The sequence below is a fragment of the Chrysoperla carnea genome, chromosome X (genome assembly GCF_905475395.1).
Source record: "Chrysoperla carnea chromosome X, inChrCarn1.1, whole genome shotgun sequence".
NCBI classification, from domain to species: Eukaryota; Metazoa; Arthropoda; class Insecta; order Neuroptera; family Chrysopidae; genus Chrysoperla; species Chrysoperla carnea.
The window spans coordinates 32371882-32443970 of record NC_058342.1 but is presented as its reverse complement, the minus strand read 5'-3'; the positions used below and the strand labels follow the sequence as shown (position 1 = coordinate 32443970).

Here is a 72089-nt window from a genome sequence, read left to right as displayed (position 1 = left end):
TTATTTGACTACAAAGCATGTATTAGGTTTATATGTATGTCCCGTGCAATAAACCAAAACTTTTTTACAATGCTGTAGGTTTACAATCACCTTAATAGTGGTTGAATGAAAAGGAAGGTCTATTTTGACAATCAGCTGCCGTACTATAATACATACAGCATTCAAGTTAAAAGGCACTCTTGTCCATTGTATATTTCATAAATCTTCTAAGACGATTCTGTAGGGAATGTAGGATAAAACACACATTAAACAAGTGAAAACAAATAATTGACTGAGTTAATTGTTGAAATACCATGCATAGTCAGTGTTGATTTTTTGATCACATAACACATACAAACATGTGACACATATATAACTAATAATCAAGTATAGTACATATTATAAAATTTCCGCCTAATTGGCGCCCTCACGGGTAAACAGTGATGTTTACGAAAAAATGTTTCAAACAAAAGTTGTTTTTATTTATAAGGAACATTTTTTACATTTAAACTTTTGTTCTATCTCTAACGGTTTACAAGATGGATCCTACGGACCCAAGACCCAATTGACCTATGATGCTCATTTACGAACTTGACCTCATTTTTTACGTCCTAAGTACGCTGTAAAAAGCTCATATATCTTTCAGCTCGATATCTTTTTTCGTTTTTAAGTTATCGTGCCCACAGACGGACGGACGGACGGACAACCGGAAATTTACTAATTAGGTGATTCTGTGAACACCTATAGCAAAATTTTGTGCGTGGCATCAATATCTTTAAGCGTTACAAACTTGGGACTAAAATTAGAATACCTTGCATATTACATATATGCATGGTATAATACGTGGTAAATAAGAGTTAATTATGCACCTCATAAAGCGTAATATACTCTCAGACTTAACCAAAATTGTATTTTTTTTATTTAATGTTATTTATAGAATTCACAATGTCTTATTCTTTAACTTTGCTGGCGTTATTTTTTGTATTGTGTTTATATTTATTTTTTTCTTTGTTGATTCAAACCTGATCAGGAATTTATCTTAAAAGTAGTCTACAATAATTAGACCAAATGAGATTGTTATATTCGTTATATTCATATAGGAATTCGATCGAGGCTTATCCATTTCATCGTTATAACGGAAAGAAAATATTTTTTAAGGAAGTTCCAGCATGTGAATTATGTACATTTTGATTCAAGGTTGAATGAAAAACATGTAGGTTATCATTTTCAGTTGGATATTTCTATATCGAAAAATCTAGAGAGTGTGATAAAAAACTATCTAAAATATTTAGACAATCTTGTAGTTTATAATAATATCATCAAAATATAAGGTTGTCGATGATATCAAAACAAAATTTTAATTTAATTATGAGTTCATCGAAGATCCATCATTTGATAAACACAGACGACTATAGTTAGTTTATTAATGATCGAAGAGAGATATTTATATTATCAAATTTATAAGCATCACTTGCACACAATATATTATATTTTTTTGTAGTTGCGTGGTATTGTAAAACTAAAAATAACGCATTACTTGACTAAAAAACATGTATTTGGTTTATATGTATGTACTGTGCAATAAACCAAAACTTTTTTACAATAACGTAGGAATCACCTTAAATTTCTTTTTTTTTTTAATTCCTTACAGCAGCCATTTCATGAGTGAACTTAAAATAAAAGTTTTTACCAAGTCATATAAGAATGTCATAGTTTGACCTTTTATTACACAAGGTATAATACAAAACCACCCCTTTATTTTTTAACGAAACGCAACAGCAAATAACATTTGTATAAGTGAACCCCTTGATTATGTCGTACCCAATGGAAAAATACTCTAGCAATCAATGCAAATTTTTTTTTTATATAATTATGTTTTTAGAAATTATTAAAGTGTATCCATTTGGAAAATAATTTTTTTTTATGAAATTATTATAAGTAATAATTATTTTTTTACTCGACTTAAATTTGTTTAATTATAATGTTAATGAAGAAATATTGTATCAAATATATAGGATGTTCCGTAATTATCGCGTTTTTTTGGGTACCTACTAACTTGAGTGATTTTTATCCGAGTTAAAAGCGAAATTCGTAGCGTTTTGGTTTATTGCACGGTACATACATATTAATCAAATACAAGCTTTGTACTCAAATAATGTGATTTTTTTTAGCTTAATAATATCACGCAACTACAAAAATATATAATATATTGTGTGAAAGTAATGCTTTTAAATTTGAAAATATAGATATCTCTTTTCAATCATTAATAAACTAACTATAGTCGTGTCTGTTCATCAAATGATGGATCTTCGATGAACTGATAATTAAAATTTTGTTTTGATATCATCACAACCTTATATTTTGATGGTATTATTATAAACTACAAGATTGTCTAAATATTTTAGATAGTTTTTTATCACACTCTTTAGATTTTTTGATATAGAAATATCCAATTGAAAAGGATAACCTAAATGATTCATCATTATTTCAGCCAACTTTGTACGATAAAATAAAAATTAAAAAGCTCGATGACCTAGGAATTTTTTGTGATTTTTGGAAGTTTTGTTCAAAAAATGTATTTATAAAATTGTATTGAAATTCCTTGTATTATTCAATCCTTGCATATCTCCTTAACGACTGGAAATGTTGTTATTTAGAAGTGGAAGTACGTCAAATCGTAAAGCATGAAAGTAATTTAACAATTTAAATTCGTGAATAGAACATAGACTATAATTAATTTTTTTTTCTTGGATCTTAATAACAATTACAACAAAAAAAGACCTGCATAACTTTCTTTTCCGAAAAAAAAAAAGTTAAAGATCATAAATTAAGTAAACAATTAAAAACACATTATGAAACAGGTAAAGATCCCCTTTATAAATCATACAAAGTGGTTCAGTGAAATGGTACACTAACTCTTGTTTACGATATACACAGGTAATCGCTAATAAGTACGTACAGATCATAATTTATTTTATTTTATTTTTTAAAAAAAATAGTTCCATTACTAAGGTTATATTTTCCCTTGATTTGATGCTTTTTTTAGTTAAATGAGATTTTTAACTTTTTATTTGTTTTGAAATATATTGTACAGATGGGCGGAAAAGATTACCTGGGGATTACCTAGGATCGGGTTGACCATGTTGGAGCCCCTCGGGGCCTTTTTTCAGTTATATTCTTACAATGCCAGTGTTTCAGAAAATATAAAACGTATTCTTGACTTAAGGGGGTATTCTGGCCTAGAAGTTTCAGGCTTCGAATTACAGGCTGGTGAAGTGTAGCCCTCCTTTGTAGTAGTTTGAAGCGATCAATTTAAACCTCGTTACCAGAAAATCCACAGTATCTCCGAAAATAATTCGAACTTTGAAAAATACGTTTAAGAAAATATTCTTAAGGACCTAACCTTCAAAAATATCCAAAAAATTGATTTTTTCAAATTTCTAGACCAGAATACTGCCCTAATAATAAGAAAAAAACGACGTTTCTTCCGTGGTCCTTGTCAAATTCATGGAGGGAGGGAGGTATTTCAAAGTGGTTGGTCACGTAGTTTACAGTGCTTTTTGACCTCTCAAAAGGGGTTATAGCGTTTTTTTTTATGATAATGACAGCATCGATCTACATTTTTGGGTGAAATATGAGTAAAATAAACTCGCTGGTTGTAACATACTCACAACCAGAGAGTTTATTTGCTGTATATAGTTTATTCTCCATATTGTTCGTTTACCGGTATAAGAATCATTTACTCATAACACCCGTCTGCATCGCTTCTCTGGTTGAACGTTGAAAAATGAAAGATAATTAAAATATTATAATAAATAATTATGAAATTAATTTAAACAATCATAATTAACAGACTAAACTCATACCTACATTTTTTTTTATTTAACATAAAAACCATAAACTTCATGAATAAAATTACCGACAAGTTTAACCTTCCTTAATCTGTCTTGTAATTACCATTTCCTAAATGTTTAAATTTAACTTCGTTTTTCAAAGATATGCTAACAAGTATTGGAAGCCAGTTTTTTGGGCTAAAATCCAAATTTTTTTTTCAAATTACTTAAAGTGATTGTTACAGCATTTATTACCTACAGTATCGTAATAAAGTTTTGGTTTATTGCACGGTACATACATATAAACCAAATACATGCTTTGTAGTCAAGTAATGAGTTATTTTTGGCTTTACAACTCCACGCTACTATACAAATATATAATATATTGTATGCAAGTAATGCTCATAAATTTGATAATATAGATATCGCTCTTCAATCATCAATACTCTAAACATATAGTTAGTTGTGTTAAAATCACGTAATTAGTCCATTTTCGGTTGTCTGTCTGCCAACACGATAACTAAAAACGAAAAGTGATATCAAGCTGGAATTTTTAAAGCGTGTTAAGGACAAAAAAATTGCGATCGAGTTCGTAAATGAGCAACGAGGTTTGAGCAGGTCAAGGTCTTGGGTCCGTATGACGCATCTTGTAAATCGTTAGAGATACAACAAAAGTTTAAATATAAATATACCTTATAAAAAAATAAACAACTTTTGTTTGAAACAACATTTTTTTTCGTAAACATCACTGTTTACCCGTGAGATCGCATTTATTCGGATTTGAACCAGCTACATATGGAATACTATCGATTGTGTCTTAAGTCTACAGTTTAACCAACTGCGCTATCGATGCTTATACGTATATACCGAAAACTATGGTAAATGTTATAAAAATGATCAATATGTATATTTCAAACTCTCTGTTATCTGGTAACAACAATCTTCATGAAGTTGGCTCAATCACATATGGACTAGACACGATAGATATGCGGTCATAATAACCAAATCCTCTATATAAAGCAAACGCAAAGAAATTTTCTTTTAATTCATCGATTCGCTTTATTTACACGATTGTATATTCCAACTAAGTACAATTTTATTTTCCATCAATAAAATGCATGACTTTAAACTTAAAATCAATCTCTTTCATAGAAGTAATGATTTTGTTTGTTTAACTTCAATGATTTTGTATCAGCTAATTCATATTTTAAATTCAATCCTATTCTATTGTAAATACAAATATTTAGCTGTACTTATTACAATCATTTGTAAATTGTTTGAAGGAATTTTTTACTTAATTTCAATATGAAACGGCCAACTTCGGGATGAGATTGTTATTATTTTAATTTTTTAAGTATATTTATAGAAAACAAAGTATAGTTTGCAACCCTATTTGTAACCGATCCGTCATTATAAGCGGTTTTAACTGTATTAAAATAGAAATAATAAAAATAAAAAAAAATTGAAGTAAAACAAACGAATGAAGAAGTTTCAAATAATAATTATAATTTAGTAACAATATATGTTGGAATTCAAGTCATGCTTGGATGCTTCTGTAAAAAAGTTATGTCAGTGACCGATATGGAAGCGTATATTGTTACTTGTTGCTGTATATCTACCTAGGTACCAACTAACTACCTACCTATACCTATTACCTAGAACCTAGTTACGTTTTAAATACTTCACTACCACTCTATATACATCTACTCTCAATCATATGCATATCAGCATATCAGCATATCAGCATATCGAACAATACCAGTCATATGTTCCTGTACGCGGTGCGTCCAGCCGGCAAACATCACTCTGTTTTTTTAAATATTAAAAAAAAAAGTTATAACGAGAAAGGGTGCATCTTTCTGTTAATATTAAAATACAGGGTACCTGTGACTCGATAGCTTCAGATAATTTCTAGCATGGTAATTACAGTTCCTATGCTAAAGTTATGGTAAAATTTCTTTCGGCATAACTTATCAAGAAACAAGTGAAAACAATTGACTGGATTAACTGTTGAAATACCATGTAAAGACTGTGTTGATTACGCTGTCACATTACGCATACATAACTGATATTCCTATATAATACATATACTGTACAATTGGCGCCCTCACGGGTACACAGTGATGTTTACGAAAAAATGTTTCAAACAAAAGTTGTTTATTTTTTTATAAGGAACATTTTTTACTTTTAAATTTTTGTTCTATCTCTAACGGTTTACAATTGATCTATGTTGCTCATTTACGAACTCGACTTCATTTTTTACGTCCTAAGCACGCTATGAAAATTTCAGCATGATGTCAGCAGACGGACAGACGACAGGCAGACAGACAGACAGACAACTGGAAATAGACTAATTACGTGATTTTATGAACACTTATACCAAAATTATGTTCATGGTATCAATATTTCTAAGCTCTAGTTACAAACTTGGGACTAAACTTAGTATATCTTGATATATTTCATATATACATGGTATAAAAACACAAACAGAAACAATCAAATGTGGCAAAACAAATTACATGATTTATCAGATTAATTTACTATTAAGTTTACTCCTCTTAACTATTATCTTTGGAGACATAATAGTGCAAATAACTCCTAAAATATTGAGTTTTAGATAAAAGTATAAAAGGCACTTTCGACTTAAAATTGTCTAAAGAATACGCTCTTAAGCTATGTCAATCGAATCATGGAACACCCTGTACAACCTGTTGTGCACGCAATCACAAGTGTAACAACATACACTGTGTCATATATACATGCGTGGGAGTTTTGTGTTTGTTCGATGGGGGAAATACTTACTCGATAATTATTGTTTTTTATGCCAATTGTTTTGACATTCTTCAAGAATGTATTGATGGCTGAGTGCATACTGAGGGTAATGAGTTTTAGTCGAGTAAATAAACCGGAAAATACTTTGAAATGTTGAGAATCTATCAGATAGTATCGATTTCAAAAATTCTTTTTTGTACGTGTTCCTTAAACCTGTGGGAACATTTCTCTAGCTTCATTTGAAAATTATAATAATAATAATAATCCTTGATAAATGGGCAACAGTTTCTCCTTTCACAAATGTGAATGTAATCACAATAAGGGTAGAATATCTAATGCGTTTCTCCACGCTTGTCTGTCAGTAGCAATTCTCGACCATGTATTTCCACCTTAGTTTCTCTAACTTATCCGACCATCTCTTACGTTGTCTCCCACAATTTCTACTATTCATTCTTGGTGTCCAGAATATAATTCGCTTTAGTTTTTGATCGTAAAATGTATCCTGTGCAGGTCCACTTTAGTTTTTTAGCACTAAACTTTGCAGACCGAATTTGTGTTTTTGAACGTATCACATTATTTCTAATTTTTTCGCTCCGGGTAATATTGAGTATACGGCGTTACATTCTTCTCTGGCAGATATGCAGTTTATTGCTAATCATGTGTGCTAGAGCCCATGATTGACATCCATAAGTTAAAACTGGTGTTATACATGTATCAATTTTCTAAGCTTTCACGCTTAAAGAGTAATCTCCTCTCAGGACTTCTTTTAGAGACCGTAATTTCTGCCAGGCTTTGGCGCAGCGGCATTTGAAAATTGAGGAATTTAAACCCACAAAACACCCGATTTTTTATCCAACATGTGTGCCATTATTTTGCGGAATTTTTAATATGAATATTTCTTATTGGAGTTTGATTTTATTGTTGAGTTTAGACGCTGACTTCGTAATCAGCGACCAAGTAAACTCCATGGGAAAAATTCTCGCCAAATAAATATGTTTATATTTCAATTTTAGTCCAAAAAAATGTAGTGTTTTGACCAAAAATAGCATGAATCCCATATTGGAATGTAAAATTTTTGAATATAACTTCTTATTGAGGTGATTTGGGGGAAGGGGTTTATCAAAGGGTTTATCTGTAGTCGATATCTAATTTAATGCTAATTTATCAATAAAATTAATTTGAATATTGTTTCATAAATTTTGTAACATAAATATAAACAAGTTTCTATTGATAACAATTAAAATTTCTTAATAATTTACAAGGAAATTAAATTTTTTGATTATATATTGTTGATATATCTAATTAATCATTAAACTAATTATTATTTTATTAATTTCACTTAATTATAAATTATAAATAGTGCAAATTATTTTAGCATGTCATGCTTGAGGCTATAATTAACCACTAACTTTGTATTGCTAATTATTAATTATTTATTAATAATTTAGTTGCCTCTAATTAATTTAAGAGTCTTACTCTTTAAGGTGTTTGTTTCCCTACAGAATTGTAAAAAATTTTGGTTTATTGCACGGTACATACATATTAATCAAATACATGCTTTGTACTCAAATAATGTGATTTTTTTTAGCTTTACAATACCACGCAACTACAATAATATATAATATATTGTGTGCAAGTCATGCTTATAAATTTGTTAATATAGATATCTTTCTTCAATCATTAATAAACTAACTATATTCGTCTTTGTTCTGCAGATGATGGATTTTCGATGAACTCATAATTAAATTAAAATTTTGTTTTGATATCATCGATAACCTTATATTTTTATGGTATTTTTATAAACTACAAGATTGTCTAAATATTTTAGATAGTTTTTTATCACACTCTCTAGATTTTATGGTATAGAAATATCCAATTGAAAAGGATAACCTTTATGATTCATCATTCAACTTTGAACGATAAAATAAAAATTAAAAAGCCCGATGACCTAGGAATTTTTGGTGATTTTTGTAAACTTTGTTAATTAAAAAATGTATTTATAAAGTTTTATTGAAATCCCTAGTATTATTCAATCCTTGCATATCTCCTGAAGTCATCTAAACTTATAAAAGAAATAAACTAATGTAAACCTACCGAATCCTATTTAGAATGACACTCACTCGACAGTTATGAGTTGCTGTGAAGTAATTTTTTTTTTTTAAACAAAATAAATAAAAATATGAATAATTTTTATTATTTGTACGACAAACTATTTGTTTTTATCTGATACGAAAAAAAGAGTTGTAACTATATGAACAATTTACGTAGTCAATGCACGAAATTTAAAAATATAAATATTTAAAAAATTTGAAGATAAATTTAAAATTTAATTGAAAACAATTCCATTTAGAACCTACGAATACTTTCCTGAATATATGAGGCTAGGGTTGCCATCTTTTCGGCTTTCGGTTCTCATACAAATTTTTGTTATTTTCAAAAATAAGCAAATAACACTTCAATTGCTTTAATTAAGGTAGTACGAACGCCAAGGCAAGTTTAAACTTATGGTTGAAATTATTTGTACCTTATTTTCAACTTTGATTATTAATTTTGTTATAACTTCATGAGTGTAAACGAAAAATGAGAATACAATTTTTTCGATATTTCCCTTGGCTTTCGGAATATCGAAAGCTAAATAATTAATTAAAATTTTCGATATTTTGAAAATTACTCCAGATATCGAAAAATTTCTTACTTTTCGTCTTATATTGTCAAGTTATAATAACATGGGTATTCCAGTATTTTTGAAAAAGTACTTCTAAATGTTGATTTTTCTAATAAAAAGCCACCAAAAATTTATTTCGGAACAATACACAAACTTTCTTGCCAAAAACTTAAATTTTAAACCTTTTTTAAACTGATAAAAACGCAGGAATCCAATTTGAGGACGTAATATGGGTATCATTATACGAAATAACACAAATAAGTTTGACAGATATATTCATAGACATCTGATTATAAGAAATATAAATACTTATTATCTATGTATATATTATACCCAGCTGTCTACACTGAACTAACTGATGGTCTATGACTCATACCGTTATGACATCACAGCAAGGCTTACCCGCGTTTTAGGTCACGTGATATACAGTTTAAAAATTACGATTTTAAATTTTAATATTTCCAAAGAAAAATGTGCTTTAATGACTCGAAATCAGAATATTTAAGGATATTTTTACATAAATTTTAACTTTTTTCAAATTTCATGATTTATTTTTGACTAACGATAATACCCTATTGATTAAGACAAAAAAATGAGACCTTTTATCCAAAATTGCCCTGTCGCTCATACCTCCTTAAAACTTTTTTTTTTTTTAAATTTGTAATAATAACAATGAGAATTAATGATTTGAAATACGGTGATGTCCAGCGTTCGCGTACGTTCGTTCTTGTACACAGAATTTAAAACCACAAAGGTATCTCCGTTTTATTCTTCTTTTTTTAATCTGTTCTTCTATAGTTTGTTTTCATCAGTTCACTGCATTTTAAATATTTGCTCGTTGTGTTGGCTTAGACAGAAAAAAAAATGATAGGAGCCAGTAAAAAAAGTAACACAGAAATCATTAACTTTGATGATCAGAAAATTATTTAGTTTTGTGTTCTCAACAGTCAACACTCACAGATTTATTCAACTGTGAATTTTATTATTTAATTTTTTTTTTGTTCAAACTCACATTTTTTTGAGATATTTTTCTTTAATTACTCAGGAAATTAAAATAGTTTAAATGTTCCATACCGAATTCTTCTTCTTATTATTGTAATTCTTCATGCACGGTAAGAAATTTTTTGCCGATATTAGTATGGAAGTATAGGCGTAAACGCAGGCAGAGCTGGTAGCCATCATGAGATGTGCTGACCGCCTCCAATTGGCCAATTTGAAGGATGATGTGATTAGTATCTGCACAGACAGTCAAGCAGCACTCAAAGCACTATCAAACTGTACAGTGTCATCGCGACTCGTCAAGGAGACTAGAAACAGTCTAAACAACCTGGCGAGGCACAATAAAGTCAATATTACCTGGATCCCCGGACACTCTGGTTGGAACGGTAATGAGAGAGCAGACAAGCTGGCCAAACTGGGAACCACCATGGCTCCCACTCAAGAAAAGCTTGCGAGGATGCCATACCAAGAAGGTCTTAACAGATTAGGAGTTAATCTGAAAAACCAACAATTAAAGGCATAAACCAGCTACGAGGGAGGGTGAATCGCCAAAAGTCTGTTGGGTGAAGGAAACTCGCTCGGTAACAGAGCCGAGGAGATCTTGAAACTAAACAGAGATGATATTAGAGTCATCGTAGAGTTACTCACAGGGCATGATAACCTGAACAAGTTCCAACATCAGATTGGAAAAAAACAATCTCCCGCGAATTATATATTCCCTATTACTTATATTTTTTTTTTACTTAAAACCAAAATATAATGCAACATGTGCATAATACGAAAAGGTTTATTAGTTAACATAAATTAGAAGAGTTATTTTAGAAAGTTTATTTTAAATATTGCTATACTCAAATATTTCTCAGAAAACTGTCCTTTAAATATAACGAGAAAGTTGACCTTTAATAATATTAATGTTAAAACATCTGGACGGTCTAAAGTGATGTACAAAGGATCATATACAAAAAGGATCTTTTAAAATACATCTCTTAAGTACTAAGCAGTATTTTAAAAGCATATATAAAGTAAACTATCTAATGTAAAATATACTTAGTATCCAAACTTTTTGACGTATGTTCGGGTTCGGATATCTTTGTTTCAATAATACTTATTATTACAATCGTTTGACATACGTTCGGATTGTTAAATAATTCGTTTCATTAAAATATTTATTTTTAATTGTTGTTACTTTAATTTTGTACAAGTGTAACTTAAATTGTAAATTTAATTAAATAAATAAATTTTTATTTAAATATCTGGTCTACAAGATATTAATGGCGCAGCCGGTAGGATAATTTGAGAAAAATATTTTCGAAAATTATCGCGTCCATCGTAAATTTGTGTAAATTCTACGAGTGGCTCTTAAGTCTTTGGGACGCATCTACACTCCAAATAAATTTTTAATATCAACCAGAGTACAAAATAAAATTTACTGGATTGGAAGCAACATTGGAACTGGTTAAATCCATTTTCGACGGCATATCGAAGATTTATGGTATTCTTTTTTGGAATTATCTGGAATTTAAACGTAACAATGTGGTTGGTGTTCATATTTCAAATGTAAGTAAATTTTTCTTTGTTGAATATTCGAATACCTACACCTTAATGCCTAAACATCCTACTAAATTTAAAGTAAAGAATAAGCTAAAAGTTAGATTATTCAAAAAAAAATCTTAGCTCCGATTCAAATACGGACGAAGATTTATCAACAATTATGAAATAAAATATAGCTTAATTATAATTTAGAAAATTCAAATTTAAATAATACTAACAAAATTTTTTAAATATTATTTAATTATACAAAATACATAATAACTCAAAATTAAAATTAGAAAATAACAAAGCTAATATGGCTACAAGTAAAGTAACAATAATTAATATATTAAAAAATATGGACTACTACGAAGGTTGTCCAGGAATGTTAAATACATTCATTGAAATGGGAGATTTCGTTCTCCAAGGAGAAAATGCGAACAACTCTTTATTGATTAATTGGCTAAAACAAAAAATAAGAGGACCAGCAAGAGATGCTCTCACAGCATCTGGAACCCCTTCGGATTGGGAAACGATTAAAGAAATATTATTAACACATTTCTCAGACAAACGAACTATAGAATCAATTCTTCATAAATTAAACACAATTTTTCAAGGAAATAAACAATTAAAAGATTACTATACAGAAGTTGTTGATTTACAAACCGTTTTGTTAAACTCAGTAGATCGAACAAAATCTCAAGAATTCATAAACGGACAAAACGAAGTATACTTGAATATTGTTTTAAAATCCTTTATAGCAGGATTAGATCAAAATTTAGGGTATATCGTGAGATCTAACCGACCAAAAACAATCAAGGAAGCGTATGATATTTGTGTAAATGAAATTTCAATGCAACAGTCTAATCAAGATAGATATAGAATCTCTCGATCAAATGAAAATTTTGAACCGAGGCAAATACAAAATAATTATCCGTATAACAATAGTGTTCTTACACACAATTTTGTAAATGACTATCAAATACCCAACTTTCCAACGAAATGTATGCAATTACGACCAGAACAATCATTTCAAAATAACACATTTAATAATTCGATTCATTACCGCCCCTTACAGTATAATCAACCGACTTGGTATCAAAACCATTTTCCACCCCAACAAAGTCGATTTAAAAGTTCACCAACTTATATATCACAACTACCAAGTACTGAACCTATGGATATTTCGAGTGGAAATACTAAACAATCATTCCATCAAATTAATAATATTACCGCTTATGATAAAGTCGAAAATTCTCAAAGTAACCCATATGATAGTTATCTAAGTGATCAATATGATTCATATGATACTAATGCCTACAACTCTATTTCATTTGATAAAACTACTAAAATTCCTGAAAAAGAACAGTCAGAAACTTTAGATGTACCTGTTGATGATCAAAATTTTACAAGGTGGAAAATAAAGTTACTCGGTAATAACCTTAATATAGACCATGAAACTAATGAAACTGTTAAGAGAAAAACTAACGTAGACACAATATCTAGAGTTCAAATAAACAGTTTAAATAGCAATAGTATTCAACATTCAGCCGAAGAAAACCTTAATCGCGATATAAAAGCATCCAAACGAGCATTAAATAACTTTCCACAGCAAATAATAATTAAATTAGGAACAAAATATGAAAGAAAACGAACTAAATTATTTCAAACAAAAAAACGTATTATATTAGTAATACCAAAAATAGATGAATCCATAGCCATTAAAATTTTAAAGACAGAAATTGTTAACGATAAACAAAATGCTATCTATACAGAAGATAAGATTTTCAACGTTATTCAAAACACATATGTAAAACATTTTTCAAAATTAAATATCGTTCGGTGCACTAAATTCTTAGAGGATGTTGAAAAATCTGATGAACAAACAAAACTTATAAAAAACTATCATGAATTATCAATCCATCGTGAGATTGATGAAACACTAACCCATCTTAAAAGGTTATACTATTTTGACAATATGAAGTCAAAAATTCAAAAATATATTAATAATTGCGATATCTGTAAATTAAATAAAAATGAAAGGCATACACTAAAGATCAAATTGACACAAACACAACAGGCAAACAAACCATTTGAAATTTTACACATAAATTTATTTTATGTAGATAATACAAACATTCTAACTATCGTAGATAAATTTAGTAAATATGGAGAAGCTACGGTTATGAAAGCTAGAAATTTTAAATATGCTCTAGATGCGCTTAAAAATTATTTATCAAGACACGGCATACCTGATCTCATAATTCATGATCCCGGCATGGAATTCGAAGGCAGTGATTTTAAAGATTTTCTGAATCTATATAAAATTAGTACTCACACTACTTGTGCTAAAAACTCAACCGGAAACTCACCAATTGAACGATTTCATTCAACCTTAGTAGAATTAATAACTAAATTTAAAACTACTCATAAAAACCTTACAATAGTCGAGCAATTAGATATGGCTTTATTAACTTATAATAATGCAATGCCACATTCAAGTACCAAGCTTACACCTTTCGAAGTTATAAGAGGATTCCGAGATAATCAGATTTTAAAACCTAACACAAATAATATACATTCTACTTGTGCTAATCAATATACAGAGGAAAAACAAATTATGGAAGATTTAATTACTAAACAGAACAATAAATTAAAGCAAAAATTAGTCCGAAACAAAGACCGAATTGATCTCCCACTTTTGGCAGTAGGTGAAAATGTTTTTGTAACAAAGAATAGACGAAATAAAATAGTACCCAAGTATACAGAAAACAAAGTAATAAATAGTAAACGTAAAACCCTTAAAATTAAAAACGCCCAGAAAGTACAAAAATATCATAAAGCAAAAATTAAAGTGAGAAAAAAATAATCGATTTGAATTATGTGAAACAACAGATAACGACATATAAAGATATTAGCACTGCTCAAGGACTATTCGTATTGAATTTAAGAAAAAAATAAAATAAATAAATAAATAACAAATCTTACAATCATAATTTTTTAATTCGGTTTCAAGCTAGATATTTTGGTCAACAGCACATAGACAACATAATTACTTGTATTCGAGTAGCTACAGAAAACGTTATTTCTAGACAAATTTTGAGTTATAACGAATTGAAATTAATTAAAATTAGTTAGATAAACATAATATTCTAATCAACTTAGAACATGTATATGAGTTATTAAAATAGAAAGCATTAAATTCAGCTAACTTTACCTTAACGATTATATATCCTATCCCTACAAATTATAGTAAAATAAATCCCGAAACTAATTTAATCCTACATAATCCCAACGAATATTCATTTATAAGAAATAATAATTACAAAAGAATAGAACTAGACTCTACATTTGTTACCCAACACAACTTCATAACAGAAAACTTAATACATGTGAAATGGAAATACTGGAAAATCGTATTGGACACTGCATTTGTTAGCAGACAGAAATGAATATTATATTAGAACTAATTACTAATCATTTTATAATTTTTACAAATACCGGTTTAAATATTAGTTCGTCATGTGGAAAAAACATTACCAATTTTGTTGGTAAACTTCATATTACCCTGAAACAATGTTATATGGATATGAATGGTATACTATATGGAACATTGGAAACTACATATACTAATATCGAAGTGGAACAAATATTATTCAATAAAAATAAACATCTACACCTAGAAAATATAGAAGATTTGGAAAATACAACAGATTTGGAACTGGCATAATTTATATTTTCTAAAGTATGGTCCAAGGATTTTCATAAAACACAAACTGTGCCAATACCTGCAATTTATCGAACTCAATTAGAAATGGTTGGAATATCAATACCAATGCTTTATGTTGATCGAACTACCTTGTAAACAACGGAAGTTCATTCTAAGAAGGGAGGAATTATATATTCCCTATTACTTATATTTTTTTTTTACTTAAAACCAAAATATAATGCAACATGTGCATAATACGAAAAGGTTTATTAGTTAACATAAATTAGAAGAGTTATTTTAGAAAGTTTATTTTAAATATTGCTATACTCAAATATTTCTCAGAAAACTGTCCTTTAAATATAACGAGAAAGTTGACCTTTAATAATATTAATGTTAAAACATCTGGACGGTCTAAAGTGATGTACAAAGGATCATATACAAAAAGGATCTTTTAAAATACATCTCTTAAGTACTAAGCAGTATTTTAAAAGCATATATAAAGTAAACTATCTAATGTAAAATATACTTAGTATCCAAACTTTTTGACGTATGTTCGGGTTCGGATATCTTTGTTTCAATAATACTTATTATTACAATCGTTTGACATACGTTCGGATTGTTAAATAATTCGTTTCATTAAAATATTTATTTTTAATTGTTGTTACTTTAATTTTGTACAAGTGTAACTTAAATTGTAAATTTAATTAAATAAATAAATTTTTATTTAAATATCTGGTCTACAAGATATTAATCGCGTGCGACTCAAAAAATTTTCAAACTATGTTTTGAATATGGGATCCTAAAAAACCTAATAATGTTCATAAATGGAAAAATCTTTACAGGATGTATAAAAGTAACGAATTAACGAGATACTCAACTATAATTTTTTGTGACATTTTTAAGTAGGGAACGAAAAAGACATAGGTATTATAATTTGTTGTTAAGTGTATTCAACTGTAAAATCAATATGGTAAACTTAATAAAAATAGTGCAGGCGCTGAAGGTTCTTGAGTATGCAAAATGTGGTTACTGCATTCTGTCTTTTGATACAAGCTCAAGAAAGCTTGTAGATTAATATCCCGTATAATTCCAGAAACCCTATCGGTCTAATTTGTTACCTTTCCTCGCCTTTCTTAGAAACAGTCAAAATATTGGGTCATTTCACGTAAAAAGACCCCTTGTGATTTTTTCGTAATCGTTTTCAAGCTATTTTTTAAAGTTCTGAAGAGTAATTAAGAGTTGAATTTAACACGCGAAATTTTTGACGCATGTACAGAACGTGGAAGCAAATCGCTCATCACGAAACGAAATATTATCGAATCACTGTTGACACGATGAAAGAGCCTGTAGAATGAAGTAACCTGTAATTGTTCTTCAAAATTTTAATAATGGATGTTCAAAAATTATTTTGGACTTTGATAAACTCAAAAATTTAATTTTTAGTTTTGAAAATGGCCTTTTTGAAGTTTTTTCAAACATTAAACTGTTAATATCTAGAAAACGATGAACTTTACGAAAAAATCACTAGTGCTTTTTTGGCGTTAAATAATCCAAAAAAACCTAGGGTTGCTTTAATTGGTTCAAAAATGAGTACTTTATTCTATGCAGGAGAGAGTATAAAATAAAAATACCAACAGGGTTTCTGGAAAGATCCAAGCTTTACTGAACAAGAAATCAAATTCTCACATTTCAAATACCTCCAGCTTCTGGACAATAAGGTAATTTACACGTTTCATGGGATTCAATTCCATTTACAGTTGTATTTTTTTCTCTAAAATATATAAAAACACAAGATTTTATGGCGGATAAATTCAATAATTATAATGACAATTGTTTCTGTCTAAATACTTAGTTGTAACGGATATATGTTGACAAAATATTTATAATTAGTAATTATAATTAGTGTATATCTAATTTATCAATAATATTATATTTTAAAAGACAATCAAACAGCTATGTTTATGTAATTTTAAACAGGAACCTTAAATTATTGATGAAACTTTATACTTATTTTAAACATTAACTAAGATAAGAAACATGTTGAAAAATTATTCTCAAAACTATACTAATTCAGTTGAATTCATATATATCTATATTTTTTAAGGAGATATGCAAGGATTGGATAATACTAGGGATTTCAATAAAACTTTATAAATACATTTTTCGATTAACAAAGTTTACAAAAATCACAAAAAATTCCTAGGTCATTGGGCTTTTTAATTTTTATTTTATCGTTCAAAGTTGAATGATGAATCATATAGGTTATCCTTTTCAATTGGATATTTCTATATCAAAAAATCTATAATTGTGATAAAAAACTATTTAAATTATTTAAACAATCTTGTAGTTTATAAAAATACCATAAAAATATAAGGTTGTCGATGATCCAATTTTTTTATGAACAGAGGCGACTATAGTTAGTGTATTAATGATTGAAGAGAGATATCTTTATTATCAAATTTATAAGCCTCACTTGCACACAATATATTATATATTTTTGTAGTTGCGTGGTATTGTAAAGCCAAAAATAACACATTAATTGACTACAAAGGATGTATTTGGCTTAGGATGTATGTACCGTGCAATAAACAGAAACTTTTTTACAATACTGTAGGTTTACAATCACCTTACTTAATTATACTATGAATAATTATAATTTCATATAATTTTGTAAATTGAAATTATTAACGTGTGTATAGAAAACGCCATCTATGAACAGTAGTCAGAAGTTACCAAAGATCAGAATCATTTAGTTAATAGATAATTATACAGATTTAATTATTTTTACATAGGTGTCGTTTTTTCGATTGAAAAAAGTTTTAGTTTCCTAGGTTACGATGTTATACCTGTTGCTATATTCATAGCATGTTGAAGATTTTAACGCCCTTATAGAAGTTTTCACTTCAAAAAGTAGTTATTGATTCAATTTTCGTACGAACTTCGTCTGATAATGGTAGTAATGCCTTAATATTCGTTTTAGAACACGTAGATTCAACAACAGGAAACTTGAGAATAAAAGTTTTTGTGGAATAATTTTCAGTCTTTTTTTTTGGACATTTATTAGCAAAGGAATTCCATCGAACATTCAATAAATTTATGTATAATGATTATTATATCTTCTATTACTGTACGTTACAAATCACTACACAAAATTTAAAAGCGGAAGTGATTATAAAAAATTTTAATTTTTTTTTTTAGTAATTCTTTATTTAAATTGCTAAAAGTTTATGTTAATACCGGTTCATAAATTACAATTTATATGAATTCAATGAATTGTCTTTGTGCTGTTGGAAAGTTTTGGGGCGCCCTAATCGAATCCGTTTCTTAATTTGCTTAAAGAAGTCGATTTTGAAAGTGGTGTCTCTAAATGTGCCCATATTAAATCCAGAAAAGTATATTTGTAGCAGTTGTGTTTTATTTAACACTCTAAACTTGAGAATCTAAAGCAAACCAAGGGCCCCTTGGCAGAATTTGCTACAGGCCCCGCGCTGGCTTAATCCAGTACTGACTTACTCCCTTAAAGACAACCCTGCGTACTTTATATGTAATATGCAAAGTGAATAAATAATAAGATTTAATTTGAAATCTATTCTGCACGGAATAAAAATAGCCTTGATTATTTCTTTTGTTGTTTAAAATCGCGCTACGATAAAACTATGAAACATCTTCTTTTATAATCCGTAACACCATGACAAACAATTGTACATTATTATTCGTTGGATTTGAGTGAGAGAGACACAATATAGATAAATTTGTATCTATGGAATGGTACAGACTGAGATGGATTGCAATTTTTTTTTTTTTTTTTTGAAATGTGTGCTAAAAACGTTTCCTTATATGTCGGTTTTATGAACATTTAACATGCAATTTGTAACTTTAGTTTTTATTTACATAAAAACTCTATTATTCATTGAGCGTGGAGAACACTACATGTTACATAGAAGAGCACATACGAGCGCATCCGTCGCCAAAAAATTTCGTATTCGATTTTTGTAAATTTGTATTTTGCCTTTTAATAAAGGTCAAGAATTTGCCAGCTTCCCAACTTAGCTTGTTAAGAAGATGGATGCAATGATTTAATAATACTAGGGATTTCAATGAAACTTTATAAATACATTTTTTGATTAACAAAGTTTACAAAAATCACAAAAAATTCCTAGGTCAACGGGCTTTTTGTTGTTATTTTATCATTCAAAGTTGGCTGAAAACATGATGAATCATAGAGGTTATCATTTTCAATTGGATATTTCTATATCAAAAAATCTAGAGAGTGTGATAAAAAACTATCAAAAATATTTAGACAATCTTGTAGTTTATAATAATACCTACCATCAAAATATGAGGTTGTCGATGATATCAAAACTAAATTTTAATTTAATTATGAGTTCATCGAAGATCCATCATTTGATGAACAGAGATGACTATACTTAGAGTATTAATGATTGAAGAGCGATATTTATATTATCAAATTTATAAGCAGCACTTGCACACAATATATTATATATTTTTGTAGTTGCGTGGTATTGTAAAGCTAAAATAATTCATTATTTGACCACAAAGCATTTGGTTTATATGCATGTACCGTACAATAAACCAAAACTTTTTTACAATACTGTAGATTTACTATCTCCTTAATCAAAACTTCAGTTGAAAGATTGGAGTTAATGCGAAATACAGTTACTCTTAAGTTTTTTAGTCTAATCTAATGTTGTTTTTTTTTTTTGGTTTCAGGTTATGGTGAATGTTATTTTCCACCTGATATCCAAGGCCATTACCTGATGCAAACGGCTGTTATAAATGGCACAGTGCAATATAGTTACGTCAATATTACCCAAGATGCAATACCAATTTGGGGCCAATGTCATCGAAGGATTGGTAACAATGTTGTTCTTATGATCGAGTAAGTACTCAAATTTTTTTGATTTCACATTTTTGAATTACGTACATGTAATAAATTTCTGGAATTGATTTGATGCCCGCGTTTTTGACAATTTAAAAAATGTTTAAAATTTAAGTTTTTGGCAAGAAAGTTTGTGTATTGTTCCGAAATAAATTTTTGGTGGCTTTTTATTATCAAAATCAACATTTTGAAGTACTTTTTCAAAAATAGTGGAATACCCTATTTGATTTTCGAATTGAAAACAATATCTGTATATCAGGAATTCAACAATCGTATAATGTTAATAAGATCCCTTGGGATACTCCACCGACCTTGACAATGATGAATTAAATTCTGTTTAAAAAATATTTCCCACGACCACAAAAAAATGCTATTTAAACGATGCTAATTTTTGAGATCAAGTACTGTTTATTAATGATTACGATTAAAATTTTTAACGAGCACTCTTGACAGTCACAGCCAGTTTTAGCCTCTCATTGGCTTGAGAAAGCTGATGATTCCATGTTTGTGTAAGTTGATGACTCATAATTAAAACATATACGACCTTGAAAAAGAATGTTTCGTTATGTAAAAATAAGTTCAAAAATAAAAGAGGATATTTTTTAGGTTTTTTTAGAAAATATAGACTTATGCACTGTATCGAAAGTCAGCAATGCATTATAAATCCATTTTAGGTTAGGTTAAGGTATATTGGCTGTCCACGAAGGACACACTTAGGCCCATTGTCATACCATATATGTGTTTTACCACCTTTCCGCTGATAATTTCATTTATCAGCTCCTCAATTTCAAAGGCTGAGTGTACTTCCTTCATGCATATACCATGCACTACAACAGTCCATCACAACTATTAATAAAAATTAAGTTTTAATTATTAATATTACAAAATTATCTGGGGGGGGGGGGGGCGAAAACTGAGATTGTATGGAAAAATTCATTATAAATGATCAATAAAATTGAAAAAAAACCCAACTCAACTCACACCCACACCCACACCCACACCCACACCCACAACCACATCAACACCCACACCCACACCCAAATCCACACTCAGCCTAACCCAGCCTAACCCAAAGTAACCCAACCCAACCCAACCCAAACAAAAATTCCAAAAATTGTGTTTTTCAATAAAATTGAAAAAAAACCCAACCCACTCCCACTCCCACTCTCACTCCCACTCCCACTCCCCCACCCACTCCCACTCCCCCACCCACTCCCACTCCCACTCCCACTCCCACTCCCACTCCCACTCCCACTCCCACTCCCACTCCCACTCCCACTCCCACTCCCACTAACACTCCCACTCCCACTCCCACACCCACTCCCACTCCCACTCCCACTCCCACTCCCACTCCCACTCCCACTCCAACTACCACTCCAACTCCAACTACCACTCCAACTCCCACTCCCACTCCCACTCCCACACCCACTCCAACTTCCACTCCAACTTCCACTCCAACTTCCACTCCAACTCCCACTCCCACTCCCACACCCACACCCGATCCCACTCCAACTCCCACTCCCACTCCCACTCCCACTCCCACTCCCACTCCCACTCCCACTAGCACTCCCACTCCCACTCCCACTCCCACACCCACACCCACACCCACACCCACTCCCACTCCCACACCCACACCCACTCCCACACCCACACCCACTCCCACTCCAACTCCCACTCCCACTCCCACTCCCACTCCCACTCCCACTCCAACTCCCACTCCCACTCCCACTCCAACTCCCACTCCAACTCCCACTCCCACTCCCACTCCCACTCCCACTCCCACTCCCACTCCCACACCCACTCCCACTCCCACACTCATCCCAACCCAACCTAACCCGGCCTAACCCAGCCTAACCCAGCCTAACCCAACCTAACCCAACCTAACCCAACCTAACCCAACCTAACCCAACCTAACCCAACCTAACCCAACCTAACCCAACCTAACCCAGCCTAACCCAACCTAACCCAACCTAACCCAACCCAACCCAACCCAACCAAAAATTACAAAAATTGTGTTTTTTTGAATTTTTTCGATTTTTACAAATTGCAAAAAGTGTAAAAAAAATTTTTTTTCCCGATTTCGATAAAACTAAGTTTATATGGTAATTTTGACCCGAAAATTACAAAAATCATGTTTATTTGACCATTAAATGAGTAATTTTCGAGATATTTTATGAATCTGACAGTAGAGCCAACATTTTTATTCCGTTCAGTCACTGAAATTATCCCGCATTGAATCTAATTATTCCGAAATTGTCCTTTTCTTTTCATCAATTACGATTCATTACTGTTTCGGACACACAGTAATAAGTTGGACAAAGACCCAAGATATTTTTTATTCATTTTATTACATTAGTTTTTTAACAAACTGTCCGAAACAACCACCTTTCCGTCTTTTAATTATCGTGTTTACAGACAGACAGACAGACAACCGAAAAAAGACTAATTAATTGATTTTATGAACACCAATATCAAAATTTTGTTGGTAGCATTAATATTTTTAAGCGTTACAAAATTGGAACTAAACTTAGTATACCTCGATATATATATTCGATAACTGGTAGTACCTATAATGAAAGGAAAATATGACCTTAATGATGGAGCTCTGCTACTCGCAAGTTTTTTATTTATTTTGAAATATGTTAATTACTAAATTAATATAATTGTATTGTTTGGGTAATATCCGTATTAATTATTGTTTTAAGAGCTAAAAATTTAAAATGGTGATTGGAGAAAGTTAATTAACGTTTTTAATTATTTCAATATTTAGTAAAGTTTGATCTGTCTGTCGGTGTAATCTTTAACAGATCCGTCGTTCAAAGATTCAGATAAGGCCCGTCTTAGAACTGGCGAAAGCGGCGCCAAAACGAATACTGCTACCGCTTTAATACCATAAAAATATAAGGTTGTCGATGATATCAAAACAAAATTTTAATTTAATTATGAGTTCATCGAAGATCCAATTTTTTTATGAACAGAGGCGACTATAGTTAGTGTATTAATGATTGAAGAGAGATATCTATATTATCAAATTTATAAGCATCACTTGCACACAATATATTATATATTTTTATAGTTGCGTGGTATTATAAAGTTAAAAAAAATCACATTATTTGAGTACAAAGCATGTATTTGATTAATATGTATGTACCGTGCAATAAACCAAAACTTTTTTACAATACTGTAGGTTTACAATCACTTTAAAACCTTTTTTTATATTATGAGTGACTTGGCATGTTTTTTCCCTTTGCCATTATACTCGTATTATTGTTAAATCTTTCAAAATTAGATAAAATGCTAAAATTATAAATTTCGATATTTACCGCAATTTCCTAGATTAATTTTTGTATTATATAAATACTTATTTCGACTACCAAGTAGTCATCATGGTAGTGTGCAGTCCGCCACCAAATTAGCAACGAGTAACATACACAATAAGAGTAACTATGATTAGCTAATTCATAGTGATAATGACTACTTGGCAGTCGAAATACGTCTTGGAAATAAGGGCAAAAATCTAAATTTATTTCGAAATATCTTAGAGTTCTCATTTATTATCTTTGATAATATTTATGCTAACATTATGTTATTCGAAATTAGCATCTGAATGGCTTGCACACCCTGTAATAAATAATTTTGAGCAGACATAATAATTTATATTGCGTTTGACAGTTAACAATATATGTAGAATCAAGAATGTGGAGTTCCACACCCGAATTGTTTAGTATCGTTGTTCAATGTTTGTTGTTCGTTGTTTAGTTGCATTGGTTGAGACTGGAGTTAAAGAGGCGCAGGCATTCTCATATACAGGCAACGTTGTAACGTTAAGGTGACATTTTAAATGCATTCTTTGGCGCCTACGATTTTCAATACTAGACATAAATAAAATTTATTTCAAATGTCTACCAATTTATAATCGTGTTTATAATCTTCAAGGAATTTTAACACAAACTAGCCAAAAATTTTTTTTATGCATTTCTTGTTCATTTATTTATTTTAGATATCAAACTATTTTTGAAAATATTTAGTCTAAAATCTAAATCGTTTCAATTTTGTCTCTAATTTGAATCTGAGTTTAGTCCCATGTTTGTAACGCTTAAAAATATTGATACTATAAACAAAATTTTGATATAGGTGTTCATAAAATCCCCTAATTAGCCCATTTCGGGCTGTCTGTATGTCTTTCTCTCTTTCTTGGTTTTATAGCGTGCTTAGGACGTAAAAAGTGAGGTCGATAAATGAGCAACATAGGGCAATTGGGTATTGGGTTCGTAAGACCCATCTTGTAAACCAGTAGAGATAGAAAAAAAATTAAATGTAAAAAATGTTCCTTATAAAAAAATTAACAACTTTTGTTTGAAACAATTTTTCGTAAACATCATTGTTTACCCGTGAGAGCGCAAATTTTATCATATAGTATGTATTATATGGGAATATCAGTTATGTATGTGTAATATGTATGTATGTGTAATGTGACAGAGTAATCAAAACTGTCTATGCAGGGTATTTCAACAATTAACTCAATCAATTGTTTGGTTTCACTTGTTTTGTTATTGATTTTGTATTTGACACATATGCAATTGCTATGACAATAATGTCATGTAAGTTGCCTTATGCCCATAAATATTTATACATATTATTGCAGTATTTATAAAGCATACAGTAAACGGTCTGTAAATTAGTCTAACAACCGTAGTCCACAAAATTAACGTCTGAAGATAATATGACTTTAAACCGACTTTTTAAAGAATTTTATGAAATCAAATAAAGTGTCTACCTAAATATATTTATAAATATAAATATATTAACTTTCAATCGATTTTCAAGCGAGATATTTATAATTAACAGCAACGGTGGCCGGGTCGATTAAGTATAAAAAGTGTGTGTATTAAGTACATGTATACACACTACGTCTAAGTATTATATACAGAAAAACGAAAATCCTGTTAAATTTCTGTCAAAGTTGTATTTTTGAAGTTTTACCCACACGATTTAATTAAAAGTAATTTTTTGAAATTTTCTAATAAACTACAGCGAATATCATGAAAACTAAAGCTGAGGCTTATTTTTTAACGCGGTTTTCGTTTTTCTTAGGTTGTTAAATGATTTTCATCCAAATCGCCAACACAAAATTTCATTCGATTTTTTTAAATTTTCCGAAGGGGTACCCCTTAAAAAAATTGTAAAAATTCGAGATAAATTTTTAGTTTCCGATTTTAATAAAAATCATTCTCTAGATTAATTTTAATCCAAGAAAAACGAAAATCGGGTTTAAAAATTCTCCAGAGGCGTAGTTTTTAAAACATGACCTGTAATTTATGGGAAAAAATGCGATTTTCGCATTAACCGTAAATATTTGAGGGCAGACCGGGGCCCCCGTCAAGCTGCCCCTGAATATTTGCCCAAAGTGCTCAGTGGAAATGAGGGACATGACAATTTTTGTTCGGAACGTTTTTTTTTTTAGAACTTTTCAAAGCATACTGATTGACGTATGTTTTTGGGTGTTCGCGCTTCGACTAATCCGATACATACAAGGTTAATTAATTATATATAAGTATTTAATTGAATATAATATTGCACTTTTTAATTACAGAATCACATGCAACAAACAAGATAGTTTTTTTTTATTAAGTTGTATACACTGTATTCTATATAATGAGATTACATTATGTTGGTAATAATTCGTAGAGGTAGCGCAAAAGATTTACTTGATTTTTATCTTCGTATTATTTATAGCTTACTTATAGTACCGCAACTGTCCCCTATTTATACTCAGTAACGGATTTAAGAAAAAAGTTCCTGGGTACCACCTCTCCGGTTTTGAACCCTTCCGGTTTTCGAGGTGTCCCTTCGGTCGCTGGACAAAGTACAGTATTGTAAAAACGTTTTGGTTTATTGCACGGTATACATATAAACCAAATACATGCTTTGTAGTCAAATAAAGAGTTATTTTTAGATTTACAATACCACGCAACTACAAAAATATATAATATATTGTGTGCAAATGATGCTTATAAATTTGATAATATAGATATCTCTCTTCAATCATTAATAAACTAACTATAGTCGTCTCTGTTCATAAAAAAATTGGATCTTCGATGATCTCATAATTAGATTAAAATTTAGTTTTGATATCATCGGCAACCTTATATTTTGATGGTATTTTTATAAACTACAAGATTGTCTAAATATTTTAGATAGTTTTTTATCACACTCTCTAGATTTTTTGATAAAGAAATATCGAATTGAAAACGATAACCTATATGATTCATCATGTTTTCAGCCAACTTTGAACGATGAAATAAAAATTAAAAAGCCCGATGATCTAGGAATTTTTTCGTGAATTTTGGAAACTTTGTCAATCAAAAAATGTATTTATAAGATTTTATTGAAATCCCTAGTATTATTAAATCCTTGCATATCTTATTAAATCGAGCTCATAACGGAATGAAAAATAACTGATTCCGCTGGATAGGGCCGTGGTATCCGTTTATTTTCTGAACAGCTTGAAAACCGCCACTGTAGAAGACTTAAGTTTCAATGGATCGTTGCAGTACAATTATTTTCTTAGTTACTTGTTTGATGATGAATAAAAGTTTTTTTTTTTTGTTTGTTATTTTTTTATTACTCATTGTAATCAAATGATTATATAATCAAATCCAATAATAAATGAACAATTCATTTGTATAATGTTATTTACGCGATTATTGCATGCAATGCAAGATGCGGACGCGGACACGGTGAATTATGGGAGACTAATAATAATAAATGCTATTTATGCGATTCTCTTATCTGTGTCTTTATCTAATTTTAAACCATAATATTCTATTTAGCTGCGTATTAGTACGGCAGATGATGGTGAACATTGTCTTGGTAAGGCTGACTTTAAACTATTGCGAGACTTGTACAATTTGGGGAGCCTAGTGTATTCAAGGCGAAAGAACATTTTTTGGCCAGTGGCGAATTTAAGGGAAAAGGTCCAGTGTGTAAAATTTATAGAGACCGTTTTTTTTACTCTGTTGATGAACTTCATGCCCTCCTTGTGGTACCCTTTTTTTTAGTCTTCGTAAATGAACTTTGAGTTCTCTAGTGGTGCCCTATTTAGAGGGCCCAGTTTATTCTTAGCCTGTGAGAAATTCGTCCAATTCTGTCGAAAAGTAGGTTTTACCATAGTTCTAGCAAAGGAACTGCAAATACCATGCAGGAAATACCTTTAACAGTATTCGAAAATTTTAAGTTTTTAATAACAAATATAATAATTTATAAATAATGTAAACAAATAATACTACGTACTACATTTTGAAGCTTATCGTGCAAAAAATTTCGAACAAAACAAATACGGTCCATGAGTTTATAGTTAAAAACCTGGCTTTCATTTTTTTTTCGGGTATTAGCGAAATAATCATCAATTTAGCCTCTGTTGACTTTTCACTCTGAAAGATAAATACTCCAATTTTTCCGCCACTTAGAAAATTTTCATATTTTTTTCCTAAACTTGACCTGTGAAAATTCCTGAATATATTTAATAATCTATCAAAATTTTCATTTTTATTTTCAGATCAATAAACTCAGCTTGTTATCGATGCGTTCATTTGAAATTACGTTCTAGGAACGTTTTACAAGTGAATACAGTGAATTCAGATTTTTTATCGAAATGTTGGCGAAATGAATCGTTGGCAGTGTGTCCTTCAGAAGAAGTTCTCAATAAAATTAACGCAACCACCGAAATTATGTTATACAGTAAGACTTTTTATCTTTCGAAAATTTCGATTGAATCGAATTTTTTACCTTAACTTCTGTTTTTTTTTAGAAAAATTTGATGCTGAAGGTCATGTAATTCGTAAGGAATACTGTCCAATTCATGGGAAATTTACTTTTACGTATGACGTAAGTGACGATGCTTCGAATAAAGCTGTTTGCTTTAATCGAAAATCTTCGATTGATTCATGCCCGTCTGGTTCGGCGTTAAATCTACATTTCCAGGACTGTTCTTTCGAAAATAATGGTAAGAATCTAAATAAAATAATCTTAAAATTCCCTCAAGTCAAGTTGAATTAATTATTAAAATGGCGAGGGAGTTTCCCAGGAAAGATAACTTTCCCACTGCGTTGCCAATTAAGTTTTAAATTTGGGATTATTTATATTGGAGGAAATAATTACTACATTATAATTGCCGGGAAATTGGAGAAAATGCAACCGAAGGGGAGTTTTCAAGAATACGAAAATTTACGAGATCCCTCATTTTGACATGTCCACTTGAGAACGATTTATCTTCGAGAAGCATACATCAAAATAATCAATTTCTCTGTTTAATTTCAGACACAACTTTTGAATGTCTTGGTAATTGGGAAGGACGTAATAATCAACAATACTTAGCATTATTGGGTCCAGGTCCGAACAACGAACGAATCTTACAATACCGTTGTGCTGTAAGTTTTTTTTGTGTGTGTGTATGGAAGTTATCTGAGGTTATATTGAAAAAAAATATTTTTGAATTGTTTGCAGATTTATCATGAGGAAAAAAATGGATCAATAAGTATTGCGGTTGCCAGCGATTCTACTTGCATAAATAATCTACATCATGCATTGTACGGTCATGAAGCGTTACATCTAACCCCAATACCTCAAAATAATTGGCCAACGGAAGTTATTCACAGTCGATGCAGGTAAATCTAAATACTTCCATTACTAACAATTCAATACAAAGTATTTCAAAACGCTTCAACTATTTTGAGAGTGAAAACGTGACACGTTTTTATTTCGTTAAAAATACGTAGATCCGGGACTGCCTGTATACAGAGTGATAAAATTTAAAGTTTTTTTGTTTGTAATTATTTAAATTGCTAAAAGTTTATGTTGATACCGGTTCATAAATTTCAATTTATATGAATTCAATGAATTGTCTTCGTGTTTTGGAAAGTTTTGGGGGGCCCTAATCGAACCGTTTCATGCCTCAGCTTGTTTTTTAACGACCTGAATTTCAGTTTTCCGTAAAGAAGGATAATTTTTTAATGTACTAGTCACAAAATGAACTCCTAATAGTATTTCTCTCAGATGCCACTAAGACAGGGTTGCCACCTCAATCATAATACTGGCAGATAAGCTTCTTTTCCACTAGACATACAAGTTGTCCTCTTTTCCAGTAGACATTCAATAACATTTATCGATGAAAATTCTTCAAGCGAAAAATGTTCGGTGTGTAGGTGTACATCTTACGCAGACATTTAACTTGACCTAAATTTTCAAGCACAATAAGTAGCTCACTCTAGTTCATAACTAGTAATCGATAGGATTTTCCTCGATTAATTTTATTCATCAAGTTTCAAGAATGATTTTTAATTAACAAAATTAATATAACTAATGGTCCATTATTTTTTGCAGTTTTCCTGAATGGTTAGTTGGAAAATGGCAACATATTATTGTAAATGAAAATACATTTTTATACAAAGATCATACATCCTTTAAAACGTACACTTTTAAATGTTTGGCACGCTCAAACACAGATCAAACTAAATATTCGGTTTTCTCCAGAACACAATGGTAAGTTAACACAACGACGAAAACTCACAATTAATCGTTTATTTGGAATATCCTCGGGATTCATACCGGAAAGTCATCATCATCTACTGGCCCCACAAGAGAAATTAGGGAAAAGTTTCAGTTATTTCTTAGAAAATCTGCTCGGCAAACGGTTTTTTAGTCTTATGGGACAGATCAAGCCCAATTTTGATAGCAACCATTCGAAAAAAGCGGTAAAAATTCTTGTTAGCCATTGTGGGACAGGCACAGCTGATTACGCTGGTCGGATAATTGCTATTTCGGCATGTTTGTTTTCGAGAACATTTTCTAGAAGATTTTTAAACTTTTCAATGACATCCCTTTCTCTTGTGGGGGCGGTCGAAGTTCCGGAATGTTTCTTCAGGTTACAGTCCCATATCCACGGGGGAGGGGAATTTAATCCTGTAAATGCAGTGATGTCCTTGAATAATTCCTGCTCACGGACCTGTCAGGATATTCCAAACAATTCCCCAAACGAGTAATTGTGAATCGCGTTGGTGTTTCTCGTTGAAACTCAGTGTATACATTTTTTTGGGATTCCTCGTCTAAATTCATCGGTTCTTTTTTAGTGGTGAAGAATCATATAACTGTCTGTGGGTCAAACAACGAAGCACCAATGTTATGGAATTCCAGTTAGGAATACAAACAAATAAAAGTTACGATCCAGATTTATGCTCCGATTCAAACTTCTTACCCGATACATGGATAACACAAGCAAGATTACGAAAAGAACCTGGTGAATGTCCTGTTGCTGGTGAATATACCGGACAACTTCCAGATGGTTCCTTATTTTGTGCTAAATTATCATCAGATTGTCAAGCACCGGATACCATGTTTTATACGGTTTCAGATTGTTCGCACTCTCAAGTTTATGAAGGTAAGTTTAACGTCATCAAAAGGGTTTTTTTAGTCATAGTCTGTGAAAAATTCGTTATATTCTGTCGAAAAGTGGGTTTTACCATAGTTTTAGCATAAGTAATGTAAATAATAAGTTTTTAATAACAAATATAATAATTTATGAATAATGTAAACAAATAATACTACGTACTACAGCTCATAGGTGGCACTTAATCTGTCATCTATCTATCCTTATCTATTGTGAGTGACATTTCCTATGCGCGCGCATTTTAAAAATTCACTCTAATCATTGTTTTGCATAACCCCCTCTACGTGTACAGCGGAAATTTAATCGAATGTTTTTTCTTGTTTTTCAGAACGTCAGTATAAATGCTTGGGGCAATGGGAAGAAAATGGTTTATTATATACGTATACCCAACGAATTGATTTGGCACCAAGTTTCTACGAATGTTTTGTGGGATCAATCATCTCGGATAAACAAATCAATATTATGGAAGCTGGTGAACAATGTCAAAGACTTAAGAATCCATTGGACTATGGCATGAAACTTTATAAGCAAGGTAAATATAATCCCCCAGCGGTCTCCTTTAGTTAGATTGCCCTGAAATTTGATGTGTAGGGTTATGTATTAAGTCAGGGGTGGCGAATCTTTATGTATTGAGGTGCCATTTGCATACCCTGTATGTCAAATATATCAAGGTATATTAAATTTAGTCCCAAGTTTGTAACGCATTTGGTATAGGTGTTCATAAAATCACCTAATTAATCCATTTCCAGTTGTCCGTCGGAGAGGGAAATGTTATTTTAAGGGTAGAAATTTGATGTTCACGAGTTTTTCTTTTGTATTTTAGGAGCATGTTATGGTACGCATCCTAGTCCGAAACCTGTTATGCCCTTAGATAATAATAATGCAAGTAATCATCTTACGACTCAATCTACAAATTATTGGACACCAACTTCCGGTAAGTAAATTTGAACTCAACAGGAGAAAGAAAGAAGTCTATTCACTTTCCTGGCTAAGAAGTTTTTGATGAGAAATTTTAGATAAACTCGGTATTTAATTGCTCCGGTCAAAACAATTAAGTGATTACAACTCGGCAGAAAAAGAACTCGATATAAAAACAACTCGCGTTGACTGTGCAACTGCGTTTACTCACTGATCCACGGATTGGCCATGCCTTTAATTGGGTTGAGTTAGCACGGGTCCTTATCCAAACTGAGAAACACTTTCCGAAGTTGTTTTGGTACCGAGTTGCTTTAACCGGAATTATTTTGGTACGGAGTTGTTTTGACTGGAGTTATTTTGGTATAGAACCTATTCTGGAGTCAAAAGAAGTTTTTTTAGAGCCTAATAAGTTGTTTTAGAGACAAATCGACCCAAAATATCGTATTTGACTCAAAAATTACTTGGCTAATCGTTAAATGATCTCAACTTTTTAATTTTACGGATCCAATTTTCCATAAATATAATAAAATTTATGTTATTATTTTCAGTGACTCCATATACGGAATTCGATAATGGAATTTCGAGCTCAGCATCCACATCGTTCCAAAAGTTACCAATATTTGCAATTTTATTAATAATTTTTAATTTATATAGACTGATCTAAAAAAATTAAATAGTCCATGCAGCGAATATTTGCGAAAAGTCTGTTGGGTGAAGTTCTTGGAAAAAAAAGTTTTCACGACAAATTGGTGTGTTCCTATATGTCATCTTTAATTTCCTACGATTTCTACGATCATCCGAGCATCCCTTCTGCTTGGAGGTATCAGCAAATTATCGTGCCGGAACTTACATTTCTAGCGCATGGACTAATATTATTGTTAAACAAATTAATTTCAACGAATCAATATTTTTATTAATTTTTAAATTTAGTAGTTTTGAAAAGATGTAAATGAAAGGAAAATTGATTTTTCTTTGTTTTTTTTTTTTAAATTCTTGAATTGTATATATCACACTCTTTAAAATCAGTTATTCTCAGGATTGGGAATCCAACTTACGTAAAATTTACGTAGCACAGACTCCCCCCCACCAAGCCTGTTGATTTCTATATATAGTCAAAATCGGTTAAATTATTGTCCTTAAATCCGATAGTTCTTACTTTTTACCAAAATGGAGTAATTATGTTCTGAGAGAAATGTCACTATGAGCTAATTTTGTGACTGGAACAATGGTGGAAGAAAAATAAAAGCCCCGTCGACAAAGACGACAATATAGTTCACAAAAAAGTCCAGTTTAAGTCATTCTAACTCGACCTTTTGCTGTTTCACGTTGTATTTTTCGACAGGGCTTTTATTTTTCTTGGTCGAATCTTTCTTTTCTTCCAATCCAACGTACTAACCGATTCGTCGTTGTAAACGATATCGTTATAACCGATTTTGACTCTATTTTCAAATTGTATAAAAAAACACAATTTTTTAAAAAGAAAATTGTAACTTAGGACTCTATTCATAAAAGCTCAAGAGTAAGTTTGAAAGGTTTTCAACCAGGATGATTTCATTAAAAGTTATCCTCCGAAGATTCTCCGAAGAGAAATTAAAACTTAGTCATCAAAGTTGGAATATCAAAGGGTCGGTTTGGCACTTTCGATGGCTTCAAGCTTCCTCTCGTACTTTAAATCCGTCAAGTCACACGGATGACGTAATTTAAGTGTGACTTAACGTGTGATATTTTTACAATTCATCCTGTATTTATTTTAAACAGCGTATAAATTCCCCCTAAAAAGTTCCTTAATTTTTAATCAAAATTTTTGTTTTGTTATAAGTATACACAGAGTGTTTTGCTCCTTTTCGAAGTTGAAAAAACACTTTTAGTATATTTGTTTTTTTAAATTTTAGTAATACGCCTTTAAAATAATTTAAGGAGCCAACATACAAGGTCACATCATGGGTCTAATGAGCCTAGCACGGGAAAATGAAAATAGTTTTGTTAGCCATGAAATTTGAGGCAACAGATTGAGGTTTTTTTGTTGTTTTCTCTCAGGAGAAAAGTTAAATGACATTTTCATATTATTTTTTTAAACCAGAATGATTCTGGAACCTTAGAAAGTATGGAGCACTTTTATGGAGCTTGGAATTAATTGGTTTATCCATTTCTGAGGTTATTTAGATAATCTGAAGCGCTTCCTAGGTTCCTGCGTCCGTATATCATGCAGCCCTTACTCTTTCGGGTACGACGGCCCTGTTAGATGCCCTTTGCGCACTCTCAGAAGACAAGTCTTTCGACATTTTTTATATTCTCTTATTAAACCAGATTTAAACGAAAGATTTCGGAAACCTAGAAAATATGAAGTACTTTTCCTTAGAATTCATTGGTTTATCCATTTCTGAAGTTATTTAGATAATCTGAAGCGCTCCCAAGGTTCCCCATGGATAAGCACCTCCCGGGTAAGACGGCCCTGATCATTCTGGGCAGTTACTTGCAGCTTTGCAAACGAATAATTGTGAATCGCGTTAATACATCTCGTTGAAACTTCATCGAAGGGTAATTCTCTTCTTAAAAACTCATACCAATTCGATCTGTGTCTTCGAATTTCAAGGTCAAATATATTTTCGTATTCGACTAATATGATGACTCAAAAAAAAAAAATACAAGTGCCTTAAAGTCTTGTATACCGATTTTTTGCAAATAATTTATTTAAAAAATATTCAATTTTTTTTTTTAGTAACATTTATTTCTTTTATATTTATTTATTGTGATATGTTTAGTAACTTTTTTCTCTTTTGTAAAATGTGATTATAATTTTTATTAATATTTTTTTTATTAAGTTTAATTTGTGGGTCAATCAGTGGCGGATTTAAGGAAACAATCAAAATTTACTCACTAAATATGGTGACTCTTTCCCCTTGAAATTATCCACTTTCGAAGAAAATTAAAGGCTGTTCTCCAGAAGACAAGCAGGAACGCCAATCCAATCTTTTGCTTATCGTTTGACGAGCGCGTTTTCATTTTTGTTGAAAGAATCTCCAAATAAGAACCCTAGAAACTTAATAGTTACTGGAACAACAGTTTACCATTGCGGGGAACAGTGCAACTGTGTTAAATCCGCCACTAGAGTCAATGTACCAAAACGATTTAGGTAAATTTTTGTAATAAAAGGTCTTTGCCATTTTTAAATAGAAATGGAAATAATAATAATAATACAAAAGAGGAGTTCTGCAAATGGGTCCCTAGCACCTAGACCAAAAGGTCCTCTGTGCCCTACTTAAGAACAACCTGTCACCCGAAGATGAAACGTCTCCGGGTATGAAATGCTATTTTAAGGTGATGAAGCTATAGGATTCTGTAGAGGTCAATCGCCACTCAGAAAGCCCCCAGCTTCACCGCCGGGAAACACTGACTGTGTTATTCAGGGCCAGACGGTTTAGTTCCTCGAAGGAATAAATTTTATAGTTTCTGAGATATATGGAAAAACCCTAACATTATTCTGTTACTATTAATAGGACGGACCTTTTGTTAAAATATATCCTAAGGGATATTTTCAAAATATTAAATTGACCCTTGTATACAGTCAAAATCGATCTGATCACTAGTTCGATCGTCAAAAGATTCGATTAACGTTAAAAGAACGTATTAACGGGTTCATATTGTTATAAAAAACGTCACGATAACAGATTTTGACTGTATATTCAAAATTGGATATAAATTTTTGATAAAGAACCAGTTTATTTTAATTACTTCGCTGAAATCCTTACAGAAGAACTGCGAAGTGTACAAAATTTTCTAAATTGCCAAAAATGGAGATCAAATTTACGCTTCTTGTTCAAAAATTTATTTTCAATTTGTTATAAATAAATGTACATGAATGTACTTAAAAATAACTCTATAAATAGCCAAAAATATTCAGTAATGTTTGGAAAATTTGTTAATTATGTTTTTATTTTCCAATAATTACTGAATTTATATTTTCTTGCATAGTTTTCTTGCCTATATACAACAAATTTTATAAATTCTAAATAAATAAAAATTTATTAAAAAATATTTTTATTCTTTTATTTATTTCACTACCCAAAAATTCCTTGGACCAATTCATTAATTCCCGCAATTTACGAAGGTTAATTTAAATAATTATGAATTTCGGGAAAAATTATGAGAATTTTGTTTGGATAAGCCAGTCGACAGGTAGTTTCAGGTGGAAATAAATCGGAAGTTAATGAAACTTTGGGATATAATTCAGGAATGGTTAATTAAAATTGTTTCAAGTTTTCGACCTCGAGAACCCTGTGCGAAAAGAGGACGGGGCTTTGACTCCCGATAATATAAAACGTGATTAAAACAAATGTATTTAGAAAATAGTATTGTCCTGGCGATTTTCGAGGTTGGTGAATCTAAATTTGAACTTAAAAGTTATGAAAATTCAAACTATCAGCCGAAAAATTTAGTATTTTGCCAAAAAAATGTAACTGTTAATTAAGTTCTAGGATATTAATTAAGCTGTATTGTCGTGAATAGCCAGTTGACATAAGAGGTAAGTATGGCCATCTATTAACCAAACGTTGAACTATACACAACTTAATCAATAAGTTTCGTGTAGTTCAATATTTGGTTGAAAGATGGCCATACTTACCTCTTATGTCAACTGGCTATTCACGACAACACAGCTTAATATCCTAAAACTAAGAGGTAAGTATGCCCATCTATTAACTAAACGTTGAACTATACACTTAATCAATAAGTTTCGTGTAGTTCAATATTTGGTTGAAAGATGGCCATACTTACCTCTTATGTCAACTGGCTATTCACGACAACACAGCTTAATATCCTAAAACTAAGAGGTAAGTATGCCCATCTATTAACTAAACGTTGAACTATACACTTAATCAATAAGTTTCGTGTAGTTCAATATTTGGTTGAAAGATGGCCATACTTACCTCTTATGTCAACTGGCTATTCACGACAACACAGCTTAATATCCTAAAACTAAGAGGTAAGTATGCCCATCTATTAACTAAACGTTGAACTATACACTTAATCAATAAGTTTCGTGTAGTTCAATATTTGGTTGAAAGATGGCCATACTTACCTCTTATGTCAACTGGCTATTCACGACAACACAGCTTAATATCCTAAAACTAAGAGGTAAGTATGCCCATCTATTAACTAAACGTTGAACTATACACTTAATCAATAAGTTTCGTGTAGTTCAATATTTGGTTGAAAGATGGCCATACTTACCTCTTATGTCAACTGGCTATTCACGACAACACAGCTTAATATCCTAAAACTAAGAGGTAAGTATGCCCATCTATTAACTAAACGTTGAACTATACACTTAATCAATAAGTTTCGTGTAGTTCAATATTTGGTTGAAAGATGGCCATACTTACCTCTTATGTCAACTGGCTATTCACGACAACACAGCTTAATATCCTAAAACTAAGACATAAGTATGCCCATCTATTAACTAAACGTTGAACTATACACAACTTAATCAATAAGTTTCGTGTAGTTCAATATTTGGTTGAAAGCTGGCCATACTTACCTCTTATGTCAACCAATTTCAAACTTACTTCTTTTTTGAAATGTATACATATATGCATTTCATACGAATTTTCATTTCATTCGTTACTTGTTATTTTAAAAATAATATCTCGAATTATCTACAAAAATATGCAAAATACAAAAAAAATTTAAACAATTAATTAAAAAGGGCGTTTTTAATTAATTTTTTAGTTTTTAAACAATTAATAGTCGAGAACGAAAAGTTGTACGGCTATGAAATGTACATCAAATTTGATAGAAAAAATAGGAATCCCAAGATCCTAACAATTTTCATAAAAAGGTCATGATACGTGCCGTGTATTGTTAGTTTTCGTCTACATTCATGAAGTTATCACAAAATTCATCATCAATGTTGAAAATAAGATACAAAATAATTTCAACCCTAAATCTACTCTGCTCGTACATCCCTTATTTGGACGGAGACACTTGTTTTTTCTTTTCTAATTCATTGCTAATATGTTTACTTTCTATTAAAAAGTTTTTTTTTAATTTGTTTTCATTCATTCCAAATGAAAATTATCAAAAACTTTCAAAATATGTCGTTTTTTGAGATTCCTCCATAAGAGCCAATGTATTTTTTATCGATTTTCAATGACTTTTTTCTTAAAAATTAGCATGGATATCTAAGCTGAAATTTTAACCACATATTCTTTGAGTAAAAGTCTACCTATAAAAAAATTTTGAGCCTTTGAATCAAACATTGTTGTCATACTCATACAATCTTAAGCTTTAATTCTCATGAAATTACTTGAGTTGGTGGTGGTCGAAATAAGTTTGAGGAGTACAACTTTAACGATACGATGAGGAATAAATAAATAAAATTTGTAAAATAATTGAAACGCACATAATTTTATTTGAGAGTAAATATCAATAAAAAACAAACAAAAACAAATAAAAAATTTGAACTAATAAACTAATTAAATTAAATTAAAATTAATTAGTTTCAATTGCATTCATATTATTTGTGGCAGTGCCTAAGAATTCACTTTCAATATTTTGTAAAGCCCATTGATGTTCGGTTATTTCTAACGCTTCCCATTCAGCCTTAAATGCAACTTTTGGATCTTGTGGCATTGACATTGCCGCACCAGCCATTTGATCTTGAAGATGTCGTGCTTGATCAGCAGCTAAACATATAAAACACAAATAAGCAAGTTGTTCACTAAAAACAAGCTGATGATTTAGTTGAGCTTACCATTATTTTCGCCTAAAACTAAGGCATAAATACTTCGTAAACCGAAGACATTTAAGAAGTACCATGAGGCAGACGATACCCAAGATGCGTCCAAATACATCAACTCAATACCGCGTTGCAACATCGGCTTGAAACGTAATGTCAATGGGAATGGAACTTTTGCTGAAAATATCCAACAAAAGAATTATTAAATTTTATAAAACAGTCAAAATTGGTTGTAACGACATCGCTTCCAGGTCGGCCAATTTTTGCCTACGAATTAATTTTGAACCAAAGCACTGCCGAAACGACCCGAAAAATTAACCAGGCATTTGGTAATGATAGTGTTAATGAACGCACTGTTCAACGTTGGTTTTCGAAATTTCCGGATATTCTAGCCTCGAAGATGAGCCCCGAAGTGATTGACCTACAGTAATCCAGGACGAGGATTTGCTCCTGAGGTTCCTGATGGAGACTGACCCATCACAAACGGTTCGTGGGATGGCAGAAGAACTGGGCATCAACTCCAATGCTGTTTATGATGGTTTAAAACTTAGCGGAAAGGTCAAAGAGCTTGAAAAGTATTCACTATAACATTTTTCAAGGAATTCCTTAACTTTTCTGTACATCTGCAGGTGTTTCAGTAATATGGTCACCATGATCTTCGTTAATTGGAAGCTTTCAATAACTTTTGATTAAACTTTAAATCGTTAAATACATTGAACTCAAAGATAGACTTACTGGTAACGAATCCAGAAAACATCCAATTAATCCAGCCACCAATAACAATCATGGGTAAAACATTTGTAATATTGCCTTTCAACATGTCTGTCATCATGGATGGATCGGTCATTGGATTCTGTGAGACAGGTGCACGTTTTTGCATCAAATATCCAGTTTCTTCGTTGTTAAAGTAATGTCTTCGCATTAGAAACGATTGATGCGGTATAAACATTGCTTTCTCACGTAACAGCCGTACTCGAATCATCACTTGACTGAAATTCAAATACAACACATTCAAATTCAACTACTAGTAAAATTTACAAAATTTATAAAAACCCCGACAAATTTTTCGGCTACGGAACCCTAAACTCGCATTTGAAACATATCTAAGAACACTCTCTATTAAATTATCTTTTTCATTAAAGCCTTTTCCAAGTTGAGCTGATTTTGAAGACCATCGCCAATTTTTTAGATTTTTCGAGTACGGAATCCTAAACTCGTACTTGGAACATAGCTAAGAACACTCTCCATTAAATTACCTTTTAAATGTAACAAAAAAAAATCAAAATCGGTTCATTCGTTTAGGCGCTACGATTTCATAGACAAACAGACATACAGACAGACACACACACACATAGCGGTCAAACTTATAACTACCCTTTTTTGAGGCCAGGGATGGGTTCAAAAAAATCGATTTCTTTGCATAAATTGAATCTTTAACATTTGTAGAATATATTGGTAAAGTGTTTTTTACCCGACTGCTCGACGCAAAGGAGGTAATGTGTTTATCAGGGAATATATGCATGTTTGTTCCTTTGTGGCAAACGCGTGGACCAATTTTGATGATTCTTACGTTAATCGATTTTTCTTTATCTTGCGAGTGTCATTAAAGGCATGCTAGTAATGAAAATTCAATATAACGACAACCAGACGCCATTTTGTGAAAAATAAAAATGCAAGTCGAGGAGGACTATGTTAAGTGGGGTATCATTGAATAGCTATTTGAAAGTGATTAAAAAGTGAAAATAAATTTAAAAAATCAAAAAACCCGACTGCGGTAAATTAGAACTGATAAGAAAAAGACAAGTTCAGTAGTTTACATAGCGACTTTAACCAAAAGGTACTTTTATATCATAAAAAGGTACTTTCTTGTTACTAACTCAACTCAAACACAAATTTTCTTCTTTAAAGCTCAATTTGGAGGGACTATGAACTATGAAGGTGTTCAAAGCTATAAAGACGTTGAAAATGGCAATTTTCGGCTGAGAATCGTTGATATTAACTTTAAAACTGATCGAACTCACCTATCCTGTAATTGTTGTATTTCAATCTTTTTCTGTGAAGCTAATAGAATAGAAATATGATGTCGAACGATTCCAACCAAGAATGTAATGACCACAATCGGTAAAAATACCCATCCACGTATATTTGAATCCAATAATAATTCAGCCATTGTATTTGAATTTAATTTTTATGGAATATATTAATACTGTTAATGAAATAAATAATTAATTTAGTATTAGGTACAATTTATACATAACTTTTATTAAAATATGACAGAAAACTGGACAGACATGACATTTAAAGTTTATAAAGAATATAACCTATAAGTTATAAGTACAACTACAGAGACAGGCGAGTATTATTTAAAACCATAGAATTATACTACATTGCGATACTAGTTAAGATGGAAAACGTAAGAGTGATTCAATAAATCAATGAATCTATTCTATTTATGCTCGTCCAATAACATAAGGATACATTTTTATACATAATTCACCTTCCAAAAATAAAAGCGCCCCAGTTTTTGTTTCGTTAAAATACACAATATTTTAAGGCATGTATTGGTGTTTTTACACTGCGAGCACTATACAGTGCTCTTACTGGAGAGAAATTCGTTGTAAGGGAATCACCACCATTTTACTACAGCAAGTACTAGCATTTTCGAAGTAAGGTACTCTCAGTTCTTTGACCACGTGATCAAAATCAAACAGTGTCAGTTTTATAGCATTTCACGTCAATTATAAATATAATCAAATTATTCATCATAATTATATAGAACTAATTTGAAGGTGCGTTACTCCAGCTGGTATGGCATCCAAAATTTAAGACCATTTGCTAAAAGAAAAAGTTCATTTGTCTTATTATAAATTATAAACGATTTTGACGTGATTAAATATACCCTAAAATTAAAAAATCTCGAAGTATTTTGAAAATATGCAAAATACGAAACAAACAACTGGAAATTAATTTAAGGAACGTAAAATTCTCTTAGAAAATTTGTCGTATTTGTCGAAATTGAGGATTTGTATAAGTCTCATTTGTCCATACTAAAATGTGCTCATATCTCGAGAACGAAAAATCATAACTATGGAACGAACATCAAATTGAAGGGGAAAAAATAGAACTCCCTAACGATCATAAGCGTGACAATGAGAAGGCCATATTTTAGGACAACCATTAAACTTTTATCTCTTTTACAAGTGGTGTTGAATTTCTGATGAATGACGATGACAATACTTCGCATCTTACAGTAAATTGGAGTAACGAAACTTGAATTTTACTCTAGTAAAGCCCAAAAGAACCAAAGATAACAAAGTACAAGCGCCCAAATTATATAAATATGCCCATCTTTTAAATTGTAAACAATAAGTATAACAAACTTGTTCTTTTTTTGTATAAGTGTAGTACACTCAGTGTAAGTAGAAAAGAGTACTGCAATAACAAAGATATAAAGAAGTTATCTTTTTCTACTTATACTAAGAGTATGTAATCGTACAAAAAGAACATACTTTCATAACAGAACTGTTATATTGAATTCATAGACTTGTATTAGCTGTACTAGAATGTTGAATAAAATATTCAAAAAATAGGTAATAATTATATGTTGAAAAAAATAGCTTATATTAAATGATGTATGTATAAAAAAAATGATGAATATAATTAAAATATTCCATCAAAAATAATTGACCAATTATTTTAAAAAAAATATGTATACGATTATAAAATAATACGATTATTATGTGGAATATATACTTGTTGTACAGCCCTACTACAGCAGCCAGCGGGAGCACGGACGCACGGTCCACGGTACGGACCACCTCATCTCTCATCTCAAAAGTCTACAATTAAACTATATACTAATACATTTAAATACTATCACTTGACTTATTTATTGAATCAATAGACTACTCAGACTCAAACTTTTGTTTTAATTAATAAATTAAAAATGTAGTTTGATTTATTTAAATATTAATTAGGAGTAGAATTGAGTCTTTGATTGAAATTTTTAAATGTTGAGTTGTTTATTATGTACTTGATTTGAAATGAAACTAAAGTAAAGTAAAGTAAACTTAATTAATTAATAATAAAGTGGGACAGATAGACAACAATTCTTTAAAGTTAAATCAATCTATTTCAGTTTATTTTGTTTTAAAGTCAGTTTTTGAGTACTTTTTAAATAAAAATGTGTTGTTTATGTGATAAACATAATATTATTACATTTAAATTTATTAAAATTTAATTTCAAATACAAAACGAATTAAATTCAAGTGCAAACTAAAGTAAAACTAAACGAAATTGTTAAGTCAGTTAAAAAGTGCTAAATTCAATCAGTGAATCAGTTAAATTCAATAAAATTCAATATAGGTACTATCAAGTTAAAAAGTTTTTTATTTTTTTAAGTAAATAAACTTGTTAAAGTTTCGGTTTCGGCTAATTTCGGACAAAAAAGTAGTTTTAGCTGTGGTTTCGATTTCGTTTCCAAATCGGTTGAATTTTCGACTCAGCCGAAAAATTAAACAAACTTAAGATAAACTAGAAAAATCCTGCTGTAATAGAATCGTCGAAGAAGTGGAAATAATTACGGTACTTTTAAGTTTTCCATCTTCAGGAACACGAATTGACCACTATTTTTGCTCCACATCCATAAAAAAGTCATATACATATTTTTGGTATACCCAAAAGGGACAAAGTTCCAGCAACTTAAAGTTTCAATAAAATTTTCTTTGCTATTATCTGAAATTTTTTTCATATTTATCATGGGGAAAAAAATGGATGAATCGAGTTTCTGGATATCGAAAATATAACAGTTGAGTCATTGAGTCAGTTGAGTACGATTCCTCAACGTTTCTATTTCAGCAGAATTTTGACTGATCTGACTCGGCATGTTCTAGATATTGTGGGAATCTGGCTTTTTCCTTCCAGCAGCTCAAGGCCCAATATCTCAAAAACGCCGAATTCCATAGTACTAAGTTAGGATAAAAATTTTCAAACTTATCCCTTATGTATTCATTCTTGGGAAGAAAAAGTTGATCCTAAATCTCTGTACTCGCCCGACTAATAACTTCAGCAGTTGTTTTGGGTGATCAGCACAGAGGTGTTTTGTAAAAAAATTTTGTGGTTGAGCTTAGGAGCACGACAGAGTTTACTCCTTAAGTATTGTATAGTGGCTGTCAGTTTCAAACAATAGATGCTTTGTCTGTTATAAGTACTCTATAGTATAATTTATATATGGTAACCACAAGACATACGATGTACGTTGCATAAGTAGCTATGTTTTGTGTCTGTGGGTAACAACTTTGCTGTATACTGTGTGCGTCAGATCATTGGCAGTTTCGAACAATAGATGCTTTGTGTGAAAAGTGCGCAGTCATTCAGTCACTAAATTTTTATTCCTCATAGTTCATACCGAGTGTCTTATATGAAAATCGATAAAATTATAGAAAGTAAATACACTTGCAGGTACTGTCAAATGTGACAGCTCTTAGAATGTTGGTAATACAGGCTGGCCAGTAAAGAAACGCAACGAATGCTACAGTTTGAGATAGGCTAGGATCAAGTGGGAACACTTGTGAGTTGTGAATTAAAGTCTAGTGTAGTGTGAATGTTATTTATAGCACACTCTAGCACTGCTATTCAGTACTTCAGACTTCAGTAGCAGTAGCACTACGGAGTACTGAATACCGAACACACTGAGTACTCTACTGATAGTTTGATTCTGATTCCCTGTTGAATTTCAACCTGTTTTATAGGATTGATGATCTGATCTCCATCTCCCACAACTTGAACTAAACAGTCACAATTAACTACAGTCAAAATCGTTTATAGTGACATCGTTTATTACGACGAAACTTTCATCTCATCACGAGCAATTGGGATGATGACTGAATTGTTTTTATCACTTCAGGTGAAGACTTCTCAGTAAATAATTTGTTGAGTCTATTGCCTGTACTAATACAGTAAAACTTGGTTAAGTAGGACCTGGATAAGTGAGAAATCTACTTAACTGGAATTCATACTGAGGTGCCAACACTTTGGCACTGAATTATCTCTGTTATATTGACGAAGCAAACCTTTATATCTGGGATTTGTTCCTTCGATTTAATCGTCATAGTTACCTCTAACAGTGACAGCGAGTGAATTTTGTACACAAGAACCTTTATAACCGAGAACTGAGATAACATCGTTTTGTTTTTTTACTTACTTATTCTTATTCTACCCGAAAATTCCGCACTTAACTAATTTTGAGCCTCAATGATCTTCAGTTTTAGTTATGCTTTACTATCGTAAGGATGTATATTTGAAAAATACCGAAACGAAGGCTCAAATCGCTATCAGTACGTGAAAAACTGAGGTTAATATCTGTTTATGAAAGTGGAAAGACACGCAATGAAGTCTGTGTCGAATTTAATGTGATTAAAATCTACTCTTTGTTGAATAATTCAGAATAAAGATAAAATTCAATCAAATTTCTGAAGGACAAGCAAAACTAAAACGTCTACGTTTATTAGAATATCCTGAACTTGAACAGTGTTTCCAGTAAGTTAGTAAAAACGTTCCAGTAAGTGGACCGATAATTAAAGAAAAGGCACAAGATTTCCCACGAAGGCTCTGACCTCTATTAGACAAAGGCAGATATTTATTTATACCTGGATATCTGAGACAATGGGTAAGTGGAATAGTTCTATAAGTGAGACAAATTTTCAGGTCCCTTGATGGCTTACTTAACCAGGTTTCACTGTATTACTCAATGATAATTACTCCAGATAAAATAATAAGTCAGCTTATTGAAATAGGTCCTTACAAGATCGTTATAAAGGATTTTGACTGTAGTTATTAAAACGTAACGTAATTGTAAATTCGTTTCAATGATATGCAAGATATTTTTAGGAAAGACGAAGACACTAATTATAAGTTGAGTTGAGTTAAGTTTTGACGAACGCAACATAACGCAACGATAGTATACGATACGATATGTGGTGTATGTATAAGTGTAGTATATATTATTTATATATACCAATTAAATTAAAATTAAAACTCATAAATAAATAAATAAAATACAATAATTTATAATAATTAATTACAAATAAAATTAATAAATTAATTAACGAACGAACGCGTGTTTAATTCAATACGTTAATTATAATGAAATGTGAAGTAATCAAACTGAGTACTACTTTTGAGACGTTTTAGAGTCAACTCAGTAATGAGTAAATCATCATCAAATCGTGTAAACACCTTGGATCGATTACCACGATTCAGTTTTGGTAGTAAAGATCGTCATAAAAAAGAATCAATCGATGTTGGTGAAACACAAAACACTCCGACTGCTACTGTCAATACCACTGACGACATCGATATCGATATCGATAACAATATGGATGCAGCAGAGTGCAATACCGATTCGAGTGGTGGGAGTAAAAAGACAACAACTAGTGAGAAAGCGGAACGATTACGTGAATTAACAGAGAAATTAAAAGGTTTCTCACCACAAACAAAATCAACAAATGTACCAAAACGTCCAAATCGTCGTTTACCACCTTCAATTCAATCTGCCACCATTAATTGTCATCAGAAAACAAGTGAAGAACCACAAAATGATCAGAAGATTGTAGCAACACCGACAATTTATCGTAAAATTCCATTTAAATCGGTTTCATTTTCACAAGGGGATTTTTCATTTATTGATGGAAAATATATGCGACGTAAACAATCGACGTCATCTGGAGGATCATCTGGTGCTAGTGGGAATGTTAGTGGTAGTGGTTCTAGTGATCTTAATCATGCATTGGAAGTGAATGATCGAGATCGATCATTAACGCATCCGTTAGGGAAACGAGCACAAATCCATTCACGTATACGTCAACAACATCATAACAATAATATAAAGACATCTCCACCAGCAATAGCTACAACACCAACCAATAATGAACCTGCAGCACCTCCACCAGATGTTTTGTTAACGTTGCCAAGTGTTCTTGATGAAATTAATAAAGTTGTTCTTGTACCAGATAAAACAGACTCGGTGTGTTCTGAAACCCAAACCAGTGTGGGTGAGTCAGTGTCGTTACTGAATGGTGAAGTGAATAACAGTGCAAATGCTGAGTCAAATACTGTGACTGTCAGTGAACAACAAGTGCAAACTCAACAACCTCCACGATCTAGAAATTCATCGGGATCATCTTCAGCGGCTGATAAATCTCGTAAACGTAAAGGTATATACATAACAAAATGGCCGTCACACATTGATGATACGACCAAAGAGATTCTTGGAGGTGATACCTTAGATGATACAATCTATTTACAAGGTGATGTTCCAACAAACAACACATCCTCCGGAACGGACGAACAATGTTGTACACCGGATGAATGGTATGGAACAAATACGACCGAAGGTCCAGAATGGCCAACGAATAAACTTAATAATAAGATTCTAGTACGAGTTGATTCCTTATCAGAGAGCGAAAGTGAACATCGGGATTATTTAACAAGTTCACGACCATCGATTTACTCGGATAAATCCGATATATCGGATTGTGAGACACAACAAACGAACACTCCAAGACGTTACTCGAAGCGACCGTTACGTGGTCCTTACGGACAAATGTTAGAAGCGGAAATGAAAAAACCTGATACGAATAAAATGTTTTCGAAATTGTATTACAATAAAGAATTAAAATTTTTAGATGATTTAATGGGTAATATAAACAATGATAATTGTGTAAAGACTTCTGAGCCAAGTACACCGATTCCGAGCACACCGAATGTGATACGTACCCGATCCGCTGGTAATCGTTCCTTGGACGAAACACACATGAAACCAAAAGATACGTCTATTACGAAATGTATGCCACAGCGAAAAAGTGGAGCATCTGCTCTCAATATACCGCATACGCACACATCTACCACTCCCTTTGTTCGACATCAAAGAACCACATCAAGTCCTTCCAAATTAGAAGGGATTGCTATTCAATCAAAAGATTGTGATTATTTACGACCGGTTAATACCGATACAAACTTGTTAAAAAATAGTACAGAATGTTTGAGTCCGCAAGCATTTTTAGAAAATATACCCAACCCAAATGTAAGTTGTGCGCATAAACGCTCTTGTTTTGTTTTGTTTTTTCTTTTATTTCGCTTGCTTTTTTTCACGCTTTTTAAACTAACATTATTAACAATAAAACAAGCTACTCTTTATTTTAGTGCTTAGGTAGGCTGAAGTCTGGGTTTTTTTTTTAAATATAAATTTGGAAATATTCAAACCAAATATGGTATACTGAGTCGACTCAGTCTAGATTCTTAATCAGACAGTAAGTTGATCTTACATTTTAAAGAAATAATTTGGATCTAGTAATTAAGTAATTTGAGGTACTCCCAAGTGTTCGATTATAAATACTGTTCGTGAAAACCTAAATAACAATCGTTTTGAAAAAGGCTAAACAAGCAAAAGAGATCCGTCACCGGCGCATAAGAAATAGAGGCGCAAAACCGGGACCAGGATTGCACATTCTTGAAATCTATTAGAGCTAGGTTAATTTTGATCACAAATTTGAAAAGTATGACCCAAATTTAGTAGGATTACATACTTGCTTTATCAAAATTGGATAAAATTTGGATGTGATAGAGCAAAATTAAATTTTTTGGATTTTGATGACGTCATAAAGTCCAAAAATTCGATTTTTTTGATAACACAGGCAATTTTTATCCGATCTTATTGGAATTTTTTTTGAAACCCACTAATTTTGGGTCATTCTTTACAGCTGTGATGTCAGTTTTTTGCTAGCTATCACATATGTGCCTAATTCCAGGACCAGACCTCCACAATCTTGAAACCTAATAGAGGTAGATTAATTTTGACCATAAATTTGAAAAGTATGGCCTAAATTTAGTAGGATTACATACTTGGTTTATCAAAATTGGATAAAATTTGGATGTGATAGAGCAAAATTAAATTTTTTGGATTCTGATGACGTCATAAAGTTCAAAAATTCAATTTTTTTGATAACACAGGCAATTTTTATCCGATCTTATTGGAATTTTTTTTGAAACCCACTAATTTTGGGTCATTCTTTACAGCTGTGATGTCAGTTTTTTGCTAGCTATCAGATATGTGCCTAATTCCAGGACTAGACCTCCACAATCTTGAAACCTAATAGAGCTAGATTAATTTTGACCATAAATTTGAAAAGTATGGCCCAAATTTAGTAGGATTCCATACTTGGTTTATCAAAATTGGATAAAATTTGGATGTGATAGAGCAAAATTAAATTTTTTGGATTCTGATGACGTCATAAAGTTCAAAAATTCAATTTTTTTGATAACACAGGCAATTTTTATCCGATCTTATTGGAATTTTTTTTGAAACCCACTAATTTTGGGTCATTCTTTACAGCTGTGATGTCAGTTTTTTGCTAGCTATCACATATGTGCCTAATTCCAGGACCAGACCTCCACAATCTTGAAACCTAATAGAGGTAGATTAATTTTGACCATAAATTTGAAAAGTATGGCCTAAATTTAGTAGGATTCCATACTTGGTTTATCAAAATTGGATAAAATTTGGATGTGATAGAGCAAAATTAAATTTTTTGGATTCTGATGACGTCATAAAGTTCAAAAATTCAATTTTTTTGATAACACAGGCAATTTTTATCCGATCTTATTGGAATTTTTTTTGAAACCCACTAATTTTGGGTCATTCTTTACAGCTGTGATGTCAGTTTTTTGCTAGCTATCAGATATGTGCCTAATTCCAGGACTAGACCTCCACAATCTTGAAACCTAATAGAGCTAGATTAATTTTGACCATAAATTTGAAAAGTATGGCCTAAATTTAGTAGGATTCCATACTTGGTTTATCAAAATTGGATAAAATTTGGATGTGATAGAGCAAAATTAAATTTTTTGGATTCTGATGACGTCATAAAGTTCAAAAATTCAATTTTTTTGATAACACAGACAATTTTTATCCGATCTTATTGGAATTTTTTTTGAAACCCACTAATTTTGGGTCATTCTTTACAGCTGTGATGTCAGTTTTTTGCTAGCTATCAGATATGTGCCTAATTCCAGGACTAGACCTCCACAATCTTGAAACCTAATAGAGCTAGATTAATTTTGACCATAAATTTGAAAAGTATGGCCCAAATTTAGTAGGATTCCATCATAGGATGACGTCATAAAGTATAGGGTTAAATAACTTTAGAAATACACTCTCGAAGATTATTAAGCATAATGGTCCTTTTTTTGCCACCGGAGTTACTATCCGCTAGTTAGAAATTTTAATAGCGTGCCCTAGTTCGACCCACGTGTTCGCCCGGGATTCTTCGTAAATGGTTTTTAGTGTTCTACCTAAAAAATGAGCTAGTCTGGCCGTAGCTTTACGGCTACGGCCCAACACGGGGGCGTACATCAAACAACAACGAAAATAGGCTAGTATTTCATATTACAAAGTGAATACAATCCATTGATACTTGCCCACGTTCCTTGTTCATTTGGAGTGAGAGGGAATTGTCGTAGGTTTCGTCGTACAAAGGCAAATTGAATCGAATAGACGTAGAAGCACAAACATGTGCAGTAATTTATTTGTTGTCCACATTTTTCAATTGATCGAAATTAAAAAAAAATTTATAAATTTTACTATTTTTAACTATTTATAATGATTGATATACAGGATGTTCAAATAGACTATTGATCGAAAACAAACAAATTGTATGATAAAAAAAATAAGATTATAAGAATTTATAATTTTCCGATTATAACAAATATAATAATTTATAAATAATGTAAGCAAATAATACATACTCCAGTTAATCTTAATAATAACAAAAAAAAAAGTTAACTCACTATACAAAACAGTAATTTTGATTATAAATACGCTTATCTATTGTGTTCATAGATGGCACTTAATCTGCCATCTATCTACCCTTGTCTATTGTGAGTAACATATCGTTTATCGACTAACTTGGTTTTTCGTGGTGTCGACACTACCAAAAGACACCTTCATTAACATTAAAACGATTTTCAAATCTTTTAAAGTCTTAAAAACCGTTAAAATCCATGAGAGTGTTGGGGTACTCTAGCTAAATTTGATGGAGGGCGGAAGAGGACCTGGTAAGTTGTCACCAAAAGACATTTTCCTGACACTAACCCAACCTAAATGCTCATTTTCAACCCTCAAACTTAATTGATAGGGGTTATAGAGAAGACCTTCAAAAACGTTACTGGAAATATCAAAAATAAATAAGTAAAAATTTGATTATATTTTATTACATGTTTTAAATCGAGCGTGAGCAAAATGCTCACAACACGAGTGCTGACGGGAAAAGCCCCATGAATTATGTTCTAATTTATAACACATCTCTTCGCCATATTAGCTCAGTTGGTTAAGGCGAAACCAATTCCGTCCGCGGAATGCTTAGGGTAGCGGATTCGATTCCTGCCGTCACAACAAAAATTAATTTAATTAATAGTTATGATAGGCTGGTGAACTGCATGGTATATATGTAGGAGGTGCACTCAGCCTCCGAAATTGAGGAGCGGATAAATGAAATTATCAGCGGAAAGTTGGTAAAACACATATATGGTATCATAAAGGTTCTCTATAGCCAAAGTGTGTCCTTCGTGGGCAGCCAATATAATCTAACCTAATCTATAACACATTTCTGCCTCTCCCCGTTGCAAAAGTCTACAATTTTCTGGAACAAATGCCTAAAAATGAAAGACAAAAGTATAAAGATGCATATTTTTACATTTGTTTAAATTTTTTTTAGTATAAAGTGTAAAGTGAGTTATGAATCATGATATATAATAAATAATAGAATATTATGCATATGAAGTATAGTATAGGTATATTGAAAATCGCAGTATTTAAGCTCAGAATTGTTACTTTTAAAATATTGATATTTCCAAACGATTCCGATTTATATGTATTCAGAGTATACATAGATATACCACCTATATATATATGTTTATATTTATATACACATACAAAGATCATTCTAAATACAAGATGGGTGCGACGCGCATACGCCACGACCAACCAGCGTACAGCGTACCGACGGCGACGTCCACAGCCAATACAGTACCGTATTTAAAACTATTATCAAGTATTCATTTTTAAGCTCAACACTTGGTATCCATAATAGTTAGAAATTTTTAACTATTTAAATTCTAACCCCAAACATTTACATCGGTTCATAAGAGACCGGCGAGACTGAAAAGGAGAGGGATGGCTTCGCGGCGGAAGCGGGAGGATTGGCCATTGCATAGACTTTTTATCGGAAAGATTTTATTTGCAGGAGGAAATTTGGTAACATTTTCACTAAAATAGGTCGATCGTGAAAAGATAAGCTTTTACTCTAAGCGAAATGGCCTAAAAATTTATTAATTTCAACAGTATTTTGGCATAAACATACTTAAATCCAGGTTTGGGCACTAGCGGATTAGCAAAAGTAAGCAAATTGTATAGACCGCGGTAGATTAAAAAATAATTGGATATTCATGTGATGCAGACAAGTTTCTCTCATTATTGATTAAACGGGCCCCACGCTGGATCTAGGGGAGGACAGCTATCCTGGTCTGTCCTCCCCTCAATATGTCCATGATTGGCACTCTCTTAATTAGCACGATAGTAACATAATAATAAGTGATCATTAATTGCATTATTGTAAAAAATAAATATATAATAAAGCGGTACCAAATAAAAAAAGACACTTTTGTTTATTTTCTCCATCCTTATTAATTCGAAGCACTAATTAATACTTAATTCGACCTGCGAATAGCAACCGGGACAACAGTAATGTACAAAATTCAATATTTTAATGTAAATTCTACTAAGTTTCCTAAATGAGCAATACAGAGTTGCTGAAAACGTACGTTTAAAGTTTTACAAATTAGATGGATGGATGTTTGTTACTCTTTCACGAAAAAACTACCGGACGGATTTGGATGAAATTTGGCACAGAGATAGATTTTAGTCTGGAATAGCACATATCCCAGTCAATTGTATGGTTCCCGTGGGATAGATTTGTTTTAATTTTTCATGAACAAAGGATTGACATGATTTTTTGCATAGGTAGTATAGAGGTCAGAAAATGACAAAGGTTAATTTGTATCCCGGAAAAATGTACGGTCCCTATTGGATAGCATATAGGAACCGTGTTTTTAAAGGGTTTTGTAATAGTTCGTAAAATAGATCTCCAAATCGCGGGTCGTAGCTAGTTGATTATAAAAAAAATTTTTTACTCGGGGACGTATACACAAATCAATAATCAGATTGGTAAATCAGATTGAGCAAAATCGCTTTAAAGTTAGGGAGTAAAAATATGGGTACGCTCCACTGTGTAAGGCTTAAATCTGTAATGTATAGGTACGCCACTGTTTTTTTATATAGAAAAATAAAGGACGTTAAAAGTACGTCTCTGTGTAAGTATTTCAAATGAATTCTAACACATGGCGTCGTAATTTATATTATTTTGAAGTTCCACACTGAAATAAAATAATACGCTGTATTTCAGAAAAAAAAAAAACGGCAACTGATAATTTTAAAAAAAGTCTCAAAATTTTCATTTTTTTTCTCTGTTCACTTGTAGTGAATAATCAAATTCGAAGGAAACATTAAACATTCATAAATCAAATTTTAATAAAAATAAACAAAGTGATAAAATAAAAAAATTTTTTTAATAACACGAATCGCGATAAAAAGTAGTTTTCGGTGATAGTTCTTTTTGGGGGTTGGTAATTTGGGGATAAAATTGCCAAAATTGATCAATTACTAGTTTTATGGTACAAATTAAAAATCGACACTAAATATTATGTTTATACTATTATAGTGTTATGTGGATATTTGGTGATTTGGAAAATATGATCGATTATGTGAAATATCAATATCATTATGAATACGGGTTATAGCGCACGGAATGCACTTAGTTTACGCTTAAATAATACCACTTGTGCTGCGACCAATCAACAAGTTGAATTGGTTACAGCAGGTACAGAACGTGTACATGAGTCCACTGATACAAATAGTATCAAAACCTGTGCCGAAAAACTTAATCATTGTTGTGTTAATTGTACCTCTAACCCAAATTCAAATTCTAGTTCATCGGTTGAAAATAACAAATCAAATTCAAATTCAACAATACTAACAACAAATACTTGTCTACAACAAATTGAATTAAATCCAAATCCAAATTGTAGTTTAGAACCAGAACATTTGTGTTTATATCAAATTCTACCGTACAATGATAACAGTAATTATACAAAAAAAACGAAAGCGCAAAATATATCTTATTGTACTCACATTCAAATCTCGAAAGACTCCGAAATGGGGGAAGAGAGCGAGAATGAGGAAGTTAAGATCAATGAGAATGAGGAGACATTTATTTTAAATACCAATCAAATACAATCAAAATCGAATTCTATTGCTGCACTATGTTCAAAAGCTTTGGTAAGCGTGCTTATAGTTACTTCTATACTTCTTAGTTACTTTCAACTTTCATTTGTCAGTACGTCTAGGTGGTTTTCGTGGCCCAATAACATCAAAAACGCGGTAAAAAAATGGTCAGAAACTTATCAAGGAACAGGAAAAATTTGATTTTTCGGATAAACAAAGAAATTTTTTCAATTTGTTTGGCTTATTTTAAATAGAAAATTTTTTTAAGTCTATTCCAGATAAAAACAAGTGAAAACAGACAATTGACTGAGTTAATTGTTTAAATACTCTGTATAAAAAGTGTGGTGGCTTTTCGGCCGCCATTGATTTGGTTTTCGAAGATTTCGAAAATTTTCGAAAGTGCTTTCTAATATTTTTTTTTTTCGATTTTTAAGAATGTTTCACATAGCTGTTATTTGAAGATATTTGCAAATTTCGAACCCTTGGTCCCTTGGAAAATGGACACCCAAACTTTGTCCTAATTTGCACCCTCCAAGGTAAACAGTGAAAAGTTGTTTCTTTTTTATAAGGAACATTTTTTACGTTTAAACTTTTGTTCTAGCTCTAACGGTTTACAAAATGGGTCCTACGGATCCAATTGACCTATGTTGCTCATTTACGAACTCAACCTCACTTTTTACGTCCTGAGCAAGCTATAAAAATTTCAGCTTGATATTTTTTTTTTCATTTTTGAGTAATCGTGATCACAGACGGACAACCGGAAATGGACTAATTCTAAGCGTCACAAACTTGGGACTAAACTTAGGATACCTTGATATGTATTTCATATATACAGGGTATAAAAATGCGAATAGCCTTCGAGTAATAAGGCACTGAAATTAAAAAATAAATTTGCTTTAAATAAGTCAAGAAAATTTTTTGTTAATGAAAAAAAAAAACGAGTTTTCACTTTCGAATAACTTTTTTCTGCCATTTTTTACAAGATTTCACCTTCAAAATCTGGATTCAAAAAACATGGTTAAATCCAACGACTAAAAAGGGCTACGAAAATCCACTAAGCGCCAAGACTATAGTTACTTAACAATCAACTTTTCTAACTTTTAATGCACGCAACTTAACATTGCAACTGCAACCATAATTCAAAGATATCTACTTACGACCTACGCACACTTAAATCTTGGTATCTGTTCTTTTTATTTACTTGATTCAATGTCATTATAAATACTTACAATTAGATCGCTTACAATGACATCGTTTATAATGACGAATCACTTTATTATGAACAATTATCAAGGTGAAAAAAGGTTTACGTAGGTCACTATCATGTTAGTATCACTAACCAGAAAAAAATCTAGAGTGAAATTATTAAGACATTAAATATGGAAACAGTGGGGGAACGTAGGTTTTAATTCCAGGGTCTAGATGCCGCCAAATAATTATAGTCTAAGAGTTGTGCGACAAAAAAAAATGCAAGCCTTTTCTAAAGGCTGATTTTTGTAATATTTACGTTATATTGGCGGAGTAGAAAAAACAACCTGTTGTCAGTCAGCCGGTTTCTGTAGCGTTTGGCGTGAGAGCGGCTTTAACTCTGCACAAAACAGACAAGTATTTTCTAAAATCTGAAAATTTGTATATTAGTGCAAAAAACTATTGTAACCATAAAAAATATAGTCAATATATTTCTATAACTGGGTGCGTCAGTCACTGACACCCTTTGCACCAACATACAAATTTTCAGATTTTAGAAAATACCTGCCCGTTTTTTGCAAAGTTAAAGTCGCCTCCACGCCAAACGCTACAGTAATCGGCTGACTGACAACAGTCTATTTCTCTATTCCATCAATATAATGTAAATTTTACAAAATCAGCCTTTAGCCTTAATGCTTGCAAATTTTTGTCGCTCACCTCTCCTACTAGAAGTTTTTGTCTTAATAAGTTCTTAAGTTTAACACGTATTTAGCCAGCTAAAACAGTGTCTTGCCCCCCTCGGTAGGGCCATGGCATACTACATAATGTTTCTAACCTAATTATTTAAATATTTCTGTGCTTTTTGTATTATTTCTGGCAAACCTTGAAAGGAATCGAGACAGTGAACTGATTGGCGTAGAAGGAACCATCTCAAACGCCACTCTTTGTCACAAGGTCTCTTTCACTCAAGCCAACATTGATTACTGGAATTAGACCAGTAGAATGTGTTCGATTCAAACTGAGTATAAAACAGCTGAAAAGGATATTTAATCTTGTGACAGGACATGGTCAGTTGATACCGTTTGCATAATATGAGGATCTCAAATCCACTTTTAGGGCTTTTATGGATAACGATGATACTCTCAATACCTGTTCGATCCTGAGAATAATACTAGTAGAGAAACTAAGAGCTTTCTTTGCTTTGACCTCTATCAGAATCGAAGTACCTTCAGATGCTTTGCTTCAGGTGACGAGTTGTTATCAATGACGGTACATATGACCGTTTTATGTAGGTGCTAAAACCCGTTGGAGGTACTCTTCTATTAATAATTTTAAATTAATTGCACTCTTGATTTGTTTTGCTCCATTATTAATTTATTATCATAATTTATAAATTGTTTAATTGGTTTGTTTTGGTTTGGTTTAATTTATTTTATTAATTTTAATTATAATGTAAAACATTTATCATAATTAATTTTAAGATTACTGACGTAAAGTAATATTTCATTTACAGGATACTCGAACACATATTGTTGTCGAATTATACGATACAGAACGATCCTATGTTGAATCATTACAAACCTTAGTCACTGTAAGTTACTAGATGTACTGTTTATTATTCTTGATATTCTTGACTCGGGGAGATCACTTAATTTTTTGGTCCTTCGAGCCATCTTTAGCTGTAGCCATTCATATATACCCGTCTCAGTGGCCGAGCGAGTAAAGGCGAAATCATCTTTAACCGTTTGATTATTGACTTAGAGATTGCGGGTTCGAATCCAGGTAGCGGCAGTCTGATCAATTCTGACTCCACCCACATCATAAATTCAATTGTATATTCGGATGTAGATTAAATATAATGATGTGGATGGCCTCTGTTATAAATGGATGTCTGGAAAACGGATGTTAAACTCTATTATTATTGTTATTATTATTTTTATTATTTATCTATGTATTACCCTTATTTAGTCCCTCGTGCCATCTATAGTTATGGCCAGATATTACCCGTTTTTGACCAAAAGATGACTAGGTGAACAAAGTTTGGCCGAAGTATCAGAAAATTCACAATCTACACTCCAAAAAAAATATAAAAATCAAAGATTTCCCTGAGTCAAGTATGAGGCATGATTTGCGTGTGGAGATACATATACAAGGTGTTTTTTTTAAGTTAACATATCCTTGAAAATGATTATCGATATCGCATTTTTATCGATAAAACAAACTTTTTTGAGTTTCAAGCATATATCAACTAAAAAACATTCTGTAGTTTCCAAAAATAGAAATATCTAACTTGTTTATTGTTTTTTTAGAAATATTTACAGCCATTGAAAAGACCAGAAAATGCTGGTCTTTTAGAACCTGCAATTGTAGATGAAGTCTTTTATCAGGTAACGTAAGATTTATATACAACTATTATTGTTTACATCGTTATAACAAAAAAATATAAATAAATACTGTTTAAAAATTATGTAATTAAGTGTAAAAAAATTTTTAAAATAGAGAATAATTTTGAGATGTTTAAACTCAATCTTTTTGGCGCTTTCTGTTGATAGCGCATTAAAATGTGATTTCAGATTTGTCATTTTGTGACAGTGTTTAATGTACTGTTTACTACAGGTGTAATATCCATGTATGTAGTAATTATAGTATATATCCATAGTAATAGCATACAAAATATAAGTAATTAATACCATACAATATGCTAACGAGTCTGACAAGACACATACTATGACGTGACGTCCGTTTTAAAATTTGAATTTCTTTCAATGAATTTGTAGTTTTATTAAGTAATTAAAAAGATATTAATTACTAAAATAATGGTTAAGTTCAAATGTCCAGCCAAAGTGAAAGTTGAAATGTTGAACCAAATTTAAATTTCATAAATATTCCCTATTATGCCTAAAATTGTACCTTCTAATAACGTTAAACTTCAGAATTAGGAGTTTATGAGCGCCAAATTCTAAAGGATTTACAAGAAATTGATTCATTTGATTTCTATCTACCATTCTACAAGTAATTCGAATACAATTCGTTCTTACGACATCATTTTATAAGCAAAAGAAGATTTAGAATTTAAAATAACTATTATTGAGTCCAAAATAAAGTTTATTTTATGAATCCATAGTTCTTGACTTGGTATTGGTTGAATTAATGATTTGATCTGGTTGATTTAAAAGGTACCAGCATTATTATGCCATCATGAAATTTTTTTGGATGAATTACATAAACGTTTGGAACATTGGGATGCAAAACAAAAAATTGGAGATGTGTTCATAGATGTTTTTACGAAGCCATCTGTAGTTGAGACATATACTGGATTTGTTAATAACTGGAAAAAAGCGAAGGAAATCATTAAAAATACTGCTCAAGCTAAGCCTGCTTTTGCACGATTCATTGAGGTTAGTTTTCATTATTTGAACAGTTCAGGGGGAAAATCACGCAAACCACTGGTTTTGATTTGAAACTAATATACTAGCATTCTTTTAGGCAAGAAATCAAGTTTTGTACTCGAAAATAAAGCCTTGTTTTCACCCTAAAACCTCACTCAGAAAAAAATTGTACCGTAACCACGTTAGTGCTATAGAGTTTTACGCCCATTCTTGAAAAGTGTCTCAATTAGATATAGATTTTCTCATAATGAAGGAAAAATAACTAACGTGGTTTCTTCCCTGGGCTTTTCTTTTGTTAAGAACTCTTGTATTAAATATGATAATTTTATAGGCAATGGCTCGTGAACATAAAGGTAAATTTGCATTGGATTCGCTATTAATAAAACCAATCCAAAAATTTCCAAAATACGAAATGCTCATACAGCGACTACTCAAACATACTGAAATCACTCATCCGGATCATCAATTATTATTGGAGGCTCAACATCATATTCATGAACTACTTTTGAAAATCAACTGCACTGAACGAGAAATGAATGAATTCGAACAACAGCAACAGAATTTAAAAGAGTTAGAATCATTGGTCGAAGGTTTAATTAATTTAGTTGTATCAGATCGTCAATACTTACGTCATGACTTAGTTACTATGGTCACCACACAGGGTACACGCAAAGATCGTGCTTTATTTTTATTCAACGACTTATTAGTTATCACTAGTATTAAACGACGTAGTGGAACTGTTCGTAAACCTTCTACGTAAGTACTATTACTATTTCGTAAGTTTTTTATTAATGATGAAAAGTTAGGTTACGTTAGAGTGGCTGTCCTGGGGTGGGACACACCTAGATCATAGGGTCCGTTGTGATACCGAAAAAGGGTTGACCCATTCCCGGTCACTACTCCATGAACCATTTGGAGCTAAGATAGGCAGGAGTGCTTTGACATCAACGGACTTCAGGTCGGAGAAATCGTCAAAGAAAGGCTGGCTCAAGTGAGTCTACCTCCTCGTACCAAGAGCTGGGCAGTGTCAAAGAAGATGAGACATTGTTTCTTCCTGCCGCCCAACCAGTAGCCTGTAGTAGCCGCAACAATTTTGCTAATCGAGGCCCTTAGAAGTGATATAATATCTTCGATATAAGAACGCCTACGATTGTACTCATGCCATATCTGTCTTGAAGTACCAAAATACGTTCCTCCCACCATCTGAGATTGGTCATTTTTAAGATATCCTCTTTGAGGAGTAACTTGCAGTTCGAAAATGGAACTGCAAGTTACTCCTGACTATTGATGCTTGTGTAGATGGAATTGCAAGTTTCTCCTGACTATTATGCTCCGGCAGTATTACGTGCCATTTCTAACAAGCTCGCCGGCTTCACAATTTTCCGGAATGTCTCTGTGTTCAAGTACCCATACGTTTACGTTCTTTTGTTGACGATTTTCACTACTCATGGACAAGGCCAGATCCAGGGAGGGGGCGAGCTCGGATCGGCAAAAATGTGGGGTGGCAAATCCTTCAAATATGAAAGAAAGTAATCTCAATAATCGAAACTAAATGAAATCAGGGCTATTCTGAAAACTGAAAATAGAATGGGAAAATTCATTATCAATACATAGTATGAAACAACGTCATTCACCATCTGTCTGTCCCTAATCCCTACGTAAGCTTAGATCTTTAAAACTACGCAACGGATTTTGATATCGGTGTTGACGGATGAAATAATAAAATTTTTGTTGTTGTAGCATTTGTTCAGCAAGTGTTGCAAATTCATTGGAAACTCATAAATATAAATTATTAATGCGATTACCATTGGACGATTTAGAAATAATAAAACGTAAGTATTGTAGATATTTAATTTATTTAAGGTAGTTTGACCGTAAACCCACTTTTCTGAACAATTTTGTTGTTTTTCTTAGCTAAAGATGATAATGTACGGCGTATGATGAGTGAAATTGAAAACATATCAGAAGATTTAGCAACATTAAATCAAATCAATGAGTTAATATGGTCGTTACATTGTCCACACGAGCAATTAGATGAAATTATACGTGAAATGTTGGCAACGACTAATCGTCAATTGGCTGAACGACAAAATTCTGGTAGCCAAGTATCCTATTTGGAATTGAGTTTAAACACATCGAATGGAATTGAAGTGATTTCAATTATATTCCCAAAAAATGAACTTCGTGCTAGCTGGGAGGATGCATTTAATGACGCCAAACAAAAATTAGGTATACAAAATATTCATTACTAACTGCGCCTCGCGATGTTTTCCCTTGCTTAATACTTTGAAATTTGGTTTTAGCATTATCTCCAAATAGACGTCCATTACCAGAGTTCATGTCAGCGGTACCAATACGAAAAACCAGGTCTGGTTTGCAATTCACATGTGCAGCACCAACATTAGTCACAACGAATATAACAGGGACTGGAGCACCAGGTACAACTCATGCTTCATCAAATCGACCGCCTGCATGTCAAGATGTGTGGGTTTGTAACAGTGACGGCTACGTGGGTCAAGTGTGTGTCTTGAGTTTGTATCCAGAACCAACGGTGGTGTCATGTAACAGTGTGTGCAACGCACGCATTCTATGCATGGCTTCTATACCTTCACCGATGGCTTCAAACTCTAGTGACACCTACAACAACACTTCGGTCCAATACAGTAAAAATGGCTCATTAAATTTATATTCATCAAGTTTATCTTCGTACACGAATTACAAGACTCTAGGTGGTTGTGGCTACACCGTCACCAAACATGATCATGACACCAATAGTGGAAACATTCATTTTGATAGTAGTTCATCCAGCGGGGAATCCGACACGGAGGACGTGGAACATGAACAATCAGAACGTGACCACTCTGGTGGAGGTGATCGAACTAGTACTGCCAGTAACAGCGCTAATCAATCAGCACTAACGCAATCACAATCACAATCTACTGAGCTTGTTGATCTGCCCGAGACGGCACAACCGACCATGTGGTTGGGAACTGAAGATGGATGCATTCATATGTACAATTCAAGTGATAATATTCGAATCAAAAAGAATAAAATTAAAATTCAACATAATTCTGCTGTTCAATGTATTATGTAAGTACTAGTTTAAGAAATATGGAATTTCAGATTGAAATATAATAGTAAAATATGCCCCCGCAACTACCAGCCAAAGTAGTAAAATAAAATAAAGGTCGATTTCGTCTGCCCAATTACTCAGGTCTCTTCGGTATACTTGTTGGAAGGAGTCCCAACCAAAAAATCCAAAAGAAAAAAATTCCCATTTACTTGAAAGGCAGAAGAGCTGAATTTCACTCAAGGGACTCTAGATCCTTCTTAAAGGTTCAGGCCATCTGTCCAATCACCTGGGTTTCTTCTGTGCACTTCGAACAAGTACATTTCAACAAAACCAAAGAAAAAAATTCCCATTAACTTGTAAAGGCAAATAAGTCGAATTCCACTGGTTTATTCAAGGTCAATAGACTTCAGATCTTCTTTAAAGGTCGAGTCCGTCTGTCCAACACTCAGACCTCTTCTGTACATTTAGTGAAAAGCGTCCCGACCAAGAAAACCAGGACCAAAAAATTCCCATCCAACTTGAAAGACAGAAAAGTTGTATTTCATCGGTTTATTCAAGGTCAAGAGATTTCAGACCTTTCTTAAAGGTCGACTTCGTTCCAATCCCCTGAGTCTTTTCTGTGCATTAAGCGGAAAGAGTCCTGATCAAGAAACAAGAAGAAAAAATTCCCATTAACTTGAAAGGCAGAAAAATCCAATTTCATCGATTTATTCAAGGTCAAGGACTTCAGACCTTTCTTAAATGTCGAGTCCGTCTGTCCAATCACTCAGGCCGTCTCTATGCACTTGGTGGAAAGAGTATTGACCAAGAAAACCAGAAGAAAAAAAATTCCGAACAACTTGTTGGAGAAGGGAAGGGTGTCTATGTGACCGGGTTAGAAATTGTAAATTGTCCTATTATTAGATATTCCAAATCCTTCAAAATATACTATTTTTTAAGATATCATCTCTAAAATAAATTTTTTCACGTAGATACTTGGATAATCGAGTGTTTGTATCTTTGGCAAATGGAGACATCACAATTTATACCAGAGATAATTGTAAGTATAAAATATAATAAAGTGTCCCATACACGTTCAAAATATCAAAATTTATGGGACACTGTAAAAGTTTTAAATCGTCTAAATTGAATGCTTCTGTTGTAGTGGGAGTTTGGAACACAAGTGATCCATGCGTTATATCAATTGGTACAGCATCAATGCCCGTTATACGTATGTTACCCAATAATGGTAAACTTTGGTGTGGATGTCCAAATTTTATAAAAATTTTAAACATTACTACACTTCAGGTAAGTGAACCACATGTTTTATTTTTATTTATTTTTTTGAATAATTTTAAGGTAGTACATCCTTAATAAATTATTGCATTTGTTTTTTTGAATTTAGGTGGAACACACATTTCCAGTGAGTAACGATAGTTGTAAACAATTATCGTGTATGACACTGACAGGCCTAGGTGTTTGGGTTTCAATTCATAATTCAGCGGTTATCAAATGTTTCCATGCCAACACCTATGAAATGTTATGTGAAATCAATGTCACCCCAACGGTTAATAAAATGTTATCCAGTGAGTATATTTACTATTACAATACAATAAACAAGGGCGTTATCAACAGAGGGGGGAGGTGGGAGTTAATTCAATGTTTGAGGTCTCCAAATATGAAAATTTAAATTAACATCATCTATGGTTTGAGGATCATTACTGAAGACCAGTAGTTCCCAGTGCCATATTAGCCCATACCGGGGCCCTTGAACACGCATGAAATTAAGGCTCTGTTGGCAAATAAAAAAAAGGGAAAATTACACCACTTGCACGGTGAAGTTTACACTATCGGGGAATCCCCCAATTAATTTTTGCTGTATTCATAGAAAAGTCATAGAATTTCATAAAGTCCATATCGATTGCCATCCTAATTTGATGAATTTTATTTAGCAGGTTGTGATGATATTATTCGACAGCATAAATCGGCATGCTTACGAGTGACAGCTTTGTTAGCGTGTAAGGATTTATTATGGGTTGGTACCAGCGCTGGCGTTCTTCTAACAATTTTGATTCCACATATCACTCAGAGTACCGAACGGATTACAACACAATTAACTGTAAATGGTAAGTTATGTGCTTGTCAATTTAACACACTGTATATACACTCCTTAAAAAAAAAAACAAGTGAAAACAAACAATTGACTGAGTTAACTGTTGAAATACCATGTATAGATAGTGTTGATTACATACAAATACGTATATGGCACACTCATATAACTGATATACCCATATAATACATACTATACAATTTGCGCTCTCACGGGTAAACAGTGATGTTTACGAAACAATGTTTCAAACAAAAGTTGTTTAATTTTTTATAAAGAACATTTTTCACATTTAAACTTTTGTTGTTTCTCTAACGGTTTACAAGATGGGTCCTATGGACCGTAGACCCAATTGACCTAAGTTGCTCATTTACGAACTTGACCTCACTTTTTACGTTCTCAGTACGCTATAAAAATTTCAAAAATTTCAGCTTGATATCTCTTTTCGTTTTTGAGTTATCCTGATGGCAGACAGACAGACGATAGACAGACGACAGACATACGACAGACACACGACAGATAGACGACAGACACACGACAGACAGACGACAGACAGACAGACAGACAGACAGACAACCGGAAATGGACTAATTAGGTGCTTTCATATCATGAGGGACCAAAAAAGAGGGATGATATAAGTCTATAGTTAAAGATGGCACGAAGGACCAAAAATTAAGTGGTCTCCCCGAGAATGTGTTTTATTTTTTAGAATGTATTTAAAATTGAAGCGTGATTGATTTCAGGTTTGTCACATGGACATACGGGTCAAGTACGTTTCTTAACGTACGTTGAAGATGCCACTCACGCTGTGACCACAACCAGTAAAATTGGAAAGTATGGCCACCATCATAAATACACATCACAAACGAACAAAGATCAAAATAAAATCTTAATAATAAGTGGTGGGGATGGTTACGAAGATTTCCGTAATGCAAGTGTATCGGAATTAGCGGGACGTGAAGATTCAACAAACCATCTTTTATTGTGGCATGTTTGAATCAATCACGACAATTATACAATTGAACTCAAAATGTAAACTTTGAGACTTTCGAGTTCGTTGTTTCAAATAAAAAAAGTTCATTGGCCTATTTTACAAGTACAAAAGAAACAATATCTTCTTTTTAAAATTAGATCAAAAGCATTTATTGTCTTTTTTCCTCGAATTTCTAAATTCACTATTTTTTTTTTATATAGTCAAATTTTGTTGATAATTCTACCCCCTCCTTTACCCCCTCTCCCAATTAAATCCCTCCTTTTATTTTTCAAAGCTGCTATGTAGTTAATTTTGTCAAAACGATCATTCCATTTGAAATATGTTCGTATTTGGCGCTCATTATTCTAGTCTTTAACTTTGGTTTAAAAGGAAATTAAAGAAAATTTTTTCTTCGTACTTATCTCTTTCAAATCGAATTATACGCATTTAAAAGAATTCCCCCTCCCCTCTCTACACTCTCTTCTCTCTAGCTTTAGGTTAATGGACGTATCAAAAATGTTTTGTTGGTGCTAATTTAGTCTCAATATATCGTACGTGATGCGCGTGCATGTGGTGCGCATGCGTGTGTATGTTGTAGTTGTGTATACAGATATGTCCATTTTTTAATTTTTATTTAAATATTGGGCTGACAGGGTTATTTGGGTTGGATATTTATTGGGCGGTGTGGAAAGAGCTATTTTTATTTTGTAATTTTAAATTAATCATTTTTGAAGCGTCGTCCTAACGCTATAGCTATAGTATTCACTATAAACAATATCCCTTGTTCCTTCACCACCGTTTCCTTATCTCCTAGTGGCCCGGGATCGGACTACAAAATCAATTGACCAATCAAATTTTGGCTCAAACTTTATAATAAAGTAACAATCAAACCCGTAAAATCAATGGGCAATGGTAATCCTACCAGATCGGGGGAAGAGGGGTAAATTTGTAATACCATATTGGAATACCAACTTTACCCATAAGGTAACCGGGTAATTTTCACGTGGAGCTGTAGCTTTCAATCTACCTTTTCAAGAAATAAAAGGTTGCCAGGTCAACTTAGTGGATAAAGTATGGAAACCTTTGAAAAAAGGTTGCCACTCTTCAAAGGTTGACCCTTTTTTCAAAGGTTGCCATACTTTATCCACAAACATGACTCAGTAGCGTAGCGAAAGGTGTACAAGGGAGTGCATCATATCCCGGGCGGTGCTCTAAAAGGGTGCCAAATGAAATAATAGGTTGCCAGATCAACTTCGTGGATAAAGTTCGGCAACCTTTGAAAAAAGGTTGCCAACCTTCAAAGGTTGACCCGTTTTTCAAAGGTTGCAATACTTTATCCACAAACATGACTCAGTAGCGTAGCGAAAGGTGGACAAGGGAGTGCATCATGTCCCGGGCGCTACCCAAGGTCAAGTTGGTATCCCAATATGGCATGACAAATTCCCTACTTTCTCCCCCGGTCTGGTATGGTTGCCATAGCCCATTGTTTTTATGGGTTTGATTGCCGTTTTATTACAAAGTTTGAGCTGGTTACTGATAGGTACAGTGATTTTGTAGTCCGTTCCCGGACCATAGTTCCTAGCTCCAAGCAACCATTCCTTTTTTTTAAATGTGTGTAGGTATCACATACGTTTTAGTTTAATATTAAATATACGATTGTTTTTTTTTTTCTTTGTTTACGTATTTTTTTGGCTTTACCTATAATTCAATGTAAATACATTTTTATCTATTAATTATTTTTAAAAACAAATGAAAATGATGATGAAAAAAAAACCCCAAATTTTAATGGTTAAAGTTACAAAGTATATCAAAAAAGAAAATAAATTAATTATATTACCTATTTAAAATTATCTATATTTTAATTAAAATGTAATTTTTGACAATATAGATATACACTTTTTAAATACACGGTATCGCACAATTGAAGAAGACATAGACAGATGAAGAATTCTCACTTCAAGAATAGAAAAGTGAGGTTAGTTTTTACAAAATCTTACAAGTATGCAAGATATGAACGTTTAAAATTCCTAAATAAACAAAGAAGAAGATACTAACTAGTGACGTCATACCTGGGTATCGCCATTCTGTTTTGCTAAAAGGAGATGGACAATCTTTGAATGCAATCTTTGATTACTTATAACTTATTTTTACCTAATAAATCAATCAAATTATAAATAAATTTTTAACCTAATAAAATCAATTTGATTTGAGCCTTTCTGAATGATATGACTAGATAGGATACGGCATTAGAGGCGTTCAGACATAATCCAACGGATGGTAGCTTCGCATCAATGGTCGTTCGACCAAATGCATGAACCAAATGTCCTAACATCAGTATTCTCGTACTGAGAAGGATTACTATCGCAATGACAAATCATCAGTAGGGTAAAACTAACCTGTCTCACGACAGTCTAAACCCAGCTGATGTTCCCTATTGGCGGGTGAACAATCCGACGCTTGGCGAATTTTGCTTCGCAATGATAGGAAGAGCCAACATCAAAGGATCAAAAACCTACGTCGCTATGAACGCTTGGCTGCCACAATCCAGTTATCAATATGGTAACTTTTCTGACACCTCTTGCTGAAAACTCTTCAAGACAAAAAGATCGATAGGGCGTGCTTTTGCAGTTAAATTTTTGGTTGCGAAATATTTAATCCATCAACATTCGCGATATTTGCCACCTAAGGGATTTTCGTGGTCGCTGGATCCAAAAATGTACTTAAAAAATGTGAAAATTCAAAGTGACGTCGGGAAAATTAAGTTTTCCCGAGGGGACAAATGACAAATTAATTAAAGAGGTTTTTCTCAAATTCAATTACGAGCAAAATGAGACGTTAAAAATCGGTTCAGTATCAAATAAGTTAGTTTTAAATACGTTCATTTCCTGTACTATACTTAAAGTTTCAGAGAAAAGCTCAAGAAATTTTTTAAAAAAAATCTCTCCTACATTTTTGAAATCAACGTACTATAAAACGTAAAATCTACTTATTATTTGTTTTTTAAACTTCATAAATTATGTGATACTGTGTATTAAAACTGGGTGTTCCAAAATTATTATGTACAATGTACAAATAATAATTAGCTTGGAGATGGGATTACTATTTTTGAGAACACTTGGTGATTGTGACATCTATTATTTGCGTAACTTCCAAAAGAGTTACCAAAATAAAAAAGAATTTTATAAAAAAAAAACTTTATTTCAAATAAGTTGAACTGATATATTTTTTATAAAAAAAAATCCGCCATATGTACTTTGTTCCAACAAATCAGTGCCATTTTATAATTGTTGATTCCTATAAATAAATAAGATTGTTGGAATATTGATTTTTTAATTAAATTAAATTAGTTATTAATAAATTATTAAAAAAAAAAAAAACGAATTCAATGGCCTATATTTATATTAATTAAATTAATTCTATAATAAATAATTAATTATATTTTATGTACTTAACTTAACGAATAACGAATACAAATACGATACGATTCTACCTACGCAGTGGTCGATTTAAGAAAAAAAGGTCCAAGGGGTAATTCTTATAGGATGCCTGGGTAATAAGGGTAAAAACTGTAATAATTATTTTTCCAAAGAAAAATGTTAGTGGGAGCTTAAATTATTATTTCCCGAAGAAAAATGAAATTCCGATCGATAAAGGGGGAATACCTAAAGGTCGGATTAGAATACCTATAAGGAAATTGCTTCTTTACTGTGAATCCGCCACTGTACATACACTGAACGCAAAAAAAAACATTTTTTGTTTCGTTTACAATATTTACAGGTTTATAACTTTGATATCCTTGGTCTTTTTGGGATCTACCGGGGCTTTATTTTAAGGGCAAAGAAATTTACTTGAAGATGCGTTGCTCCAATATATTTCGGATGTTTGTCATGGTAATTGGAAATTCAAGACTATTTGAAAGCCGATTGGAGTTTACTCCTTAAGCGTTGTATAGTGTGCTGTGTCCACCAAGTTATTGTCAGTTTCAAACAATAGATGCTTTGTCTGTTATACGTACTATGTAATATAATTTATATATGAGAACCCCAAAAAAAAACCGAAAGACGTACGATATACGTTGGTTGAGTATCTCTTATACTATGTGCGGAGTCCGTCAAGTCATTGTCAGTTTCGAACAATAGATGCTTTGTAAGTTATACGTAAAATTTTCCACATCAAGTATACAATTTGAATGTACATCTCATTTCTTGAGAACGAAATATCATGCGGCTATGAAACGCACACAAAATTATCGGGAAAAATTTTGTTTTCTAAAAACGTTAGTTTTTTTTTTACAAATGGTCGTGAATTTCTGATCTTACAGTAAATTGGACTAGAGCATCTTGAATTTAACTTTTTTATCGTTAAAATGAGCGTTAGTTTATCCCAGAAGGACGGAAGTAACATGCCTGGAAACATTGTGTATTTTTAAACGAAACAAAGAGTATCAACTTTTTTGTTTTGTTTAGTGTACATGAAACAAATAAAAATAATTTTAAATAAATGTTCAACTTATATGAAATAAACCATACCTAGATTGATTATTTATTAATTAATAAATTAATTTAAATACCAGAAAATAAAAGAAATATTTTAAATGTTTACTTTTGTATAAAAATATTTATATTTATAAAAAGAAAATTTAAAAAAAAAAATCAAAAAAAATTTAAAATTATTATAACAAATGTATTGTATTCTTTATATGTATATAAGGGTGTTTAATCTGTCATTATAGACATTAGCCATGTTCTCAATCAGATATCGCTCATCATGCAAGTTTTGTTGTATTGCTCAAATTTTTTTATTATGGACGCCATAATTCATAAAAATGACAACAAAATTTTAGATCGAAATCATAACGAAGTAATAATTATGTTAGTAGGAGTTTGTTTAGTGACTCTCGAAAATTGTTCTTCTTCGACGAAAAATGGCTCAATTCAATCGTCAATAGACAAATTTCAACAATAATTTTATGGTGTTGTCTTTTGATGACCGATTTCCTTTGTCAAAATACGATATAGCGATATTTAGTTAGGTTAGGTTAGAGTGGCTGTCTTGTGGTGGGACACACTTTACATCCTCGGCCACTACTCCATGAACCATTTGGAGCTGTTTAAGAACAGCAGGAGTACTTTGATGTCAACGGACTTCAGACCGCAGAGATCGTCAGAGAAAGGCTGGTTCAAGTAAGTCCACCTCCTCGTGGTCAAAGCTGGGTAGTGACAGAGAAGATACGTCATCGTTTCCTTCTCTTAATCACTGTCTATTAATACTTGTGTCCAGCAGCATTTTGCCATCTCTAACAAGATCGTCGGCTTCACAATTTCCTGGAATGTCCTTTTGTTAAGTTACCCATACTATATTTACATTCATTTCTTCCGCCAGTTCGTTTAAGGACGTCAAAAGACAAGCTGTAATCCCAAAAGGTCAGGTTGTACTTTTATTTTTACTGGAAGAAAGATAATTACGGGTCACGAATCAATGATTAGTCATTTATTTTTATATGGGCTCTAATAGGATATTGTGGGGTTCCTACTTGTCTTTTGATTGCCACACTTTCATTTCTCCTCGGAAGAGGGTGATTGTTAGTGTTCATGTCACCAAATTAGTGATATTGCTCTCAGAAGAAAATTAATCTTAGGATATAAAATACACATTTAGGGTCCCTTAGCCAATGCAACACTCCGGAGTACTAGACGATGTGAAAATCAAAAGGCGCCTTATGCCTACCCCTTAACATAAAAATTTGTCTTCCCTTTTTTTTAGATTTTGTAAATTAATTTGGCACGTTCTTGTGGCGCTCTTCTCGTACAAATTTGATTTTTCTCTTTTGATCTTTTCCGGAACCTCTTGGCACTTACCTAATCCGAGGGGGGGGGGTTAGATCGTACAATTTTGGAAGCTAATTAACATGTCCATTACGTGAAATTAATTTAAAAAAATTTTCTTGGGCGTGAGTCTATTCATTATGCAATCATTATCAAACAAAAAAAATGCTGCCAACTCAAAGATGTGAACTTCTAAGGAGGAAAAATTATAGTTCGGTCAACAAAAGACATGGAACACCAAAAAGTTATTGTCCTAATTTTTGGTGGTCTAGTCACAAAAATTAGCTCCTAGTAACATTTCTCTCTGATGGTAGGTCCTTTCGGATCTTAACTGTATGTCACTGAAAATGTGCAGTGATGGGTCATCAAATTTATAATTTTTCCCTCAAAAAGCTTGCTTAAACACCCTTTATTTTCATGATCATATTATATGTATAAAGAAAACTACTATTTTAAATGTGCCATTTTGGAAAAGTGAAAAACTTTGATGAAAATAAGTTTGATCTTGCCAAAAAATAATTACAAAAAAAAAAATAAAAATATATATATATATACATATATATAACAAAAAAAAAAACATAATTGTTTCACGTGCTCATTTTGAGACAAAAAATTGCATGCTATATCTGTTGAAATATCAATGTCTTAATTAATCAACTCCAATCAAGAAAAACTCATTAAAAACATTTCAGTTTGAAGCCACAAACAAACAAGATCCCGATACAGGCTAGATCTTTCATTTCAATTTTTTAGATAAGATAAATGTACCTAGACTTAGAATTTGGACTTCAAAGGCGTCGCCAACCAGGAGCCACGGGGGGACGGTATGTTCAACTAATAAAATTTATAGAAACGTACAATAAAGAGTTCGCCATCTTTTATGTCGATAGGTAAACTTTGTCCTTTTGGACAAAAAGTGGTGGAAAAAATTTGAAGGAAGAATAAGTCTTAATAAGTCCTAGAAACTCTAAAAAATGTCTTAGGAACTCTGAAAAAGTCTTAGTAACTCGAGAGTTATCCAGACTTTTTCAAAATTTCTAAGAATTATTAAGACTTCTTTCTTCAAATATTTTTTCCACCAGGGTTTTGCCAAAACAAAATGTGTCATTTTTGTTGAGTTTTCCATTACCTTTTCGAGCATCTCGGGCGGTATAGCGATGATTTCAGTACGAATGTTTGCCTAGAGCTCGTCAACGGTGTGAGACCTGTTTGCGTACACTTCGCTTTTCAAATAACCACACAAAATGAAGTCTGGAGAGCTCAAATGGTTACACTGACGCCAAAAGCTGAGCGCGGTAACGATACTAAACTTTTGGGCTCTAGACAACGTTCTCTTAGACCCTATTCAACCAGTTCATTGGAACGCCTTGGTCGTTCATGAACAGCATGTTGACGATCTCCCACTGTCCCGTGCTCAACAAAATTTGACACCAAACGACGAATATTGTTGTCAGACGGTACCTGTTGGCCACGACATTTTCGACGATACGCAGGTTTAAATTGCTTTGACAAATGTCAAAGATATCGACATAAAAGATGGCGCACTCTAATATGTAAAATAAAAAACCAAATTTGAGAGATTCGCGAAAGTGCAACATGGGGAATCCCACAAAATTTGATGTTTCACGCGAAATGTGGCATTTGGTTAATTTTTTTCGAGTTTTAAAGACGGAAGC

General features: G+C 32.1%; 3 protein-coding genes across 4 annotated transcripts; 2 read left to right on the top strand and 1 right to left on the bottom strand.

The window, feature by feature from the left end:
• Window positions 1–20224: 20224 nt before the first annotated feature.
• Window positions 20225–33179, top strand: LOC123302749. The gene is made up of 10 exons (XM_044885823.1): window positions 20225–20387; window positions 27946–28127; window positions 28198–28392; window positions 28707–28816; window positions 28893–29053; window positions 29769–29927; window positions 30515–30822; window positions 31160–31363; window positions 31655–31765; window positions 32298–33179. The coding sequence occupies exons 1-10, from the start codon at window positions 20266–20268 to the stop codon at window positions 32411–32413; spliced, it is 1668 nt and encodes a 555-aa protein (XP_044741758.1). The 5' UTR covers window positions 20225–20265; the 3' UTR covers window positions 32414–33179.
• A 4956-nt stretch (window positions 33180–38135) lies between these two features.
• On the bottom strand, window positions 38136–40767 carry LOC123302780 (ER membrane protein complex subunit 3). Its single transcript, XM_044885873.1, has 4 exons — window positions 40507–40767; window positions 39221–39474; window positions 38501–38662; window positions 38136–38432 (listed from the first exon to the last, which is right to left on the bottom strand). Exons 1-4 carry the CDS (start codon window positions 40653–40655, stop codon window positions 38239–38241), a joined length of 759 nt encoding a protein of 252 aa, XP_044741808.1. The 5' UTR covers window positions 40656–40767; the 3' UTR covers window positions 38136–38238.
• A 4898-nt stretch (window positions 40768–45665) lies between these two features.
• Window positions 45666–65682, top strand: LOC123302712 (rho guanine nucleotide exchange factor 17). 2 transcript variants are annotated; one of them, XM_044885765.1, is made up of 13 exons: window positions 45666–47567; window positions 56581–56658; window positions 57377–57454; window positions 58244–58465; window positions 58788–59212; window positions 60197–60288; window positions 60371–60685; window positions 60760–61546; window positions 62501–62568; window positions 62674–62816; window positions 62914–63094; window positions 63464–63634; window positions 64359–65682. In XM_044885765.1, the coding sequence occupies exons 1-13, from the start codon at window positions 45690–45692 to the stop codon at window positions 64610–64612; spliced, it is 4692 nt and encodes a 1563-aa protein (XP_044741700.1). In that variant the 5' UTR covers window positions 45666–45689; the 3' UTR covers window positions 64613–65682. The 2 variants fall into 2 exon arrangements, with proteins under 2 accessions (XP_044741700.1, XP_044741699.1); XM_044885764.1 differs by having other exon boundaries at window positions 63461–63634.
• The last annotated feature ends 6407 nt before the right edge of the window (window positions 65683–72089 follow it).

Coding starts and splice junctions, on each gene's coding strand:
- LOC123302749 (XM_044885823.1), top strand. CDS start 20,266: ATGCAAACGGCTGTTATAAATGGCACAGTGCAATATAGTTACGTCAAT. Junction 20,388..27,945: donor AATGTTGTTCTTATGATCGA/GTAAGTACTCAA, acceptor TTTTATTTTCAG/ATCAATAAACTCAGCTTGTT. Junction 28,393..28,706: donor CTGTTCTTTCGAAAATAATG/GTAAGAATCTAA, acceptor GTTTAATTTCAG/ACACAACTTTTGAATGTCTT.
- LOC123302780 (XM_044885873.1), bottom strand. CDS start 40,655: ATGGCTGAATTATTATTGGATTCAAATATACGTGGATGGGTATTTTTA. Junction 39,475..40,506: donor ATACAACAATTACAGGATAG/GTGAGTTCGATC, acceptor TTTGAATTTCAG/TCAAGTGATGATTCGAGTAC. Junction 38,663..39,220: donor GTTTTCTGGATTCGTTACCA/GTAAGTCTATCT, acceptor GGATATTTTCAG/CAAAAGTTCCATTCCCATTG.
- LOC123302712 (XM_044885764.1), top strand. CDS start 45,690: ATGAGTAAATCATCATCAAATCGTGTAAACACCTTGGATCGATTACCA. Junction 47,568..56,580: donor AAAATATACCCAACCCAAAT/GTAAGTTGTGCG, acceptor TTTCATTTACAG/GATACTCGAACACATATTGT. Junction 59,213..60,196: donor ACTGTTCGTAAACCTTCTAC/GTAAGTACTATT, acceptor TTGTTGTTGTAG/CATTTGTTCAGCAAGTGTTG.